This window comes from Dermacentor andersoni, chromosome 3 (assembly GCF_023375885.2).
Source record: "Dermacentor andersoni chromosome 3, qqDerAnde1_hic_scaffold, whole genome shotgun sequence".
NCBI lineage: Eukaryota > Metazoa > Arthropoda > Arachnida > Ixodida > Ixodidae > Dermacentor > Dermacentor andersoni.
Genome location: NC_092816.1, coordinates 171,689,172 through 171,760,994, shown reverse-complemented (window position 1 = coordinate 171,760,994; position 71,823 = coordinate 171,689,172). Strand labels below are relative to the sequence as shown.

Below are 71,823 nucleotides of genomic sequence, written 5' to 3'. Positions count from 1 at the left end.
ACACAATAGCACCTCACGCAAACACCTCCCCCTGTGTATATTGTGTACTACGCAGAGAAATAGCTGTGGTGCACGCAAGATAGCTTTTAACATCAACTCGCCATACTTTGTTGGACAGAACGTTGAAGAAATTAAACATTCGCCGTCACCATCACCGCTAATTATCGTCAATCAAAGCAAGCAGCACAGAAAGCTTCGCTTACATCGATTCCCACAGTGCGTGGGATCTGCATAATTTTTTGCATTGCGCCCCCATAGAAATGCGGCCGTCTCGGCCTGGACTCGGTCCTGCGACCTCGTGCTTGAAGCACGACATTCAGTAGCCTATTAAGTGTGTTGGTGTAAAGCGTGTAACGTGATTTCAATCTAATGTTATAAACACGATGAGTGATTTTTGTAAAGGTTTTCGTTCGTGCGTACGCACTGCAATAGGCTAAATCTTAAACCACGGATTAACGGAAACAGGATGTATTTGTTTTTTCAGATTTCACAGCTTCAGAAGACTTGAGAGGAATCGTCTTACGAGTGAACGAAATTGCGCATGTTTTACACGTTTAAGCACAAAACCCGTCGATGCTTAAGAAATACATCTTTGTTCATAATTCATTTTGTAATCACCAACTCGCCCAGCTTGCCGTCTTAATTCATATTGTAAACGTTACAGCATGATTGTGCATGAAATGAATCCACAAGGAAAGAAAACAGGATATATGATCAGGGATGTTTTTTTCAAGGACACCACTCTTATCTTGTGACCGGAAATTCGAAAGTACATGTGCATGATCAATGAGTGTGCTGCTGTGTCCAGCAATAGATCTAGTAGGAAGTGTGATTGAAGATTCACAACTAAATCCTAAGAAGCATTTAGCACACTGAGTGCAATTATATGTGTTGTTGTCAAGATATTAGCATTTAGCTGACGCATGATAACTACATTTTTGTGCTGTAATGATACGTTCTCGAGAAGCACGCCTCCCACTCCGCGTTGACCTATGGATAAAAGTCAGAAATTGACGATGCAGGCGAACGGTAGATACACTGAAGAATAAGTTTGTTAGCTTTAGGAGGGGATGCTCGTTTCCCTAGTTCTGTTCAAGCATATTTGCAGCTGTTAACAGCAATATAAATGTCAGATCTCGGTTCTAAGCTACGGTAGGTGAAATGGCGATGGCTGCGCAACCGTGACTTCTTCATGAACGATAACAATATTCGGACACGTGTCTTGAAAGGTCGAACAAAATTTTATCGCCTGGCGAAAGCCATGTTTCTGACATGCAGAATAAAGACGAATTGTTCCGAGAAAGTGGAATGTCGTTAATTTCATCATAATTCCTTTTGATACTTCGTGTGTTACAATATACTGCTGATAAACAGCATATGTTTAAAAAGCATTTCAGTTTACCAATGGACGTCAAACACTTACCTACTTCAAACACTTGCCTTTGCTTCGCGTGGTCGACAAATTCGACTTCGTCCTGCCATCTGCTAGCCGCTTGGTTAGCTCAGATGGTAGAGCGGCTGCCCCGGAAAGGCGGTGCTCCCGGTTACGAGTTCCGGAGCAGGACGAATTTTTCTTCAACTCTGAGGCTTTTCTTTAGAGGAAAGCGTATGGGCCTCCTTTGTAGCAATTGCTACGAACGGATGGATGTTCGATTATCCCTTTATTAATTACTTCTCTCCACCTTGCGGGTTTCCGCAGAACTACTACGTCAAATCATATTGACCGCAAATAAAGACGGGGACAGAGGGAGCGAACACATAAACAGCACGGGCGGTAATGTATGTGTTCTCTCCCTCTGTCCCCGTCTTTAATTGCGGTCAATATGATATGCAGTAAATACAAACTAGGACAAAGTGAAGCTCTTCTGTTCTACGTCAAACACTAGCAAGTACAATGGACGCCTTGAATCATTGTTTCTGAGGCAGCATGCCCATATATACGTAGCGTGACTCGAATCCAATCCATCCGGGAGAAGCCTTTAATTCTTCGTTACCGTACAGGCGCGGGTGCGTGAAAGCGAGCTTTGTGGTTCTTTTCCTTCTTTTTCCCTGCACGGCCGGCGCCGCATATGCGCGGAGACCAGTGGCATCTGGGGGTTGGGCGTGGAACCCAGCGGCACGGGTACTGCGCTGTGGTTGGTTGGCCTATTCGTCAAGGTAAAAGAAATGCCACAACGACGTTCATGAGACCGGCGAGATTCGCAAAGGAAAGCTTCGCTTTTACAACATGTCCAGGGTAGTTGACTAGCTAGCTTTAGAAATAGCGTCCTGTACCTCAGCGGCGTTGCGTACTCATAACCCATTTGTACATATTTTACGTTCGTTTAGCTCCCTTTGAGTTCTTTTCTCAAAAAAATTTTAATTATGGGGTTTTACGTGCCAAAACCACTTTCGGATTATCAGACACGCCGTAGTGGTGGAGTCCGGAAATTTTGACCAGCTGTGGTTCTTTAACGTGCATCTAAATCTAAGTACACGGGTGTTTTCGCATTTCGCCCCCATCGAAATGCGGCCGCCGTGGCCGGGATTCGATTCCGCGACCCGGTGCTCAGCAGCCCAACACCATAGCCACTGAGCAACCACGGCGGATGAGTTCTTTTCTACTGCTGGCCAATAGCGTCTCTTGAAATTGGCTTCTATATTTCTAAATTGCCCTGCGCTGCCGATAACCGCTTAAGGAAACTTTGAACCGCTTTTTATGGAAGTCGAGAAAGGCACTTGAGTTTAAAATATACTATTTCAGAAATACTTTGCAGCCAAACAGTACTTCAATGACTTCAGCTGAAGCAGAATGCGTTTAGCACAAGTAATCAAACGCTCAATTCACGGTGCTTCCGCTCCTTCAATTACTTGCACTGCTAATTCTACGGCGGAGCGGAGCGTGCCTGCAACGCTCCTCCTATTGAACGTCACTGTGGCGCACAAGCGATTTTTGTGCCTGCGACGCATCGAACGCGGTTCTCTTCAGCAAGCCGCAGTGCGCTCAGCCAGTGAACTCATCGCGGCACCCCGTGGCGGCCGTGGTGTCTATGCTACGTACAAGACCGCATGCAGCTACGTGAGACTTTAGCGCACATGCGCAGCGTTTGCCTCGAGCATGACAGGGCTTGAGTGCGAGCTCGCGCTCATATGCTCCAGTCTGGCCACGGCTATGTCAGCTGGAGAAGTATGGGAGAGGCCTTTGCCCTGCAGTGGGCGTAGCCAGTCTGATGATGATGATGTCAGCTGGTATGCACCCCTGTAAACGGCAATCATGTCACGAGCGCCAGTTTCTGCCTTGGTGCTTGGTAGACAATGCTTCTAGGGAAAAATTTTGAAAATTTAAGCCTGCTACTAAGGCAACGGTTTTGTTGATGCATGAGGTGGGAGACGGCCTTCCACCTTGTCGTCTGCAATGCGCTCAACGAGTGCATGATTTTCTCGGCAGACGCAAGAGCAAACTGCACGAGTTGCGTTTGCTGTCACAGTTTGCTTTGTTCTGACCGTCGTCATTATCATTTTTTTTTTCGTAATGTAATTTCATTTTGCGTGTGTGGTTGTTTTTGTACCCAATAAATGGCAGCGGCGCATCTGTCTTTTCTAAAATTTTGCTCTATTCCGTTTTCATATATGAGCTGCAATGCCATATATCGCCTCGCTGTTGCGCTTCGGCAAGACAACAGGCAGAGAAATGTGATTTATTTCGCAATTTTATTAGCGAATATGTGGAGCAAGCGATACAATACAGAAAATAATATTGCTGACCTGAGTATCTCGTGTATTCAGTAGAAACTGCACATTATATAGGCGCATATGCATATCAATACTTCATACAACTCTGAATAGCAAAAGTCATGGTTTTTTGCTTTGCATGTGACAATCCTTACAGCGCAAATCGTTTGTCGTAACAGTTATCTGGTATCGCTTAATTATCACTAAGCCAGACCGGTTGAAAAGCTGAAGACAGCAAATTTTTTATACCCAAACACAGACGAGAGAGACATTCGGGGGTGGGGGAGTCCTCCATGCTGGAGCTGTTGTCTGGATGAAAATGGAGGGAATAAACTATATTCTTACACACAACGCAACTCCTGGAGGAAATATCAGCACTGTGCCCGCAAGGGAGAGCTTTCTTTTCAAATAGCTCAATTCTGATATTTTGTTGTGAGATTTATGCTAAAAATATGGCACAAGAATTTAACAATCCAAATTCTTATTTTACCTGCTACTCTATTGAAGTAACAGGTCTGGTAATACTGCTTTCTCAACAGCTGTCTAAAAACATTGATCAGTTCCTCATAGCTAAATTTTCTTGATCCATGAATTTCTTATCCACTTGTCAATAAGGCATTGACGGATTCGTTTGTTCAAATTTTTTGTTTACTCCCTGACTTCCTCGTTCTGCAGCATGCATATTTCAAAAGTTCGAAGCCGTTGGCCAACTCCCTATGAGCATTTCCTGCTGTAGAATAACTTTTTTCCGACGCGGGGAACAAAACGCAGCGGGAACACCAGAGTGCGTGACTCACTGTGAGCACTGACGTAAGCCCCCCTTCGTAAGCATTGCGTGGCAGCGCGGCTTGGCACGAAGGTAAATTCGCTCGCTCTTAGTGAAATCTGCTCGTCTACTTAATTCACAATTAACAACTGCGAACATCGCAAATCTCAGATGAATATCCGATAAGAAAGAACAGATAAGCAGGCTTTTCATTTTTCTTTATTTTTTTTTTTTTTTTTGCGACGCAAACCAGTTCGCTACGTAACGTAATATGCGCCCGGCGCCGTAGCAGCCAACGTGAAGGAAGCAGCGCTTGCAGCGCTTTTCGCACCAGCGCGGTGCTTCTTCAATTAGTTCCCGCGCCTTGTCAAGCTCTAGGCGACCTGCAATGTCTTGTCAAGATTAGGCAAGGCTGGATGCTTCCATACCAACTCGCCCAATTTTCACTTTTGAAAAACAGGGAGGCACAACTCTCTCTAACCTCGTCTTGTGCAGCAAGCATTCAAACATATTCAGCAAAATTTAATTATGAGTTTTTTTTTCTTCCATAAAGCGAACAGCAGTCGCCGAGATATAACGAAACGCAGTTTCTGTCAGTGGGTCAGTTAGCGCTCACTCGACTAAAGAGCTGCTGTCGATAGGTTGCTTACACACGATAGACAAATGTACCGCGTACGGATGACCCTTTCTTTCGTCTTGCAGCGATTTCGATTAGGTTAGCGGCTATTCACTACATAAGTAGTACATGATAAACGTGTCTTTCATTCTCTTGGAAGGGGAAAGACGTGGCCCTGCTGTCCCTCCCCGTGTTGGCCCGCCATATTGCCGCAGGGAAGGTCTTGTGGCCTTTCTTCCGTTTTTCATACACCGGCGGAACCACTGGACGATACAGAAACAAAATATTGCAGGGCACAGTAAAAGGCAAACGCCTGAACGTGTGCAGAGAGCGCCAGGAGCAGACGAACAGAATGACAGCCGAAGCGACGACCGCGACAGCACCGCCTGTCGGCGCAACGAGTGAAACGATCAAAAGAACAAAGCACGCCAAAAAGGGAAACTACAAGGAAAAGCTTTTTATTCTGCACACGATTACGTAATATTACTTTAATTATTCGTAACTTCCAAAGATATAGGCAAATATTTAAAAAAATATATGGTAATTTTCCGTTGGCCACCAAAACATGGCGATGCTAATTGCCGTATACGGAAACTAGCCCAGCTATCCACCCAACGGTCTGGCCGTGCTACGAGGTATGGACCCACTTTGTCCTGCACCAGCTTGACCGACGTATAGTAGACACATCCAGCGTGTTGATTTTGAAGCGCTATCAATAGCTCAATGCGAAAGGATGTCTACCATGGCGTCGAACTTGGAGCGCCCAGGAGCTAGCGCGTGCTGGGAATCATGCGTGTGGTCTGTCCTTAAGTTTCGCCTGTTTCAAGGCTTGCTGAGTGTGCAAAACTAGTCGAAATTAGACAGACCTGACGGCCTCGACGCCGACAAGCTGGGTAGCCAGGTTTAATTCCTAGAATGGTGGTCACGGCCAAACTTGAACAGATGACAGTCGGCTGCTTCCGGAAGCGCTTAATTATTATCGAAACTCGGAAACAGATTTTACTTCAATCTATCTGTTAAGCTGCGTCAATAAATATACACAGTAACAGTCGGAAAACGTGCACTGGTCGAAATATCCTCCCTGATTGATGTCAGGTATTGGCCAATAGCAGCCTCGTATACCATGCGTTATAGTGCGAATAAGCGCGTCCCGAAAAATAGTGATGAGCAGACTTCCACTGAAAAGAAATCCGCTTCAATTCCACCCTAGCTGAGGAAGCCGCTTCGAGACAAGGTCTCGGAACCGCGTCCGCAGCAGGTTCCCAGCCCCGCTAAAAGACGCTGGACTCGAATCTTTTGATTTGGAAATAAAGTTCACGTTTTTCTTCTTCCATTCCGCCCTCTGAAAGCCGATGTACAAGGGAAGCTGTTGGCGACGTGAGGCGATGTTACCCAAGCACCACCATCACAAGCAGCATACATGCTCATTCCTTTAGGCCAAGCACAAGTGCCTCATTCAACTAATTCAATTTTTCAAAGTAAATTGCGTCAGAGAAATCGTAAAGTACGACTTAGACACAAAGTGCAAAAATAATAATTTCGGATTGTAATCCGAATATTCGAGAAAACGTATTTCTGTTACGCGCAAACTCAAAGACAAAGCCATCTTGCTGCTGCCGTTCTAGGTCTGTCTGAGCTGCCGCAGCGGCTAGGCGGAGGTTTTCGGACACTGTCATAATGTCGAGTATGCTCGCAGCACACGCTGTTCGACAGATGCAATGGGCAGAGTGCCGACGCACCAAGGACAGATGCGTTGTGTGCCCACGTAGGTCAGGCGCCCACACACGGAAGTGCCGCACGCATCCTTATTCTCCTAGGCCCTCCAACTAATGCAAGTGCGTTATTCAGCTAACTGAATTTCTCAAAGTAATATGTGTCACAAAATTCGTAAAGTACGACTTGCACACAAGCTGCACACATGGAAGCCTCGGATTTTGATTTAATATACGAGAAATAACGACATCGGCACGTGACAGTATCACCTGATGACATCATCACGTCAAACGTGCCGTCACTCAATGACACCCTCGTCAAGTGGTGATGTCACCTGATGACGTCATATAGTGCCTCATGGAGAAGGAGCGCACTGTGCGCTTCCCGCTTCCTTGCGCTGTCTCCGGAATCGTCCTCGATTTTTGTTTAAGCACCGCGCACGCACGCGAAAGAAATCGCGACCCGCTAGAAGTTAACATCTTCGCTGTAAAAGAGCACGTGAAAAAAAAGTGACTTCGCACTCCACTTGCGAGCTCCACGCGCATCGCACGACTACAAAATTCGGCTCAGATGTTCACAGCTGCGTATGCTATTCGCGGGTTGTGCTTTTTCACCAAGCCTGAGGGGTGGTTCAGGGCCCCTTTCAATGCCGCAATTGTTGCGCACGCCAGTAACTTGTCTCGCTGTTCTGTCGGGCTGCGCGCTGTTGCACAACAAGTGTCTCGCTTTTGTTCGGTATCTCCCTTTGCCCGTATCAGTTGCTTATCAGCAGGATTTCTCTTTTTGAGACATGGTGAATGGCCTGAAAAGAGGGCGATACTGTGTACTCGATGGTCAGGGAACACTGAGTTACGTGTCGTATGGCATTCGTGTCGTAAGCATTACGCTGAATTATTAGCCATTATTACGTGTCGTAAGCAATGTGCTGAATTAAGCCTCATACAGAAAGGAGACACCACCGCATCAGAATTCGTTGCACACAGTTTGCTTTAGGGAGAGCGAACAAGTTAGAAAATAAATATGCATGGGTTTAATGCGTTTATATCTGTCGGCAGTTGGGGGCGGAAACGTCGCATAGATTCGATTACGAAGGATTCTACCACATTGACACAAATCTATCAGATACAGGTCCCAAATTTCACAGCGAAAGTGGCTCCCGCACATAGGCGCCGAATACGCGGGGGGGGGGGGGGGGGGAGAGGGCAGAGGGGCCCGAGCCCTCTCCAAATTTTTTCGGGGGAGGGGCAGAGACCCCAACCCGGAGATGTGGAAGCCTACCCCCCCTCCCAAAGTGTCGTAACCACAGTTTTGTCACACACATCACTCGAGGTTTCTTTTATTGTGTCTCAAATTTATTGTGTCTAAAACTCACTGCAACTTTGTCGGTGCGGACTTGCACAGCTTTTCATTCATCTTTTCACATTATTTCTGCTAATCCTCACGATAAGAGGACAAGCGTGTTCTTGAACTTCAACATTTTTTGTTATGTTCCTCTGTGAACACCATGCACAATCACAATATATTTAAATATAGACACAGGATAACCTTTATTATATTTTTTTCAAGAGAAGAGGTGGCCAACTAACAAGTATTTCTAATGGTATCGATAGCCTATGCATAGAGAATGAATATGTTGCTGCATGTTCACCATACTTCAAATTGCTTTGCGTGCTTTTTTGATTCTGAAAAAGCGTGCAGACTTATCAGTATTTTATCGAAGTCGTGCGAAGTGCACGTGAATGCTATGTGTTTCAGTATTGCTTCTCATTCCAGTAGGCAAGGCTAACGACTCGTGGAAAAAAAGTTTTTCGAATAATTCACGACATTTATTAGGGATGGAAACATTGCCACTTGCATGCAAAGGTCTATAGACATGTATATCGTTCACTTAGTTACCGAAATGTGGTCAAGCCGGATCCTTTCCAGCTCACTGTTGTGGGCTTTTTCTCGCATTCACGATGTATGCGTCGCTTATTCAAGTGGTTTTTTGGACTTTGTACGTAACATCACGGCAACAACAAGAAACAAAACGAGACATAGAAAACATGCGTCAAGCTCGCTTGTACCGCGGCTGCGGACTGTTAAGCGGATAAGTTAAGAAAAATTTCTTGCACTTACACTTAGTTCACACCATTTATTGAATCCTTGAACTTCCAATGGCTATTTCATAAGGGGGGCATGCATATGCAAAATCTAACCAACAATACTAACACCAACCGAAAGCAGAGGGCACATTTTAAAACAAGAATATTTCCTGTTACTTCGAATGGGGCAAAAATTCATTTCGTCAAAATGTATTGTTCAACAGTACTGCACAAATAAACATGATCAGGCATAGCAAGTACTCTATCAGGTAACTGGTCCTATATATGACGTACTAGTTCTGTGGAATCCCGCAAGGTGGAGAGAAGTAACTACTAAAGGGAAAGTGAGCCATCCACCTAAAAATAGCAAATTGATACAAGGGAAACTCATACGGGTTCCTCGAAAGTAAAGCCTACCAGTTAAAGGAAAGTTGGTCCTGGTCCGGGACTCAAACCCGGGGCCACCGCCCTTACGGGGCAGCCGCTGTACCATCTGAGCTGACCAGGCGGCTAGCAGATGGCATAGCGAAATCGAATTTGTCATCAACTGGAAGCAAAGGCGAGAGTTTGACGTAATAGTTCTGCTGAAGTCCACAAGGTGGAGAGATGCAATTAATAAAGGGAAAATAAGACATCCACCCAAACATAGCTTATATGCAAACGTCCTACATATGTGTGTGTAAAGATACATGAATGCTTATGCTACATTATGCACACAGAAGAAAGAAAACCTTTTTCAAGAGTTGTACCTTCTGGCAGATATGAGTGGGCCATAAGCAGCAGAAACTTTATTAGATGGCATTGTGTAATATCGCTTATGAAAGAATGAAGAGTGCGAAGAGGCTTTTAAAGCAGTACCTCATGCTACTCTGATAGGAAGAGCGATGAGCAAGAAAAGTTGTGGTAGAGCACCTAAGTTCAAGCGTAACTTTTTGACAAACAGAAAGTTCCAGGTGATAGTTGGAGGTACATTTGGGAGTTCGAGGCCCACCCACATGACCAACTTTATCACTTCTGTTTCATGGGGGAACGAACCTCTTGCAATAAGACTTCCATCAAGGATGACAGCAGTTGTGATGGATAGCCACTTGCCTTAAGCCTGTGGACTTGTATGGTAAAGCTGCTTGACGTCAAGTGGGTGCAAGAGCAAACGACATCATTTCTGAGAGCATCTAGGACTATGGAGCTTTTCACCACTTTTGAATGATTGGAAAAGTAGGGGAGAAGGTGTTTCATGGAACGTGGGGCCTGCATCCAACAGGTGTGCTTCTTCTGGAGGTGCAACACAAGGTCGAAGAAGAGGATTTGGCCTTGTGAACGTCTACATAAATGCTCTTGAATTTTTGAGAAACATGATCGAACAGACATGTGGCTTTATTTGGGTGGACAGAAAGGATCATCAAAATATCCTCAACGTAACGAAACACTGTCAAAGGATCTGTTGCACTGAGCTGATCTCGGAGATACTATCGTAGTGCGCCAACAATAAAGTACTCATTATAGGAGCAATGCAAAAACCATATATAACCCGTTTTTTTGCACGTACAACTCTTCATTTGGCAAGACAGCGCTGTATCTTAGGTAGACATGCAGCAGATCCAGGAAATTGGTGACGTTGGTGCCAACTGCGTTCTGGAACCGGACCTCGCCTATCGCCTCAATGCCCTCTTGTACAACAGTTTTGTTGAGGTAGAGAATAAAAGAATCTTTGATGTCCACAGAGAAAGCATGTGCTCTTTTGAAGCTTGACTCCTCGGGAACAGGAGTACCTCGGCGGGCTTGCGCAGAGAGAACGGGTCCTTGATCGGCAGCTGCCTCAGACCTTAAAGGAGGTAGGACCCGAGGCACTTCTGCCAAGAGACAATGAGTCTGAAGGGGTAGCCCGTCTTGCGAGTTTTAACGGTAAAAAACGCGGAAAGGCACATTTTCTTGGTGCGCTTCATCGCACTAGACAACTTCTCTAGACCTGCTTTCTCAAACTTTCCTACAGCCAACTTCTTGGACTTAGATGGGTTGAACTCATTAGCAACCTTGAAATTTTCTTTGAGTGCGCAATCCGCAGAAAGGTGTCCGGAGTGGCATACAAAAAAGCTGTCCTCTTCGTCTGAGAGAAAAAACTTGAAGTCGCTACTCCGTAGCGATCCGACCATGCTCGGTACCTTGGGTCGACAGTGATCAGAGGTTCCCACTGGAAGCTCTTCTACACATTCAAGAACCACTTCTTCGCAGTCGGCGGATGCAGCTCTACTGCCAGCGGTTCTGACAAGGGACAACGCCTTGACTTTGTCAGCCGTGGGAAAAACGCAGAACTTAGATCTCAACCTCAAACCTTTTTCTACTTCGTCCGGTATAACTACGTCTCCCAGTTTGGCAACTGGCTGACATGGTTGAGGCCCACGTGGCTCACCGGAAACTCTGGGACGAGTGGGACGCCCAAGAGCCTCAGTTAGAACATGCCGCCTTCAACTGGTGGCGGAAGCCTTGAGCGAGCCTGCTAGGAGACGACTTCGTTGAGCAACCCAGCAGAAGCAGGTCCTTTAGCAGCCGGATCTGCCTCTAGGTCTCCGACCTCAAAAGGCGGCAGAACCTGAGCGCTGAGCCCTCGGCGAGTAGGAATGGGGCGACCAGTGATTTGCGGAGGCAGTAATGAGCGTTTCAAGCCGAACGTAAAATGGCGGTAATTGCAGAAGGCCTGCACAAGAAAAGCTGAACAAACGGATGGCCCAGAGAAAACACAAAAAAAGAACACTGCTCGCAGACGATAAATAATGACTTCGAAATGTTTAGATGCGAGCAAGTTGGTACGGACCATTCATTTTAAACAGCGCCAAAAACACACGGACACGGAACAGCACCGGACGAACTTTGACTGCCAACATCTTATTGAAACTTGCACAAATATATAGTAATCTCAACGGACTGAAAAGAGAAAGGAAGAAAGGGAAGGCGAGTCGCTTTCAATCAATTACTACTGCGCATGCCTAACTAATGTAATATAGTCATTATAGACACAATCGAAACTGATTAACTGCTAATGAACTCAAGTTCCTTATCGCAAAGAGCTGTAAAGGGCTGCTTATGCAAGTGACTCCTAAGCCACCAATTGAAAAGGCCTCAAAGCTTTTCCTGCCCATCTGATCGCTGTACCATCTCAGCATACGTGTGTCTTCTAGTCGGGTTGAGCAGCCAAACTTTGCACAATGAACAGCTAGATTACCTCCAGTATTAATCTTGACACTGTGCGCATGCTCCCGTAAACGTTCATTAAGGCAACGTCGCGTTTGCCGTGTAAGTGCAGGCACAACAGGTGGGAATGGCATAAACTATATTGGTTTTGCAATCTGCAGGCTTCGAGGTATGTCTCTTACTACACTACACCTTCCTGGCGTTTGCCGATTACCGTTGACTTTATTGCACAACCTTCTTTTTCCGCCTTCTAGAGCGTCACATACGCAGTGCATCTGTGGCGCAACCTGCCTGTGCAACGGGTTGCTGTCCTTGAGGAACCCTTGTGACGCGGCTTCGATTCCACAAAGCAACGGAAAAAATTTAGGCGCTTTTTCTCGCCCTTCTAGAGTGGTGCATACCCAGTCTATCTTTGGCGCAGCTTGTTTATGCGGCGGGTTGCTGTCCCAAAGGAACCCTTCTGACGTGGTTCGATTCCACTAAGCAAAAGGAAAACTTTAAGGGCTATTTTTCGTCCTTCTAGAGCGGCACAAACCCATTGCGTCTGTGGCGCAGCCTGCTTATGTTGTATTCCTTGAGGAACCATTGTGGCGTGGGTTCGACTCCACACAGCAACAGGAAAAAATTTAGGGGCTCTTTCTCGTCCTTCTAGAGCGGCGCATACCAAGTCTATCTGTGGTGCAGCCTGCTTATGCGACGGGTTGCTGTTCTATAGGAACCCTTGTGACGTGGGTTCGATTCCACACAGCAAGAGGAAAATGTTAAAGACTCTTTTTTGTCCTTCTAGAGCGGCACAAACCTATTGCATTTGTGGCGCAGCCTGCTTATCTGAAATGTTGCTTTCCTTGAGGAACCCTTGTGACGTGGGTTCAATTCCACTCAGCAACTTAAAAATTTAAGAGTTCCTTTTCGTTTTTCTAGACCGGCACATACCCAGTGCATCTGTGACGCATCCTGCTTATCCAACGGGTCCCTGTCGTTGCGGCACCTTTGTGACATGGGTGCAATTCCGTTCAGCAACGGAAAAAAATTAAGGGTTCTTTTTCATCCTTCTAGATGCACATAACCAGTGCATCTGTTTTGCAGCCTTCTTATGCGAAGGGTCACTGTCCTTGATGATGAGGAAGCAACATTTGCTGGGCCCGAAATAAATCGGTGGTGCACGCAGGCACCAGACGGGGTGGTTCCCTAGTTACGGGACCCATATGTTTCCAGCAGCTCCTGGCCCCTGTCCGTCAGTGCGAGCTGAATCGGTAGGGCGGGGCTGGATAACAAGGTCTCCCATCGCTCAAGGGGTTGGGGATTGGGGGTGTTGGTGGGAAGGGGAGGAGGGGGGGTCTTGAGTTCTGTGCACTCTGCCAAGACGTGCGGCAGGGTGCCCTTTTCTCTTCTGCGAAAAGGACAGAGGATATCGTATTCCGCAGGGTACATGCGGTTCATCAGTACGGGATGCGCAAGCGATCCCGCCTGCGCTCAACGCAGGATCGTCTGTTGTTGCCTGGTGAGTTTGGGGTGCGGTTCTGGCAGTCTGCACCTTTCCTCCCGGTACATCCGGGTAATGTCCCGAAAGCTGGTAACCGGGCGCGGTAGCTCTTCCGGCTCGTGCTCGGCCCGGATTGACATTTCTCGGGCATGGTAGTCGGCGATGGTGTTGCCTGCTACCTGCGAGTGAGCCGGGACCCACACGAGCTCTATGGCTCTTCCCGGAGGCTTGTGCTTGGCTAGAATGGCTCGGGCCGCGGAGGAGATTCCCTCCCTGCGGAAGCTTCTGTAGGCTGTCTTTGAGTCGGTGACTACGGTGTACACGCTCGGCTGTGCGAGTCCTTGAAGATCCCTTGTTACGTGGGCTCGATTCCGCTCAGGAACGGGAAAAATTTAACGGTTCTTTTTCGTCCTTCTAGGGCGGCACGCACCCATTGCATCTGTGACGCAGCACGCTTATTCGACGAGTTGCTGTCCTTGAGAAACCCTTATAATGTGGGTTCGATTCCACTCATCAACGGGAAAAAATTAAGGAATGTATTGCACACTTCTAGAGCGGCAAATTCCCAGTGCCACATGCCTAGTTATTGAATTGGCGTTGAAGAGCGGCACAAAAAGTTTCCTTGAAGACCAGCACAGACCGAGTGCGACATAATGAGTGGTCCCAGGTCGGTGTTAAAAAGCTTCTTCGAACAGTGCTACTTACCTAGTCCCGCACACACAGTGACTCGGGCTGACGTGAAACAGGCTCGTTAGAAAACAGCACGTACGTAGAGACAGCCACATACTAAGTGACACAAGTTGGCCCGATAGTGGCTTTCTATTCCTGTTGCTTTTCCACTGCAGCCCAACGGGCTCCCATTTGGCCACGCACTACCCAGTGGCACAGGTAGACTGGAAAACGACAACATACGAACATACATAGATACAAACAGAAAGCCACCGGAAAGTGATTGAAGTAACCTAAGAATACTGATGCATTAATACTCGTTTGTTGGCACTAGCATTTGGCACACATATGAACTTCGTTTATATACTCTTAGCGTCGTGTAGCTAGAGCATTAATCAAAAGACTAGCGCAAATAACAGGGCCACAGAAAGAGAAGACGACAGGACGTCAGGTCTGTGTCCCTGTTATTTGCGCTAGTCTTTTCATTAATGATGACACACCAACAAGCCCAGCTTTCTGCCTTGGTAGCTAGAGCAGCAGCCCAACACGGCAGCTTCCACTATGTCTGCTCCTACGGAGACACCTTCTTGGGCCAAAACTGACACTCGAAGGATTCCAAGATGTTCGCTGGTCTCCACGGCGACCATGTTGACGACTGGTCGTAAAATTAGAACCACGTCAGTGCACTTAACCATGTGTACAATTCCGCTGAGCCATGTAGCCTTCTGTCTAAACAACGTCGCGAAGACATGGTTTCTTAACCATGAACATGACTTTGTAGACTGGACCTCTTTTAAGCAGCTGCGGTGACAGATTATTGCCATCCACAATGTTCACTCAGAGGTAGCGAAAGAGAAGCTCCCCGCATGTGTTCAAAACATTGGTGGGTCATATACTTCATACACAGAAGATGTACTCGCCCTTTGCCGCCGTGTCAACAGCTCCATGGCGGAGAATGACAGTGTGCGCCATTTCCTCAAAGGCACTGGTACCATTCCCTTTAATGCCCTTGTCGTGAAGAACCCCCCTGCCATAGCCGACATTATTGCTAAGTGCCAGCATCTCGATCAACTTCATTCGATGCGCTTGCAGCCTAACGTATCTTATAAGAGGGCAACGAACTGCAACAAGCTGCGTGCACTGAGCTGTGCCATCATCTGCGACAAATTCCATGCACAAGCTTCATTGCGCGCTGCCGACGTCCATACAACGTCTCCTGGATGCGGCCTACGTAACATGGTGAGGGAAGAACTAGCTTCAGTGGCATGTGCCTAAGGCCCAAGCCCTCTCGCCTACCAACCTCCACTTACGCTCACATTCATGCTGTGGCATCACCTTTTCCGCAGCCTTCGTCACTTCTTGCCGCTGCAACACATGGGTTCCTCATTTATCTCAGCAAATGTACCGCCTCAGCCTTATGACAACAAATGGCGTTCATTCAGACCACCTTGCTATTACTGCGAATTTCATTTGACATCCACTCATACCTTCTCGGTCACACTTCCGTCGCAGTCTGCATTGAAACCGATGGCAGCTTCATTGTACGCCGCCGACCATACCGCATGTAATTCGCGGATCGGAAAATCATCGAAACAAGCGTCACGAACATGCCCAAACGCGAGATCATGCGGCCGTCATCAAGCTCTTGATCGTCGCCTATTTTTCTACTTCGGTAGGGCGGTTCTGTACGATTTTGCTTTCATTATAGGACACTCAAAAGTTCATGCGCAAGGACGTCTACCCGATGCCACAAATCGACGGTGCCCTTCACTGCTCACAGGGAGCTGAATTTATCTCAAGTCTCAATTTATGATCGGTTTAATCGAACATACCTACGCAAGGACAAAACGGCTTTTGCAACACCGCATAGACTAACAATTTAACGGTGTGCCCTTCGGGTAGTGTAACGCTCCTGCAGCCTTTGAACGTACGCTAGACACAGTTTTACGTAGCCTGAAGTGGACAACCTGCTTGTGATATCTTGACGACGACGTTATTTTTTTCTTCCGCTTTTGGCCAGCACCTTCAGCGTTTGGAGGAAGCTTTGACCGGCATTTCTAACGCTGATCTTCAGCTCAGCACTAAAAGTACCGACTTGCTAGCAAGGCAACCAGTGTTGGGCCACCATGTAAGCAAGAATGGCGTCCGGGCAGACACTGACAAGATTGGTGTCGTCCTTCGCTTTCCTCGCCCACATGAGAAACACTTGCGAAGTTTTCTTTTGTCTCGCTTCCTATCACCGGGGCTTTGTTTGCCATTTCGCAAACATACGGTCGCCACTCGAAAAGGCCTGCGTTCCAGAATCACAATAAGAATCAGTTTTATTTTCCTCAAGGAAATATGTACGCCAGACAAAAAGCTGCTCATTGAGAAGAGTGACGAGGCGTGGGGCCCTACAGGCAGTGGCAACGGCGGCAAAACAGCAGTGTGCGTCGTACACACCCGTGCAAGAAGAAAAAAAAAAGCAACACGAGAAACAAAAAAAGAAAGAAACTGTTCGCACCAAGCTGTGAAGAACGAGAAAAAATATTTACATATACATACACCAATACAAAACTATATTGTACACTGACATGTTATATTCACACGTACACACGCAAACGCCCCTATATATACATATATCTACACCTACATATACATTCACATATATACACGCACATGGCATATATACACACCATACAAGTGTATACCTAGTGTATGTACCAAGTGTATACCTTCAAGTTAAATATTTTATGTAGAATGAACTGTTACAAAAACGGTAGCCTGTAGTCGGACAATCTTAGTAATGTTTATTTAATTGTTTATAACGCAGTACTTTCTTAAGGAGGATTACTTTGCAAAGTTGCGAGGCCATTTAAAACTAGAAGAACAAAGTTTAGGTAAATCCATGTACAACCAATCATTCCCATGCTGGCTGAACTGTCTTGCTTGCGGCCTCCGGAGACACTAGAGCCACAGTGCCCTCTACTAATTGTGCGAAACTTTATGATAGGCCAATCCGGCAGGCAGTAGCCAGCAACCAGATCAAATCCGGGAGGGTTGTCAAAGAAAGATTCGCTTTAAAATATTTTCCCGAGTGAACGGCCTGGGATAAATGAATATCATTCTCTTCTATACCCTTGAAAGCTTCAATAACCTTCTTGAATCGGCGATGGCGATAGTACGCTGGCTTAGGTAGTATAGGCAAGCGTAACTTATGTGCAATCTTTCTGGGACTCAGAACGACTTGACGAAATTTTTAAATTTACGCAATCTTTGTCCTACGGCACCCCGCAGTGGGTATACTTAGCTGCCAGCCACGTTTTCAACATACGAGCTTCTACCCAAGCTTTGCCATCTTTAGCGCTCGCGTGTCGCCGAAGCTGTAATGTTATTCTCAGTTTTTCCATAGAGATAGAGATACCAAAGCTCCTCCGAGACTGTGTGATAATACTTTATTGTTTTATTGAGTGTGAATTACCCCATCCCAATCGCCTTTCAAACGCACACTGAGATTTCGAAACATAAGTCAATCACTGCTCAAGACATCTCCTCTTAGCATGAATTCGCAGACCACGACCAGGTGGGCGAAATTTATCGCCAAAATCTGCCACACTATATATTTCCGTTGCACATAGGGTTTCCTGGTGTGTTTAAAGAATGCGTTGTGCAATAATAATTTGCGAACTGATATTGAAGTTTCATCGTCTACTTACTAGAGTATTCGCCCTCTACATTATGTGTACACGTTAGGATAAATTTCCTCAAAGAAAGAACAGAAGCATCATTTTGGCTTATCGTACATATCGATGTTCTCGTCCCTCAATTCTACGGTTTTCTTATCATCCACTGTTCCAGACCGGCTGCCTCAACTGATAATGTATGCTTCCGATATATGTACGCTCTATTGTGAAGTGAAGTGAAGTGACGTTTATTCTTCTTTTCAAGGAAAAGAGGGGACCGGGACAAAAGGCGGTAAGGCCTGACGAGGCCAATGACATGCTACTTCACCGTAAAGGAATGTACGGGTAACAAGGCCTTATTCAGGCAGACAATGTTCTGCCTTTAGCCTGGCCATCCAATACCTTCACTCTGTCTGAATCAATGCTCAATAAATTGTTAAAAGTAACATTGGCTGGGCGTGATTCCCAGCGCTGACCAGGTGTGAAAGCACTGGTGTAAAAGCTCTAGCGAAAGCACTCGAGTAGATGCATTATATTATCTCAGCCCTTTGTGGACTCGTCGACATGTCAGACATGTCAGTACAAGCCTACAAAAGTGCTGTGGGATCCGAAAGCAATCGCGACCGAAAAAATGAAAGGCGCAGAAGCGGCGCTGCGATAACAGCGGCGCCGCAATACACGTGACGCGTCTATCTAACCGTCCCCCTAACTTAAAACACGGGCGAACGGGTCGATTTCTTCATTGTGCTGTGCTCATCATACTAGACCGGCTACAATCGAGCAAGATGATACGAAGGCTGCCAACTCTGGCTCTCTGTGCCGTGCTTTTAGGAGCAGCTTCGGCATTGATAAGGTGAGATGTTGCCGGTCGCGTAAATGCGGTCTCCTTTACGAAGACGTTAAATTTGCCACTGTGGTTTAAGTGAACCGAAAATTATTATGCAGGGTTATTTTTTTCACTTCTCAGCCAGCTCCACGTGATGTAAAGAAATAGGCAGATATTAGTGATACTTATGTGTCTTAATATATTTACCGCGACCGCAGAAGGTTCTCACAGCGAACACCAACCTTTTCTTAATTGCAAGTTACACAACCTCGTCATCATTATTTACATAGTATTTCTTCTTGTGGCCTCCGAGACACTCATAGTGGCCACCACTCTTAAGGTCTCCGATTTCTTTAAGACAGTGAGACGTTGCGAGCGTAATCCGAGGGAAGGTGACAGATGCGAAATCCATTAAAACTTAACAAGTGCCAAACCGTCGCGATAGCTCTCTGCATAGTCCGTCGAACTTCCTACTGCACGTAGCCGCAGGGGCATGGGTTCGAATCACTGCGGCAGTCGTGGTCAGTTTTGCTTTCTTCTATGGCAATTGCCGAATCTGACAATAACGAGAGGACATGAGGACCACAGGTTTATGATGACGGCTGCTAGCGTAACAGAAAAAAACTAATGGACGAACGGACGGACGCGGAATTCCAGTTTCGAGCTTGCAATTGTCGCGGTACAAACGCTGCAGCGGTGGGAATATTGTGCAGAGAATGGGTGAATCTGTCAAAAAAGCTAGGCGTGTACTAAAACTGCACCGCAAGTAGAAATACCTAGAACACTTAATAAAGCCGCACTCATTGCTGCGCAGAGAAGCAAGAAACGCGAGGCAAACTTGTAATAGAAGCAGGCAAGAGTGAATAAGTGTGGTATGTTTCAAGCATAGCAAAAAAAAAAAATTGTCCCTAAGTCAGCGTTATTCTACAATGATCGCTTAGGCGCATGATGGTATAACGATATATGTCATTCGCACGCCATAATTTAACCCATGCAGCTGTGATACAGTTGTCATTTGCGTGTCTTGACAGATACTTATCAAAATAAGCTCTTAACAGATTCGACAAGAAGTCCCCGTACAAAAACACGCGTGAATGGCCTAGTCCTTACTCAGCGAAGCCTCCAGTGCTAAATTAAATGTAGCTGTTGAATAGACAGCGTCAGAAATTTGAGACTTCTTTGAAGCTGTGAGACGCCGTGTGTAGATTCAATAGAGGTAGCTTTCTCTAAAGCGCGATGATTTGAATGCCATGAACAGTCGGCACTCGGCCCTTCATCGGCACTTTCGCACGTTACAGTGAGAGAAAGGAGTGAATATTTAAGCCAATTGAGTGTGTTTTCTTCCATTTTCCTTTGCTAGCGTGTTTTTTGTTTTACACGCGTATGTGGCACGAAGTACAAGCGGCGCCAGACGAGTAACATTTGGTAAATTATTCGTTTATTGTTTAAACAGTGTATGGCGTAGAATGCGTATTAGAGCTGCCGCCCCGACCCGCGTGCACGATAAACCATAGCAATTCTTTCTCTGTGGCTGTCGTGTACGCTCTCCACCCTGGGAATGTTCCTGTACCGTACAATGAACGCACGTGCACAAATTTAATGTGGCGTCCTCACCTATGGCATCTTCCATTGTTAGTGTTTGTGTTGTCTCGGACAAAATAATTCAATGAATAAAACTCCCATTCTATCGGTCCACTACAACTGTGCGTTCTCTCCTTTTTTGACATAATGGAAGACAAATACGATCCTTGAAATAACGTAAGTTTGCGTATCTTGGTGTTCCAGTACTGCATCTAGCGCACAACACAAGACAAGGACAGAGTGAAAACCGAAGAAAGCCGGCGCCAGCATCCAACAGATTCGTAGTGGCATTCCTCGCCACGTAGTTGCAAGGTGTGTCAGGAAATTCACAAGTGAGATAATAGAAACGCGAACAATGCTAAAGTGAGGGACACGTGTGCGAGCGCACTATCGGTTGAGTTAACAAAAAAAAAATAAAGAAGCCGTGAACAACTCGACGAAAAGAGCAACTCAACCATCTCATAATAGTGTAGGTTTTACTCTGTTTCTTTTTTGGCACTGACCATGGTTGTGACGTCTAAATGTGACAAATGCGCTTGGACATGCTTTTACTAAAACCCCATATATATGGGCGCGACACGTTTGAAAACAAACTCTTGTACGTTAGTGCCTGTCTTCGTCGGTTTTCACTCTGTCTTTGCCTTGAGTTGTGCACTAGATGCAGCAAATACGATCCCCTATGATCATCTGCTGATACCTGTGAACGCTGGTGTAGTCGTTTCAGTTCCAGTTCAGCTTCAGTTTATTGTTAATTCATGATACAATTCGTTAAACAAGAGCCCCGAATAAGGAAATTGCGTTAGAACAGACCTTATCGACCGTTAGCTCCCTAACTACATGTAACCTGTGGCCCTGAGCTGGTCATATCTGAAATCTCTATTCTGGTTGTTGTTTTTTCGCAGGTAAGCGAATTGCACCAAGTATATCGAATCTTGCGAAACCGGACAGTTGTAGTTTCAGCTAAGAATAGCACGCAGTGCATAAAGGTTGTGAAAATTCAAGTGCCATGCAGTCTAAATTGTGAACCAGATAACTTTGATACGTGTACGTAACTGAAGTGTCCTGAAGGTGATGTTCTCGCAATGAAAGCTACAAAATAAGCATTGACTTCCAAATAAGAATTCATTTTCAGTGCGTTCATGTGCGTTTCCTGTTGCAGCGTTATGAACCAAAAGCCAGCTAATCACTCTTGTGCTAAATTATGTGATAGGAAAAGAAGCAAATCAAAAGAAGCAAGCTTACGTACAAGGAAATGTCTCGCGAAAATGCTATTGTGACAAATATATTTCCTTTGTGCTGTGTGGGAACGGGGAGTTCTGTAATGCAAACGCTACTGTCCTCTCCCCTTCTTCTCAACAGGGTGCCACTGCATAAGATGAAAAGCATCCGGGAGCAGTACCGAGAACTCGGCTGGCCACTCAACGTTAGCCACGATTGGTCCGTCAATGACGCTAATGGACCCATTCCGGAGCCCCTCAAGAACTACCTCGACGTGAGTGCCGCTGTGCCGCTTCACCTTATATCATAGTTCCCGTGGATCGCGCATGACGATCCGAAGTACTGGTTAAAAAATAACAAGACTTCAAGTGAAAGTGGCTAATGGTTCATCGCACCCCGTTACCACATACTTCCTCTCAACCCGTCTTTCTAACTTCTGAAAATTAGGTAGACTGCACAGTGACCGGCTATCCTTAACCGCGTTCCCGCAAGCATGCTATATAATTGTGTACGAGCGGGTACACATTCGAAATTTTCTGCGGACGATAACATCAAGAGTTTGGGCCATTTACCTACGTCAGCAGCTGAAGCAAATGGCAAGAAAGTCAGTTTGTAATATTACGCCTCATCAAAACCAATAGATATGTGCAAGATATCGCAAAATGCTCGCATTTGGCCGTAGCCGAAAAGCGAACATGGCTGAAAACCCCATAGTTTCTTTATTGCCCGCGTTTGGTTTGTTCAAGCTTTAAAAGTTCAATCTAAGAAGAATATCGACACCATGCCGCTTATCTTGCCTGAAGCAATAATCATATCACGCGCTCCTTTCTTTTTCTTCACCAATGCCCGCCCAGTGCATCCAGATTTACAGGTTATGTTTACACAACGGTGGCAGCGCTGACCGGTTAGATTCACAGCGCGAGCCCAGTTCGTTCTTACTCCTCTTTTCTGGAGTGATGGCGCCCACACGCCTCGTCCAAACAAACATATACCACACGCGTGTAGCAATATAACGGTACTTGTCTTCATTTAGGTGTATGTGTAATACTTGATACATTACATTTAAATCAACGAATTTCACCCGGTTTTTATGGTTGGAAATGCAGCCTTCTTAAGCAGTTCTGTTAACAAATCTGTTCGGTTACATTTGTTGAAAAGGACCCTAACCGCCTTTTTTTAACTCTTTCGAGCATGTTGGTTAGTTTTTCTGAGTACAGAAACCAAGCAGTGTTTCCGTATTCTTGGATGGCTCTGATAAGTGTATTACAGGCCAATAACTTTGTGTCTGCTGGTGCTAGCTGTAATCGTCTTGTTATAAAAGCAGTCATTTTAGTGCAGATGATGGGATGTGCTGAATATGAGAATCCCATCGTAGACCGTCTGACAATATGACACCTATATGTATTTATGGTCTCTAACTTTAGACATCTTAGTGGAATTAATGGTATAATTAAATTTTGATAAATGCTTTGTTCTAGTTATGGATAACAGAGCGGAGTTTTTTTCGCAGATATGTATTTGCCACTTACTGCACCGCACTGAAACTGCCTCAAAAGCGATATTTAAGGGGATGGGGTCATCATCAGAATTGCTTTCATTGTACAGGATGCAGTCGTCTGCAAACAACCTTGCATCCGACATTAACAGATGAAAGCAGATCGTTCACAAAAAGTAAGGCTAACACCGGCGCTAAAACACTACCCTGCGGTACACCAGAGGTCGCTAGTACGACTAAGGATTTCACATGATTGAGCTCTACGAATTGCGATCTGTCTGGGGGGAAGTTAGTGATCCAGTCAAGAATTGGTCCCTTGCCCAAGGTAATTTGAAGTTTCAGAATAAGTTTGTTATGCGACACCCAGTCAAAAGCTTTAGGAAAATCTAGCAAAATCAGATCAGTATGTATTTGATGATGCATGCTTCAGGAGACTTAATGGACGAATTCGACAAGTTCGGTTACCGTGGGTGTATTCTAGCGGAAACAGTGTTGAAAAGGAGATAAATTTTGTGTTCTTCAAAGTTATTCGTTATGCGGCATTGACTCAATGCTTAGGCCTTACCGTCGACAGTCCTCGTGAGATGAGGTCTGCCGCATTTCTTTTTTTCTTCTTTCCGCGGTGCTCTTATGTTTAACCTTTCCAGGTCGCCCTCTGAACGCCGCAAATTTACAAAGAAGGGGTGACAGCTCGGGCAGTTCGCATTAAGAGCCGGCGCTTAACCGCTTCCTAGATATGAAAGACTGTGCATGCGCGCTCAAGCATTACTCGTGAACAACCATTGGATGTGTCACGTCTGTCGGTCAACGCGCCCGTGCTGATGTCCTCGATCAGGCGCATAGGGTGGGAAAAATCTAGCGCACGAAAAGCCGTCAGAAACATTGAGCGACCTATTAGGCGACATTTTAGGTTCTTTGCTATCTGCAGTGGAGTATTATTCGGCTCGAAGATTGGCGGAAAGATTGCCTAAATAGCGAAAATGTTTTCTCGTGTTTGAATAGTGTCGCAGCGTCGCTCAAAATATGAAGCATATATGATAAATATGAAGCTCTAAATATGGGAAGTACATTCGAACAGGCACAGTCCCATACGATATTAGTGTCGCCCAGTGCAGGCTCACTTAAATCGTTTTCTCATATGATTTACGCCCACTTTATTGCTTGCAGACAGCCCATAATATTGTTCGCTTAAATTACCCGCAGAAAAAAGCTTGTGTTCATAGCTCGTGACATGGGCACTAAAGTTGGCCACAGAACTCCACACAAAGCACCGAAACTTGGTTGAAGGCTATGAAGGACCCAAGTGGCACTACCGTCGAGTCTATTTGTTTAATAAGTCTGTTTAAAGTGTCACGGTTATAACTTATTCAGAGCACATCAGAAGGGCCCGACCTCTGTATGACCGCGCGTAAGCACAGAATGTGCAAAAATCAAGGCTTAAGAGGAAGTTTTAAGAACACCTTCATTTCGGCCAGTTTGTTCATCTTGACAGAGTTAAAAAAAAAAAGAACTCGCAGTTTCACCCGAAAGGCGAAGCATTGATTGCAATAGCAAGTTAGTACACAGCTGCACGAAGGAAGGACAGTTGTTTTATCGGCCGTATGAACTTGAAAACGTTCGCTTACTAATTGAATTAACAAGCATGGTGTCAGTGCGCACAAGCAAACATGCACACATCAAACTCGATCAGCGCGGACACGCTGTAAAACGCTAGATGCTGTTGCGAGCAAAGTGACCTTCGTGCGGTCTATCGCTTCAACGCAAGAGCGGCGAGAGCACACCGCACGCAAGGGTATCAGCCGCCTGCAGATCCTTTTCAAGATACGGCACGCGCGACCGCGCGCGGACGTGCAAAGTACATGCATGTTGGCGGAGTGGAAGCCGCCTCCCCACCCTCCCGTGCTACCTCCCCGAGCTGCTACGCATATAGCACGTGAGATTGAGCCGCAATCGTCAGTTTCCCTTGTGGCCAGTCACATTTTTACAATTGCCAGTAGGTACAGCGGGGCGTGGAGTTTCTCGCGGCGCTCGACGTTTCTGTGCAGGCGCGAGTAAAAGTGGGTGCGAGAGAAAAAATCTAGGGGCCTTTGCTCCTTCCATAAGTGACTCTGCCTAGGCACTACGGAGGAGGTTTCTTAGCGCGTGTTGTATGCGTTTGTCCCCTAGACATGCCGGCATTGCGGAGTGCGGTCCAGTTTGTTTACGCTCCGCCGCTCGCTGCCCGCGCGATGAGGCAGTGGGCACGGACGCCACATTTTGTGATCGTTGTATCTGAAGGGGCAAGGTTCTGACTGGTGTTGTATAAGTTGGGAGGTGCTTTCTTCGTCGCGACAATAGATTGCATTTTTTACGATCACTGTTCCAGGAGGGCACATGTAACCGGCAAACGGAGACCTCAGGAGAGCACCTGAAGATATAATACAGCAGACGGCGCAGGATCTTCGGGGCGCCCAAATGGTAGCGGGGGGATCAAAGCTGGAAGCATGGCCAGTCTGGGTTCTAGCTTTCGTGTCCCCGTCCTCGCTTTGGTGTCCTGAAGGCGCCGTCACTAATGCGAAATATTGACACGTTCTTTTAATTAGTAAAAAAACACGATTGAATAAATATAATTACGTCCAGCTGAAAACTTGCGGCGCTAAGTTCAGCACTACCGCGCCACGCGCATTCTGTATGCACGCCTACACTCTTAGAAAAATTTACACCCTTTGGGGCGTATCTTGTCCCACAACGATAATCGTCATCTGTCTTGCCCGCGTTTCCTTTCTTTAACGCTGCGAGCCCGGTACTTCCCAGTCACGAACGGCATGCGCGTTATCAGTGTGACGCAGCATTCTCGACAGGAAAGTAGCGAGCGCCGAGTTTCAAGAAAGGAAACGCAAGCAAGGCAGATGACGATTATTGTTGTGGGGCAAATATACACCCCAAAGGGTGCAACCGTTTTAAGAGTGTAGGGACAACCGCATATTACACGCCCTAAGAAACTCTTCATTCGAGTTCTTACGATCCTATGGTCACTGCAGGGCACCTTGCCGAGCACGTCCACATCTTGTATGATGCCAGGGTTAGCGCAGAATATAAAATCTATTTCATTTCTAGACTCGCCATTCGGGGTCCTCCACGTTCACTTTGAGCTATACCGCTTGCGGAAGAAGGTATTCATTGTCTGTATATAATTTTGTACTGCAAACTCTACTAACAACTCTCCCCTGCTATTTCTAGAACCTATGCAATCTTCCCCCACTGCCTTGTCTCCAGCCGGCTTCTTGCCTACCTTGGCATTAAAGCCGCCCATTAGTACAGTGTATTTTGTTTTCATTCTACTCATCGCCGATTCCACGTCTTCATAGAAGCTTTCGACTTCCTTGTCATCCTGACTGGATGTAGGGGCGTAGACCTGTACGACCTTCAATTTGTGCCTCTTATTAAGTTTCACAACAAGACCTGGCATCCTCTCGTTAATGCTATAGAATTCCTGTAAGTTACCAGCTATATTCTTATTAATCAGGAATCAGACTCCCAGTTCTCGTCTCTCCGCTAAGCCCCGGTAGCACAGGACGTGCCCGGTTTTTAGCACTGTATATGCTTCATTTGTCCTCCTAACTTCTCTGAGCCCTATTATATCCCATTTACTGCCCTCTATTTCCTCCAATAGCACTGCTAGACTTGCCACAGACTTGCTAGACTTGCCGGAAGAAGTAAAGAAAGCCTTGGGAGCTATGCAAAGGGGGAAGGCAGTTGGTGAGGACCAGGTAACAGCAGATTTGTTGAAGGATGGTGGGCAGATTGTTCTAGAAAAACTAGCCAACCTGTATACGCAATGCCTCATGAATTCGAGCGTACCGGAATAGTGGAAGAACGCTAACATGATCCTAATCCATAAGAAAGGGGACGCCAAAGACTTGAAAAATTATAGACCAATCAGCTTACTGTCCGTTGCCTACAAAGTATTTACTAAGGTAATCGCAAATAGAATCAGGAACACCTTAGACTTCTTTCAACCAAAGGACCAGGCAGGATTTCGTAAAGGCTACTCAACGATAGACCACGTTCACATTATGAATCAGGTGATAGAAAAATTTGCGGAATATAACCAACCCTTATATATAGCTTTCATTGATTATGACAACGCGTTTGATTCAGTCGAAACCTCAGCAGTCATCGAGGCATTACGGAATCAGGGTGTAGACGAGCCGTACGTAAAAATACTGAAAGATATCTATAGCGGCTCCACAGCCACCGTAGTCCTCCATAAAGAAAGCAACAAAATCCCAATAAAGAAAGGCGTCAGACACGGAGATACGATCTTTCCAATGCTATTCACAGCGTGTTTACAGGAGGTATTCAGAGACCTAGATTGAGAAGAATTGTGGATAAGAGTCAATGGAGAATACCTTAGTAACTTGCGATTCGCGGATGATATTGCCTTGCTTAGTAACTCAGGGGACCAACTGCAATGCATGCTCACTGACCTGGAGCGGCAAAGCCGAAGGGTGGGTCTAATAATTAATCTGCAGAAAACTAAAGTAATGTTTAACACTCTCGGAAGGGAACAGCAGTTTACAATAGGTAGTGAGGCACTGGAAGTGGTAAGGGAATACATCTACTTAGGACAGGTAGTGACTCCAGATCCGGATCATGAGACTGAAATAATCAGAAGAATAAGAATGGGATGGGGTGCGTTTGGCAGGCATTCTCAGATCATGAACAGCAAGTTGTCATAATCCCTCAAGAGGTAAGTGTATAACAGCTGTGTCTTACTAGTACTCACGTACGGGGCAGAAACCTCGAGGCTTACGAACAGGGTTCTACTTAAATTGAGGACGACGCAACGAGCTATGGAAAGAACAATGATGGGTGTAACGTTAAGAGATAAGAAAAGAGCAGATTGGGTTAGGGAACAAACGCGAGTTAATGACATCTTAGTTGAAATAAAAAAAAATAAATGGGCATCGGCAGGACATGTAATGAGGAGGGAAGATAACCGATGGTCATTAAGGGTTACGGACTGGATTCCAAGGAAAGGGAAGCGTAGCAGGGGGCGGCAGAAAGTTAGGTGGGCGGATGAGATTAAGAAGTTTGCAGGGACAACATGGCCACCATTAGTACATGACCGGAGTATTTGGAGTAGTATGGGAGATGCCTTTGCCCTGCAGTGGGCATAACCAGACTGATGATGAAGATGATGATGATGATGATGATGATGAAGAAGAAACTCCTCCGTAGGGCCTAGGCTGACAGTTATATTCAAGGAGCAAAAGGCCCCATGTTTCCCCTTTCGCACCCGCTCTTACTTGCACATGCGCGCAAATGTCCGACACCTCCGCAAGTGGCATGCCCCGCTGTACTTACTAGCATTTGTAAGTACGCTACCCAGTCATGAAACGCGCAGTGTCTGCCAGCGCACAACGCCAACCCCCTCCCATCCCTCCACCGCCTTTCGCTTGAAGGAAGACGGCCCATTTGCTCTCCGCTTTCTCCTCCGTGCGCGCCAGGTTGAGCCGCGAACGCCGGCTTCCTTATGTGCTTTCACTCGCGCATACAGCATATGACGTGCGGCGATGGCATTTTCACCTTTCGATTTTCTAGGGATGATTACGGTGATGTCAAAAATGTTGCAGGATTGTCCATATAACTGCTGGCTCAATAAAGCGCGCTAAATACAAAGACGAAATGAGCGCAGCCCGTGCTGTCGAATGCGTTCCTTTTGTCTTTGCTTTATCGCGCTTCTGTGAACTGTCAGGAAACTTTAGCTCGGGCTCAGCACCGATGTCGCCTATACAAATGCATGTTAAGCGCCGAAATCTTGTTCTGAGATAACCACTGGCCCGATTTCAATGAAATTTGCTGCATTTGGGAGAGAAAGTTAAGTTGTAGTGACTGTTGCAAGCGAAATTGTTATTTAAGGGCTGCATCTTTTAAAAGTACTTTTCCAACATTGATAATCTTGAAAGAAAACAGAAGCACAAAGTTTCGAAGTTCAGAACTCTGCACAAAGGACAGATATCGCAGTTACGTAAACTGCATTCCTTAGCGCATTCAAAGCTGGAAGATTTGATATATCAATTTGTATCTTACGTAAATTTGTTACGTTCTTTACAAGAGTATTGCAATAAAGTCTCACTAAAATATTAGTGGTAAATTTAAGAGCCCTGTATAATACATCATTTATGTCCTCATATGATGCTCTATTACATGCAATTTACAGAATGGTGATATCTTTTTAATACTCAGCCACAGAGCTGGAAATTTGATAGTTTTGTTTTCATAACAAGTGTAATTTTCACAATCTTTATTGAAAAATTGAAAACCTCAATTAAAAATTTGCTACCAGTCGTCCCGAGGTTCTTTATCTTTATACACAATAAATCGCATGAAATTTGGTGCACTGGTTGCCGAGCAAAACAATGTTTCCTTTCCCGTATATTTAGATAAGAGCCCTCGAGCTAGAGCTTTCTCTTAAGGACAGCAAAAAAGTTGGGCGTTGTACTCGCTTTGAACTCGTCGTTATAGAGCACACTAAGAGCTCCGGGAACTCTGCTCTTTACGTTGCTCGCGTACTGGTGCTATGTGCATGTGATAAGGATAACCTGCTCTCGAAAAGAGAACGGAACAAATATGAAATACGACTTAGAGAGGCATGTTTGCGCAGCATTTTATCACAAGGCTGCGATGTAGCCCGAAGTAGTTGTGCAAGTTCTATGTTTGTCGGCCATAGTGTTCGCGGTTCATAAGGCGGCTGTCTCACACTGACAAGCGAGTGCAGGCAACGCCTACTAAAGATAAAAGCTCTACGCACGTGCTCTGCCTGGAACGTAATATATACATAGGCAGGGGGACGCACCCTTTGCATTGTGCCAGGTATGCAATAAACAAATAGAAAAGAATTAGTCTTCCCTTATTTATGTTTAGAACCATAGCGCTCAAACTGGACAACAGCAAGAACTACTGGACGAAGGCCTAACAATTGTGCGATTTGTTGTGTGAGAAACCACCTGGCGGCTATGAGCACCTCTGCTGGAAGGCCTATATCGGTCAGGACCAATTTATATAGACTTCTCTTTGTGCGAAATAATGCAGTTGCCCGTATTTTGACGTCAGCGTCAATAAGTCGCATTGGAAATTAAAGCCATATAGCATCATAATAAAGCACATTACACATAATACACTGCTACAGTCCAAAGCTACAGATAGGCAACGGTAACTGTGAGGTTCGTAACAGAACTGCATCGTCACAGGCGATGACACCGCTCTCATGGCGTTCCATATCAAGAGAAGGGGGACATGGCGTTACTCTTGTGTTTTATATTACTATCGAAAGGCGACCTGAGACTCTGCCCCCACTAAAGCCGATATGGGGACCACAGACGGCCGGTCGGGTTGTTTTCTACGCAGTTACATATAAAGCTGCTCGATGAAAAAGTGACTTCGCCCGGTGAGGTTCAGCTTCAAAACAGTTTAAAAAGTGTTGGGTTGCGAAACATACGTAACTACGACTGCAAGGTAATTCATCTGAAGTGCCCAAATACTAGGACACTTTTATGCTGATCATACACACATACGGCGAAGAAATGAGACGTGCCACTACTCGCGTGCTTCGCGAAGGAGCACGATCAGGCATCGCACGCGGAACAGCACACGCGACGCGCAAGTATGCACATCCGTCGCAGACGACTACACAGTAAGGCGTCGCAAGCAGTGAAACGCCATGCGAGATGGTGTAGCAGCACATAAAATGTAGCGGTGTGTTCTTTTAAACATTCGGGATATCTTATAAACAAGTTTACTTTTATAATTTACTGCCAAATTGAGAATTGGTTATAAAGAACACAATAACTTTAGACCTTTGGAAGCGTTCAGATACGTTTCTATAAAGAACAGGTGCCTGTCGGGGGAACGAACAGGCATATGCCTGTGAATTGCTGTGCAAATGATATAAGAACGATTGTAAATGTTACTAAAAAAAGAAAACGCGAACATGTGGCTTTATTTAGCTTTGATAAGAGCAGTGTGCCATGTCATCAGTCGCATGGATATCGTTCGTCTCTTACCTACTATTTAGCGATTGGCATGACCAAGAAAGCTTTCGTTAAAACGCGTTCAATATGGCTCCTTGTCAAATCTCGCGCAGGTCCAGTACTACGGCAACATCACACTTGGCAGCCCTCCTCAAGTCTTCGCGGTCCTCTTCGACACAGGCTCGTCAAACCTCTGGGTGCCCTCCAGCAAGTGTCCAGCGAGCACTGCTGCTTGTCGTGAGTAAACTATAGAACACGATACAACGCAACGCAAGACAATATCATATTTTATTTCTTCATATTACATATGCACTATACACAGAGCAAGAAAAAAAGGCGATTCCTTACGGTCGGTGGAAGCATACGAATAAATTTGCAAATATGCCCCTCTTCAACTTGAAGATGATTTTCATGAATGCGCATTGTACAAGCACGCTATGTTGGTTTGTTCCCATGCCGGCACGAAGGCGGCGAACAGCTTTCAGTATTTGCGTCTCTCGGAAAGTGTGTTCTTGAACGCGGAGGCAGAGAAGGCAGGTGAATTTCTGGTTTGCTGGCGGAACTCATGGTAAACCTTTAGGTTCGTTAGTTGTAAGTTTAGTTAGAATAAGTAGGAAAGATCTGACGTATGGAAGAGATCACAATACACGTGAGGGAAGAAACAAACAAACTTGGTGTGCCCATCGGCCTCCTTTTTCTTTTTCACCAGCATTTATGGTGTCAGAAGGTCAAACAATTCAGCAAATAAGCAAAAATACATATAATCTTTCGGAAGTCAACGTCACTGCCTTTCTACGATAAGTTATCTCCTCTGTCTGAAATTTGTCTGATCTACTTGGTATCTTGAATCATGTCTCTCGTGACCACCTGGTATGCGCCTATCTAAAGCTGGCGAACATTGTGCAGTTAACAGCTACTGTCGAAGCGACAGGAATGCACATGGAGCAAGTACAGCCTCGTTAATCGTTTACCCGCCGTGGTGGCTTAGCGGCTGTGGTGCTGCACTGCTAAGCACGAGGTCGCGGGGTCAAATTCCGGCCGCGGCGGCCGCATTTCTATGGGCGCGGAATGCAAGGACACCCATGTCCCGTTCATTGGTGGCACGTTAAAAATCTCCAGGTGGTCCAAATTAATCCGAAATCACCACAATGACGTGCCTTATAATCAGATCGTGCTTTCGACACGTAGAACCCCACAATTTAATTATTTAATTAAAGCGTTTAATCTGCACAACCGGGCTGTCAAGAGCCAATCAGCATTGCGGGCTTTTACTTCGATAACGCCTCCAAGCACGTATCTGCATGTATGCTCTGAAGACCTGACCCCAGGTCAGTCCATGTAAGTGTGGCTGTTTTCAATGCCTAAGCATGTCTATGCCTACGCAACGGGACATTTGTCCGTCACGCAAGACATTGATCGGCTCATACCTCGTTAAGCAATGGCCCATACTCCCGTAAGGAAGCAAAAAAATGCAATGGCTCATAGCCACTTAAAGCAGAGGCAGCAAGCACTCAGCAAAGTGAAGCGAACAGTGCATACATTTATTGAAATCACACATAGAACACAAAGAGCATCATACGTTTCGATAATCAAAAAGCTGGAAACTAGCATCCGAATCATGAATAAAGCATTTCATATCCCCTCAACAAATGTATTTGTGGCTTCACAACAGCTTCGATAAATGAGCTCTAATCCATTTCATTAACACCAAAGGTCGAATATGCGAGTACCGGAATTAAATGTGTCCGAACTAATTGCGGAAAAATACCTTCACCTTAATTAACATTAATGTTCGTGGTCGAGTGCCGTAATGAGCGCTATCTTAATTATACCTTCCTTATCACGAACGCTATCGAACAGATAAGGGAATTACCGATGAGGGTTGAGTAGGGTTTATAGTGGCTCGATCAAGTTCCATAACATTGATAATGATAGCGGGCTGCACGGAGATGATCAAGTGGCACAATTAATGCTTGCGTATACTTCGACAACTATCAAAGGAGTTTCTGCGTGGATTTTTTGGCTACACAGCGCAGTCGATGATGCGCCTCTTTTGTCCTTGCCTAGCAGTTTGCGTCGCTTCTTGCTATTTATAGCAACACTAAACACTATTTACTAATAAATAGCATATATGTCTCCTAAATGAAATAGCAGCTTTGGTTGTTGATGTATACATAGTTTCACTCATTCGCTTACTCATTTCTGCAATTGACAGTGGCATTAAAAAATATTACACGATAATTGCTTCGCTGCATATCACTCCCATCAAACTCGTTTGAAAACAGGCAGATCATTCTAAAAAAACTAGTTCTTATCGCACAATTGACCTTCTTTGTTTCCATAGAAAATTTTCTAAAGTACTGGTCTTTCCTTACTTAAACTGACATATATTAAACACGACCATGTATCTTTCGTAGTTTCACAATTTAGGACGGTCCGTTGTGTTACTGATGGTGCTGTTGCCTCTGCCAACTATTAAGTGCAGCAAAGCTGTAGGCCGCATGAGCTGTAGTAAAACAATTAAATTCAAACTGGTGAAAGCTCAGTAAAAAGGCGGGACTAAAACCTTATATACAAGGTGCTTCAGCGAACACTTTCAAAATTTTTTAATGTTGTCTGCGGCACATAACGCAATTTTAGTCGATGAGCTGGTCTACTCGAAGAGGAACACATTACTTGCAAAAAAAAAATTGAAATATATCATAGACTAATTAACAAAAATTACTGATGAAGTTCTTAACTAATTACCTTATGGACCATATTGTAACTTACAAATTCTAGCCGGGGAGTTCGCAAGGGGGATCCACTTTGAACGAATTCTGAGGATGACACAAGTTATGAGATATGGATTCCCGAGCTTTGCGAAGAAATGCATTGGTGTTCCCGTTATTCTTGTGCATCAATGCATAAAACGACGTTTTCATAAGTAAATTGAACGCCAATGCATTTCTCCGCAAAGTTCGGGAATATCCCGAAATTGGTGTCATCCTGAGAATTCGTTCCAACTGCCATGTGAACTCCATGGCTGGAATTTATAAATTACAATACGGGCCATAAGCAAACTAGTTAAAAACCGAATTAGTATTTTTGTTAATTAGTCGATTATGCATTTGAATCTTTTGGCAAGGAATGTCCGCTTCTTCAAGTAGTCCAGCTCATGAACTGGATTTGTGCTATCTGGCACAGGCAACCTTTAAAACAAATTTCAAAGTGTTCGCTTAAACACACGGCATAAGCAGCTGAACATATTAAACATAAATAAAAGCCATTGAAAGTAATTCGTGGATGTGCTAAACTTGACGAACACTTAATCCTTTGAAACAGAGCATTTTATATATATATATATATATATATATGTACACGAGGGACTGAACCACATAGTGCGCTGCGAATTCGCAGCAATTGAACCTCTTAGCTCAACTTTTAGGGAAGACACGCAGGAGAGACACAAATACAAGGTCATTCAACGAATCCAAACGTAGTCCGAACAAAGAAAAGGTGTGACTGTGAACAGCAATGACAGTCAGCTACAAGAGTAATTGACAGCCCATAAGAAATCGCTGGTGGCCTCCTAGCTGTGCCCCCTCAACTTCTCTGTAAAACCAACCTCGCCGTTGATCCTTGCGCAAGCAGTGATCATAGTGGCTCAGTGGTCTGATTTCGATGCCCTGCGACTTGCTTCGTTCCTGTCTTCATGTACCCAGGTGTGCACCACAAGTATTACAGCAATGAGTCGAGCACATATGTGAAGAATGGAACCCACTTCGAGATCGAGTACGGGAGTGGTAGCGTGAAGGGCGAATTGAGCTCGGACACCTTCAGCTTGGGCAAAGTTGGCGTCAAGGGCCAGACGTTCGCCGAAATTACAGACGAGGACAGCGAAAGCTTCGTCGTGGCAAAGTTCGACGGCGTCTTGGGCCTGGGCTACCCACAGGCCGCAGTTCTCGGTGTACAGCCCGTATTCGACAGCATGCTGGAGCAAGGCGTGGTCGAGAAGCCCGTGTTTGCCTTCTATCTGGACCGCAACGTCGCAGACCCCAACGGAGGTGAAGTAGTGTTCGGAGGCATCGACGAGGCGCACTACAAGGGAGACATCACCTATCTGCCAGTGACGAAGAAGGGTTACTGGCAGTTCAACATGGACGGGTGAGCCAATGACTTCCTAATTTTCGATGATGCGTAGCCTAAGTTACGACCGTAAAGCGTAGGGGAGAACACGCTGCGGAGTTAAATTTATACCAGGTAGCGAGTCCTCCCATGGTGAAGTGATTCGAAGTGATGAAGTGAATCGAAGTGATTTCTCCGCGTGCCTACGCACAACGCTTAGCGATAGCCTATACTCCCGCTTATCATCGCTTTTCGGGCAATTTGCACCTTCGGGTGTACAGTGACGCCGTAGGCAACATGTCCAAAAAAAAGAAAACTGGTGCAAGAAACGCGAATCTGATTATATCATTGAATACTGGCGTTTTGGCGCCAGCCACCGCATTTATTATATATTACGCCAGCAGTTTAGCAGCTCATGCCTTAAAAACTAGGGTGTTGATTAGCACTGGCGCCATATATTTGTTTTGTTTCTTACGTCCGGAGGAACAAAAAAGTGTCACGTAACATACACGTAAAATTGGTCTATATCTGTGATCAGATATGGTCAAATTCGTGTTTGGTTATAACCCAAGATGCTGACTTTGTAGCGGATTGATTTCATTAGAAAAACAAACAGATTATAAATATTTGTAGGTCGCAAGATCTTTTCCTCATTCCTCTTACCTTCCGTGCGGTGAACAATAAATAAAGAAGTAGCTGTAATAACAATTTTGTTAACTGAAATCGGTCAATTAACCTTTACTCACTGGGTTCTTAGAACCATGTTTATTGAGTACTGAAGAAACCCGCTGCGGCAGTCTAAGTAACGTGGGCGATTTAATAAGCTTAATCTGTTGTTGACATTTAATCGTTGATATACGTCTGCCTTGTGACACTATGATTCCGGAAATGTTGACACGAAGAGCGCCGGAATCGCTGGTCACGTAACATTATCTGCATCGTACATTGGCCTTTATGCAACGAGATTACTGCCTCTATGAGCCCGTTGCCTCGCAAAGCTGATCTGTCGGTGACAGGCCGCGGCTTAACGCAGAAGTGCGCAGCAACTGATCGAATACCTCAGCATGCCGTCGCAGTGAGCTGGTTCACGTCGTACCTGGGTAGGGAGTCACGTGGAGATCACGTCCAGCCTATACTTGGTGTCCGCCAAGTTTCGGAATCGCGGCCAACGATGCATAGAGCTTTTAAGCTTCCATGAATCAACGGAGTGGACGGTCCACTCGCCAATCCATGCGTCTGCCACACGACAGGAGACGAGAAGGTAGCATTACCGCAGCGGTGAAAAAGGTTTCTAAACATTTGTCCCTCTAGAAAAGCTCGCGACACTATGGGTAATGTACTTTGACCATTGTCTGATCCCACCCTTGGCAGATGTTATACTTGGCGCATTCTAGCAAAAACGACAAGTAATTGACTACTTGTTAGGGAATATGTAATGGTCTGGCAATCACTATTTGTATTTGAAGAGTTTGTTCCCGAAAAATAACATTGCGCAAAGGACTGCACCTCTTCAGTTGTAAAACTCAATATCCGTCCTCTTCAGTGTAGTGTGAAACATCAGCGGGACTATGCTTCTTTTTTCTCTTCAGTATTCAAACGGAAGCAGCAGTTCGCGTCCAGAATAAAAGATTTGGATTTAGTTCTGTCTGTAGTCGTGTGCGAATGAAATTACTACAAGCCAATCAGAAGATCCACAATTTAAAACCGAAATCTCGGTTTGTAATAACGCTCAGCAACTAGACTTCCGGTCAAGTTACATTTCAACTTCGTGCTCATTTTACTCGAAAAATTACGCCACTCCACTCTCCTATTCACAGCCGGCAGTATGCCTTCCGTTCATATTTATCTGCTATCCCCTTCAGTCACGAATTATGATGCGCTGTTTGTACTTGTGTGAAACACAGATAATTTTACGCCAGGGTCCTTGCGACTCCACCGAAAACAAATCACGAAGGTAGAATGACTCGTTGTGCATTTTATAATTACAGAATAACTAAGTATTTTAATATTGTGAGGTCAGCCATGCTACGTTTCTTCATGGAAAGGGTTGAATCACCCGCTGTAATTTCATGCAGAAGGTATTTATTGGCGGCAAGCATTTCAAAAAATAAAAAGCAAATATTTCGAGGTTGCTACCAACATGAACAACGTGAAACGTCACGTAAAACACGGTAGTGCCTTCACCAAAGTGGTACTCTGTAACGATATATACCACCCAGAAGTAACTTGGCAGTAATTTGGGTTGGGGGAATGTTCAATTTGCTCTAAGCTTAATGTTTGTGCTCTATTCCCTGTTACCACTGCACAGAAAAGGCAAAAATTGGTCGCGTCCAAAAATGTGGACACCGTGACTGAAGGGGCAATACCTGAAGTAGCTGAAGTAGTTAATAAAATGGCTAACGTTGTAAGTAACAAAAGCAAAATAGAAGCAATTTTCATGGATTTCTGAATTATTATCGATGTCCTTCTCCATGCGGACCTAATAATTAATCTGTCAGTGGTACGAGAGCTCAGTCGCATGGATAAAGAATTACCTCGACAACGGAAAGCAGCGCTTAGCTTTGAACGACTGTACGTCTCATTACCTTAACCTTTATTTGTTTGTTTTTGCTGGTGTACCGCAGGGCTGACTGCTGGTGCTTCTTCTGTTCCTAGTCTACACCAATGATAGTCATGCCTCCCTTCATCCGTCTATTCAAATACGCTTATTCGCCGATGATTGCGTTGTGTACTCAACAATAAGTACCATAGCGGATCAAGTGGAGTTAAACGATCGATTAGCTTCTACACGAAATTTGAGCAAATTATCGAGTATGAACTGAATGCAGGACGAATTTACTGCAGAAACTCAAAAATGAGATTCTTCAGATAGGTCACCCCCAAACTTTCCAATCGCTCATATATATATGTATATATATATGTATATATATATATATATATATATATAAAGAACTTGAGTGGTGCTACAAGGTAAACAGAACAAGTATTTAATTTCGACAGTTTCGATCGGTGGACCGATCTTCATCAGGCTTTTTGTAAACCCTGATGAAGATCGGTCCACCGATCGAAACTGTCGAAATTAAATACTTGTTCTGTTTACCTTGTAGCACCACTCAAGTTCTTTACGTTTGAAAGGTAGCCTGAAGAATCCCTCTTTGCCTACTATATATATATATATATTCCTAACTATAAATCTCAGTAGCCATGCATAATTTACGGCATTCTCATGTGTACCCCAGTAGGACCCCGTGTACACTTATGGAGCGCACCGTGTCACGCGTTACAGACAGATGTCCGAGGGAAGTAGCTAGAATGCTTACCCATTAAAACCAACGGCATCTAATTCACTCACAAGAAAGATCCGTTTCAGTGTGCGCACACCGTAGGCGCTTTTCCGCTCAGAAAATGCGCTGAATTCACATATATCTGGAGCGCCCTCAAAGGGAAACTAAAGTGGGAACCCCATATGAATATTTTCTCTAATGGCGAAACAATAAGGAAACTAGACGGCTGCGCACTGCAGACCATGACGCTGATCCGCAGGATTGCCAACAGGCGGTCCGGGAGGAGAGAAGCGAATCTAGTTAGGCTAGTCCAGGCCTTTGTTATAGGTAGAATAGCTTATGTTGCTCCCTTCCTCAGTTTTAGGTCATTCGAGAAGAAGATTGAGGGCATCATATGTAAAAGTATAAAACAGGCGCTGGGGCTTCTTATCAGCACTGCAAATGAAAAGCTTTTAGCTCCACAACACTCTTGAGGAGATTATTGAAGCAGTGAAGATCTCGCAGTATGAGAGACTTGCGGGAAGCCCTACGGGCAGGAAAATCCTAGCTAGGCTAGGCATAAACTAAGAGGGGCAGGAAGGCATCAAAGTCGACCTGCCGCGAAGCGTGCGGAACCGACTAATAATCCCACCACTACCTCAAAACATGCACCCAATCCATCACAAGGAACGCAGAGAGAAACGGGCCGAGGCTCTTGAGAAGCGTTTCAAAAACTCGAAGGACGTGCTCTACGTTGATGCTGCAGACTATGGAAACGGCCGCATGGCCCTAGCTGTAGCGAGCGCTGAAACTACATTGATAGCCAGTGGCACAGTTCCAACGGATTGCTCTCAGATTGGAGAAGAATCTGCCATAGCACTTGCAATTGCAAGTACTTCAGCCAAAATTATAGTCAGCGACTCTAAGGTTGCGGTGATGAACTTTGCCAGAGGCAGAATTTCTCCCGAGGCGAACAGAATCCTGCAGACCTGCAGAGATAGCAGGAAAATTGAAATAATCTGGGCACCTGCGCACGCCTCCCTCGCAGGGAACGAGGCGGCCCACGAATTAGCTCGAGGACTTACATTCCGAGGTGGTGCGCTAGCCGAAGGCTTCACGGGGCGGGACCGCTTAGTGTGTTACAGAGAGATCACACAACACTACAGACTAGGGCGGGTTAAATATCCTCCGGCTGATATATCCTTAAACAAGAGCCAGGCCTCCACTTGGCGTCGCCTGCAAACCAACTCGTTTCCAAGCCCGGTGTCGTGCAGCCTCTACTATCCGGGTCAGTACTCTAGCCAGTGTAAGCTATGAAAAAGGAGCCTGTGGGCATTCTATGGGAATGCCCACAGGCTCATTCTGAGGGAAGAATAAAGTCTTTAGAACAGTGGGAGACCTTATTACTCAGCTCCGATCCGGAGATTCAACTGAAGACCGTCCGACTGGCCGAAACCGCCGCTAGGGTCCAAGGACTCCTGGCCGTCGTCCATCTGTAGGACAAATAAAGTTTTACAATCCAATCTTACAAAAGCCGAGGGAGACTGCATTTCCTGAGGAGACGACTTCGAGACGCACCCCTTAGTATCAAATTGAATGCGCACAGAACACTCATAAGACCTGTTTTAGAGCGCGCTAAGCGCGCTTTAGAGTGTGCTAGAGTGCAATATAGAAGCTAGCATTGACATTCATATGTTTTGAATATTCGTGTCAAACAAGCGTTACGAGGCTCCGCGTCAAAACTAATATTCAAGCACCGGTTCAACGCATAATATTTTCTAGACTAAAGTTATAACGTGTAAATAATCACCGCTCCTATAGAATACCGCCGACAACTTACACTCATGGGCCATTCAGACATCGAAACCGAACGAATCACGAAAAAAACAATACGCCAACATCCCGGTGATGATAACACTCACAAATACTCTTCTTTCTACACTCCATTTTCCCTTGGAACATGCTGCCTCCCGATGTTGTAGACTGCCTCTGTCGATGCAGTCATTACCAGCATTTAATATTACTAATTTAAATTCTAAAGAGGCTGCGGATGTTTTTTCATATTGTACTATACAAGGCTTCGTGTACATTGTAACCCTTTATCATTTTCTATTGTACAAACTATTCTCCAGAGTAAGGTGTGTCGCAAGCATATGTTCTTTGTTTTCAGGCAAACATTTCTTTTCTTTTCAATTTTTTTTCTGGGTGGTATATCATTCAATGTTGTATGCACTCCTGCATTGGCCCGAGGAGAACCTGCAGCACTTTAAAATACATAAATAAATTTATAAGAATCTATCTAAGCTTTCTTAACCCGCTCATAAATCTACGATTCCGAACAAACGCGCTTCTCATGGAAGCCAATCTGCAATCTGTGAGCATGGGAACATTTTGAGGGACTTATTTGAGCGTGGCAGATGACGTCAGACAAAATATTAGCATAGGTTACTGAATTATAGTATTCTGTTTCAAAGGCGGGTAAAGAGGTATTCGAAAACTTACGTCATATTATTTCACCTTGGCCTTACCTTACAGCACATCAAATGCTTTACTTAAGTCGAAGTATAGAGTGTCTAACTGCTCCCTACAATGTACCACGCTGGAAGCATGGATCATAAGTTTTACCAAGTTCGTTTCTCTCAACCACCGTGATACAAAGCCATGCTGTTCACTTATAAAAATGTGCTTAGCGCTAACAGAAAGCAGGGAATGCAATACAAACACTTTCGACGCGCACGGAGAATATACAGGTTGTCCCACATGACTTGAGCCACAATTTTAAACCTGAAAGGCACTCTGGACGCGAGTTGAACCAAATGCATAATGTCGGTACCGGCCTAGAGTTACACAGGCTATTTTTGATTTTCCCCTTATCTAACACATTAGTTATGTTTAATTACTGAACTTTTAAAGTATTGGCTGCAGATCCCAAGTGTGATACGCAAAGTTGTAGAGCACCTTCTGAACCCTCTAAATAAATGTTTCCAACACGAGATATCTCACGTGATCCTTTCTTCCGTGTTCTAAAGAAAGCCTGCGAAATATGAAAAAATAGCACGTGACCGGTCGCTTGCACACTGTTATTGTGCTGCTCTTAAGCGTGCGATGGATGATCAAGGTCGGTTGCAGCGAGGCTGGCCCTCGAGAGGGTGTTATGCCTGGTGTAGGTGTCTGAGTATGCTGCTCTTATCGCATGACGGTGCAAATGCATGCTGCTGGCCGAGCATTGCCGACCTTGTGCAATATCTGTAGCTGGCGCTCGCCTCCGCCGCATCGCAGCTCACGAAAGAGGCCGCGTTTCTGGGAAAAACCCCGCCACCGTCCATTGCGTTCGCGGCCAGCGTTTCCCGGTAAACATTACTGTTACATACGCTCCAATTGCCGGGAAGCGTGAGAAGCAGCCAGGGATCTTTCAGTGCTATCGCGTTCCACTCTTAAAGGCGAATCTTAAGCGTCCTCCAAATTTGTTTGTCCGGTAGTCTGATATTATAGGTACAGAGATTAACGTATGCACTTTACTTAACTACAATATATATTATGCTTTTTAAATAGTTGATTTCTCTTTTTTCTCACCAGAGTGAGTGTGTCTGACAAGGCCACCTTCTGCGAGGGGGGCTGCCAAGCAGTCGCCGACACTGGCACATCAATGCTCGTCGCTCCCTCGGACGACGTCAAGAAGATTAACGAACTCCTAGGGGCTAAGGAAGCCTCACCAGGACAGGTGATAGTTTTCAAGCCAAGCTTTCTTTGTCTCATCTTTCTACTTATCAGCTGCTGCTGCTGCTGCTGTCTGGCGCGCCTCATTGTGGCGCGGTTTACAACATGTATATTGTATGTACACGGCAGGGGCGCGGGAGAGGGCTCTACGACACATGTACAACAAGAGTTCCTAGGGCGTCACCAAAGCCCCCACAATGACCGCTGGAGCTCCCTGGTCGTCGACAAAATGGCCTCCTTACGGCAGTAATTACGCGTGAGCCCTTCGCAACAGCATTGAAAAAGGTGCCAGTGCTGACCTTTGTACACACACGAAACAGCCCAGCGACCATACCACAAAGCCTCTGTGACAACGATGGCGTGCCGACAACAGCATGACGAGAGTCGGATGACGTAGGTGGAATGACAACGATGGCACACTACGACGGCATGACGACGATTTTATGGCAACAAATCCATGATAACGGCTATAGGCAGCGACTCAATGACGACAATTGCATAGAACGGACGCATATTCCTGGTTAAATGACGATAGCATAATTATGATAGATAGACAAAGGATTGACGTCCATGGAACGACGAAGGTAAAACGTAAGTGCTGAGGCGACGGCATGACGACAATCATATCGCAACGGCTGCGTGGCGAAGACAGCACCACGATAGTTGGGTGACGAAGTTGCAATGACGACAATGAAACGGCCGCGAAGCAATTATAGCAATGATATGACAGCGCATGCATGACGAACACTATGACTATCTCACAATGACGGCGATGGCTGGACAACGCTATGAGGACAACAGGATGACGACGAGTGTATGCTGACAATGGCGGGACAACCAGTGTATTAGGAAGCCTGCTTAACGACGATGGCGAGAATACGGCGACATGACGAGAGTCGGATGACGAAGCTGGAGTGACGACGATGAAACGATCAAGATGGCATCACGACGGCGGTCTGACGAATGCGTAACTACGGTATCACGCGGATGGCGTGATGACGATGGAATGATGAGAGTAGGATGGTAAAACCGGAATGACGACAATGCAACGACCTCGACGGTATCACCTCCACCAACACATACCTAAGCAATTACGACTTCTCTGTCATTGGGTCAGCGTAGAAGGCGTGTCGACGACGGCCTGACGAGACCCAGCTCGCGAAGCTAGAATGACGACAATGCAACGACCTCGACGGTATCACCTCCACCAACACATACCTAAGCAATTACGACTTCTCTGTCATTGGGTCAGCGTAGAAGGCGTGTCGACGACGGCCTGACGAGACCCAGCTCGCGAAGCTAGAATGACGACGACGGAACGACCATGGTCGCATCAAGACCATGAGCACATAGCTAGTGGCCCATGCTGGGAGACAACTTGGGACACTATACCAGCATAAGAAGATTAGATAGATAGATAGATAGATAGATAGATAGATAGATAGATAGATAGATAGATAGATAGATAGATAGATAGATAGATAGATAGATAGATAGATAGATAGATAGATAGATAGATAGATAGATAGATAGATAGATAGATAGATAGATAGATAGATAGATAGATAGATAGATAGATAGATAGATAGATAGATAGATAGATAGATAGATAGATAGATAGATAGATAGATAGATAGATAGATAGATAGATAGATAGATAGATAGATAGATAGATAGATAGATAGATAGATAGATAGATAGATAGATAGATAGATAGATAGATAGATAGATAGATAGATAGATAGATAGATAGATAGATAGATAGATAGATAGATAGATAGATAGATAGATAGATAGATAGATAGATAGATAGATAGATAGATAGATAGATAGATAGATAGATAGATAGATAGATAGATAGATAGATAGATAGATAGATAGATAGATAGATAGATAGATAGATAGATAGATAGATAGATAGATAGATAGATAGATAGATAGATAGATAGATAGATAGATAGATAGATAGATAGATAGATAGATAGATAGATAGATAGATAGATAGATAGATAGATAGATAGATAGATAGATAGATAGATAGATAGATAGATAGATAGATAGATAGATAGATAGATAGATAGATAGATAGATAGATAGATAGATAGATAGATAGATAGATAGATAGATAGATAGATAGATAGATAGATAGATAGATAGATAGATAGATAGATAGATAGATAGATAGATAGATAGATAGATAGATAGATAGATAGATAGATAGATAGATAGATAGATAGATAGATAGATAGATAGATAGATAGATAGATAGATAGATAGATAGATAGATAGATAGATAGATAGATAGATAGATAGATAGATAGATAGATAGATAGATAGATAGATAGATAGATAGATAGATAGATAGATAGATAGATAGATAGATAGATAGATAGATAGATAGATAGATAGATAGATAGATAGATAGATAGATAGATAGATAGATAGATAGATAGATAGATAGATAGATAGATAGATAGATAGATAGATAGATAGATAGATAGATAGATAGATAGATAGATAGATAGATAGATAGATAGATAGATAGATAGATAGATAGATAGATAGATAGATAGATAGATAGATAGATAGATAGATAGATAGATAGATAGATAGATAGATAGATAGATAGATAGATAGATAGATAGATAGATAGATAGATAGATAGATAGATAGATAGATAGATAGATAGATAGATAGATAGATAGATAGATAGATAGATAGATAGATAGATAGATAGATAGATAGATAGATAGATAGATAGATAGATAGATAGATAGATAGATAGATAGATAGATAGATAGATAGATAGATAGATAGATAGATAGATAGATAGATAGATAGATAGATAGATAGATAGATAGATAGATAGATAGATAGATAGATAGATAGATAGATAGATAGATAGATAGATAGATAGATAGATAGATAGATAGATAGATAGATAGATATGAAACAGACGATACAGGGAATTGATAGAGGGAAAGCCGTCATTAAAAGGGGCGAATGACCACATTACCTCTTTTCGCTCATAGCAGTTTGTATACATGGGAGGAACACGAGAGAAGAAAAGCACGGTCAGAAAGCACAGCCAGTTCGAGGTCCTATTACCACTTCTAAACATGACTGAAAAAAATTATGTTCAAAGTATCAAACGCCTCGCTCCAGCTATTTCTGAAAAATAAACACCATGCAAGTTTGCCTATGCGGAGAACTGGCGTAGGATGTGCAGACGCAAAGCCGCATTATAACACCGCAGTGTCCAGATGACAATATCCAAGCGGCCATCCATAAAGCCAACATTTCAGCTACGATTCGATGCGCCGTGCTAACTTCCTCACCAATTATGGTGCTCAGCAACGCCTTGAACAAACACGTATTGCTCACACAGCGTACACAGAATACGCTGCGTGCTCTGTGTACTACGCCGACAAACACAAGTGGTCTAGTCAAGGTAACATTTAATATAAACTCACGGCGGTCGCATGCCGTCACTATCACCGCAAAAGGTCAGAAATAAACGCAAAGAGCGCAGATCACTTATCTTACATCGATTCTCACAGTGCCTCCGATCTACATAATTTTTTTTCTTCTAAGCCCCTTCGGAAGGGATGCAACTTCGAAAACTTTCACTGTCTTTGGCATACGCTATGGGCTGATGCAGAAGAAGCTTCACTCAGAGGGCAAGAAATAACGAAAGAAAAATAACTTTGACCCATAACAAAATAGTTGCTAAAGGTAAACGTTGTAGTTGACTCGTCGTGCGTCAGGCACTTTCTTGTGTGCGAACTCAGATACACATTGTAACGCAACGATATTAATGTAACCAGAGCAGCGCGCACGTTTACCATGCGAAGCATCCGCATTCCAGTGAGGCCAGAATACACAAACGCTGGTTACATAGATTTCACCGGACGTCAAGAAATCGCCAATAATTAAAATTCAACAGCATTACTGCATTACAGTTTCCCGCTCCTTTTTGTGAACAAGATCCACAAGGTCATTCGAACAAGATGACGGTTGGAAAAGAAAAGACACCTGTAGCGCGCGACTACGTGCCACAGTAATCAGACCATAAATACGACGACGACACGCCCAACACGCTGACTGTGCGCGAGCAGTGGAATCGCCGGTTACAAGAGCGAAGGGCAGCGGTGCTTCGTCCTGCTCACGCCTGTTTGAGCGGGCACAGTTAAAATGTCATTCATGGGCACCAGGTACAAACGTCTGTCTGGTTTTTACTCGCCCACAAATTGGGGACTCCAAACTTCTAGCCATCGCTTTCAGCTCCTGCCCTTCCCTTGCCTCAGCCGCTTCGCTAGGCTTACCGCCGTGAGGAGCGCCAGCCCCGCTGTCTTCGCCGTCCGCCTTCTATCCAGTAACCCAGAGTCTCGTATTCCTCCAGCCAAGTGCCGCCATGAGTGCCACCAACCTGCGAGCCTGAGGTATCCGCTCTGAAGCTCTGCGAGTTCTGGTCGTCCGACTCGGAACTTTTTTTATTTATTTATTTTATTTATACATACTGCAGCGCAATTTGCGCTATAGCAGGAGTGGGTTAAGAAAATGTACAAAAAAAAGCATTGGAGTATACAGCGGTATACACAAGTGAACACTTTTAAAGAGCACAGATAAAAAAAGAAAATACACAGAAATACAAGTAAACACTTTTGCAAAAGAGCACTGGTGAAAGAATACACAAGTTATACAAATACAAATGCTGCCAGGCATACCCATGCCTGATTATGCCCATACCTATACCCATGATTATGCATCTGGGATGGCGGTTGCAAAAATTTGGGATGAGCATGAGCGAATGGATCCAGGTAATGAATTCCAGTCTTCGATTGAGCGGGGAAAGAAGCTGAATTTGAACATGTTAGTACGTGCGTAGTAGGGTATCAAGTTTAGGTCATGATGTCTTCTCGTGGATGATTCCGGCGTGAAGTTAATGTAATTATCATTTGAGAGCCTAACTAAAGAATTGACTATGGAGTGCAAGAATTTTAATGAGTCGATACGGCGACGAGAAGAGAGCGTGTTTAGGTTCAAGGAAGAAAGTGCTGAAGAGGGCGAAAAGTCTCGATCGTAACGATGGCATATAAAACGCACAGCTTTTTTCTGTATAGCCTCTAGTTTATTAATCTCCAACTGCTTATGCGGGCTCCAAACTACAGATGCATAATCAAGAACAGGGCGGATTAGAGATTTATACATTAGTAACTTTGTGTCTTTAGGAGATCGGGTTAGCGTTCGCCTCAAGTAACCTAACTTTTTTAGTGCTTTACTGCATATGTAGTCAATGTGTTTGGACCATGACATGTTATGCGTAAAAATTACACCAAGATACTTATACTCAGAAACCTTATCTACTGTACGGCCGTTGGACGAGTAACTGAAAAGGGAGGGGGAAGATTTGTTGCAGAAAGACATCAGAACGGTTTTATTGAAATTAATGTTCATTTGCCAAGTGTTACACCAATCGCAAAACCTAGAAAACGACTCTTGAAGGCGATAATGATCATTAGAAGATTTAATCACTTCATATAAAACGCAGTCGTCAGCATAGAGACGGATGTTAGAAGAGTAGTGAAGTGGCAAATCGTTTATGTATAATAAAAAAAGAAGTGGCCCAAGGACGGAGCCTTGGGGCACGCCTGATGTCACATCAACAGTAGCGGAGTCAGTCGAACTGTAAGAGACGAACTGGGAGCGAAATGAGAGAAAGCTTAAAATCCAGTTAACCAAATGAGGATTATTCAGTACAGCATTAAGTTTAGCAATAAGTTTAGAATGTAAAACGGTGTCAAATGCCTTCGAGAAATCTATAAAAATTGCATCGACCTGGTTGCCTACGTCAAGGTTAAATGAAATGTCATGCGTGAACTCAACTAGCTGTGTTAACGTGCTAAAGCCGCGCCTAAACCCATGTTGCATGTTAGACAATAAATTATTTGATTCCAGAAAGAGCGTGATGTGCTTATGAATGATGTGTTCCAACATTTTGCATGACTGTGACGTCAGTGAAATTGGTCTGTAATTCGACAAACACTGCTTATCTCCAGATTTATAAAGAGGGAGCACTTTGGCTAACTTCCACGAAGAAGGTACAGTAGAGGATGATAAGGACTTTCTGAATATGACTGACAGATATTTTGATGACCACAACGAATAACGAACAAGGAACGCATTGTGTATCCCGTCCGGACCGGTGCATTTCTTAACATCCAGGTTTAATATAAGGTTGAGGACGCCTTCGCAGTTTATCTCAACGTCAGTGATTGCTTCAGAAGAAACTATAGTGGTAAGTGTCGGGATAAGGTTGTTATCGCAAACAAACACGGATTGGAAATACTTGTTGAAAGCATCGGATATCACCACCGGGTCGTTGGTGACGTCATTATCTATTCTGAAAGAAGTGGATGAAGCACCGCGAGGTAAAATAGAAGACCAAAATTTTCGTGGGTTAGTCCTTAACAAATTGTGCAGGCGAACGCGAAAAAAGAAATCCTTGGCATTTTGCAACATAAGATTGAGTTCTTTCTTTGCCTTAAGAAACCTATCCAATGCCATGGGATCAGTGCCTCTTCTGGAACGCCTTAACCTTCGAACGCGACGGGACAAATGCAAGATATCGCGAGTCATCCAAGGAATGTCAGAATTTTTTTTCTTAGTCTTAATGGGCACAAAACGTTCGATACATGATTTGACAAGACGCTCAAAGTAATTAGCAAGGCAGTTGACGTCCTGGTTGTCTGCAAGTGCACTAAACGTATCGAAATGATGAGATAAGGCATCAGTAACGGAGTTGTCGTCCGCACGAGTGAAATCAGGGAAACTAGTAAACGTGTAGGGGGATTTAGAAATTGGACAGGAGAGTGACACTAAAACGCCTCTATGGTCTGAAATACCATCGATTACGTCGCAAGAAAAGTCACGTTCGGCTAGGTTAGCGCTTAAAAAAACTAAGTCAAGGACGGAATTTAATCTGGTTGCGCTAGAAACAACCTGGGTGAGACCAAAGGACAAGGAAATGTTGATTAGTTCTTTACAAATAGCTGTGTCGCGACCGACTGCAGACAATGACGGCCAGTGGATGCCAGGGGCGTTGAAGTCACCCATACAGATAAAATTCGACGAAGCAATGTTGATCTCACTCATGAAGTTTGAAACAGCATGAAGAACATCAAGAGTAGAGCCGGGGGGACGATATATAACACTAATCACAATACGCCGATTGTGAAGGTAAATTTTACACCACACGGATTCTGTTTCTGGAGGAGAAGGCAAGACTGAGAATCGTATATCCGACCGGATAAGCAGTGCCACTCCACCACCAGTACCGCTAACTCTGTCTAAGCGCACGGCAACAAAACCGGGTGGAGTGAACTCAGATTCATAAATACCATTGTGCAGCCAAGTCTCAGTGATGCCGATAACATGGGGGGAATGAATAGATATAAGGGACAATAAATCAGGAAATTTTTTAACAATACTACGAGCGTTTATATTCAAGACAACAAGGTTCTCAAAATGACCAGGACGAATTCAGGAAGTGGATGGAAGGGAAGTCAAATGGCCAGACTCAGAAGAAACACGTTGAGCGGGTGCCATTACTAATGAGTTTGAACTGTCATCCCAGTTATAACGAACCTTGTTAATGAAAGCATGATCGTATCTCAACTGCACAACAGAACCGCTGTCCCGAAAAGAGGCTGATGCATCCCAGATTTTTTTCCGAATTAACCGAACCCTAGAAGAGAAGTCTTCTTTAATCACGAAATTTGAGCCCTTGAGTTTTGAAGCGTTCCTAAGAACCTCGGTTCTGTCGCTGAAGTTAGAAAGTTTAAGAATGACGGGACGAATGTAACCAGTGCGTGCTCTACCGAGCCTGTGGCAGCGCTCAATACGAGGGCAGCTAGTATTCAGGTGCTGAGTAAACACAGATGAAACTGCACTCATCAGGGTGGTAGCGTTTTCATCCATTACTTCAGAAATACCGTGTATTATCAGATTGTTTCTACGAGAATGGTTTTCAAGGCTATCATTTTTTAAGACCAAGTCCGTTACCTTAGTAGTCAAGGCATTTATTTCAGCGCGTAAATCACGCAGTAAACTAGAGTCTTTGGACATAGGAGTGGATTCTAGTGCATGAACACGTGACTCTAAAACATCAAAGCGACGCGCAACTGACTGTTGAAATGACTTAATTTCCGCAACATCTCGTGCCAACTGGGTCTGCCCCTCCAATAATTTAGAGAACATATCGGATACCGAAGGGTCGTTTTTATCATGGCTATCAAAGGAAGGGCGAGCATCGTCATTCTCATCGGGAGCAGAACCGGATGCACGCCTAGACTTAGACCGAGGGCCCGGGCCAGGGTTGATTTCCACATCTCCGCTTAATAGGAGACAACTTGCGCAATACAATGCATGCGAACAGCAAGATACAAGACGTTGTGGGCAAGGGAGCAGCAGCAGAAAGCGATCATCAGATCGGATACACTCAGCATCAGAATAGTAACATACCTGTATGAAGAGCAAGCAGCGATTAAACATGGTGCCGGTGCCGCTGCAGCCTAGCCCACTGAAGAGACGATCCACGCGCTGGACATTTATACCGTCGGCTGCTGACGTCACAGACCGAGAGTTGTCGATGATTGGCTGATCAAAGGACAGGGCATCGGGGTGACTGGCATGCTGTAGCTTGAAGTGGGACACGCCGAGGTAATCGCATATGGTAGCGATAGCGCAGTTCTTGGGCAAGCACTCGATGACGTCCACGTGCTCGACCGCCGAGGGAGCCAAGTCAGACGAAGCAGTTCCAAGCCATGTGACACCGCAAAGGGGGGGTACAGCAAGGAAGCCGAAGAACTGCATGAAGAGCAAGCAGCGATTAAACATGGTGCCGGTGCCGCTGCAGCCTAGCCCACTGAAGAGACGATCCACGCGCTGGACATTTATACCGTCGGCTGCTGACGTCACAGACCGAGAGTTGTCGATGATTGGCTGATCAAAGGACAGGGCATCGGGGTGACTGGCATGCTGTAGCTTGAAGTGGGACACGCCGAGGTAATCGCATATGGTAGCGATAGCGCAGTTCTTGGGCAAGCACTCGATGACGTCCACGTGCTCGACCGCCGAGGGAGCCAAGTCAGACGAAGCAGTTCCAAGCCATGTGACACCGCAAAGGGGGGGTACAGCAAGGAAGCCGAAGAACTGCATGAAGAGCAAGCAGCGATTAAACATGGTGCCGGTGCCGCTGCAGCCTAGCCCACTTTGGTTCATTACAATCGAATGCTTGTTCCGTCGTCACCGCTTCAGTTCGCATGCATGTTGACCATGTTCGACCATGTCATTGGGGCGCTTCTGCCTAATGCTGCTGCGCTTGTTCGCGATGTTCAAGGCCCCTACGAAATCAGACAGGTCGCCTACATTTCTGAATATGCCAGCGACATTCGTCACGTCAGCGGATAATCAAACGCCGTTGCCGATGCACTTTCTCGCGCCGCCATTTATCCAACGAACTACAGACGACCAGTCATCGACTTCACAACCATGGGTGCGGCCCAAGGTATCGGCCCAAGGTATCCAGCTGCTTCGCACAAGCGGCACTTCTCTGGTGTTTGAAGATGTCTTGCTCCCTGAATTCGAAGTGCCCCTCGTTTGTGATACGTCGACCGGACATCCGTTGGCTCACCCTCGCATTCGCGCAACACAGCGACTCGTCACTTCGTGTTATATGTGGCCTAGTATCAACGTAGACGGTCATCGCTGGTGACGCGCGTGCCTAAAGTGCATCGGTGCACTGCGACTCCTCTTGGCACATTCCCAGCCATCTGCACGTTAATATTGCCGCCCCCTTCCTGTCTGCGGGAACCATCGCTACCCATTAACCTGCATTGACAGGTTCGCCAGATGGCCTGAAGCAATGCCCCTCCTGGACATAACGGCGAAGCCGATAGCTCCAGCACTCGCCACACTCGGGATTGGCCACTACGGTGTGCCTTCCACCGGTACGACTAACTGTGGTCGTGAATTTGACTCAACTTTGTTCGCCAATCTATCTTGGCTCCTCGGAGTCAATCACATCAAGACAGCCTCTTACCACCGATATCAAATGAAAGGGTTCATCGAACGTATTTATCGCGAACTGAAGGCTTCACTCATGGCTTCGACTTTTCTTTCATCATGAATCGACTACCTTCCTTTTCGTTATGCTTAGCATCCGCACCGCTCTTCGCATTGACTCTTCCTCCAGCGCCGCCGAGCTTACGTTTGGCACCACACCTCGAGTCCCCGGCGAATTCTTGGACGACTCCCCCACCGTACCTGTTGTGCTGCCGTTTCCGACAATGCCTACCTTATATGCAACGCTATGCGTACTGTCGTTACTCCCCCCTCCCGTTCTTCCCGTCATGTATACGTGACGGGAAGAATGCATTCAGAACGGCACGCACGTCTTTGCGGGCCACGATGCTGTACGTCCTGGCTTATGGCCCCCGTATGATGGTCCGTTCAACGTACTCAAGCGTGCACCTAAATGCTTTCAATTGGTCATCCACGGCCGGGAACATACGGTTCCCGCCGACCGTCTGTAGCTTGTCTACTTTGACTCTGATGGTCTAGCATCTTTTGCTGTCACATTCCCTACCGACCGGGCCAGTCCTACTAGCCACGTGCCTTTCGCACCACCACCATCCACTCTTCGCCATTCGTCCCGCACTCACGGCTTCTTCGCTAGAACGGGGGCACTATAGCTCGCCACTAGGTGCCACAGTGATCTGACCAAAAAGATGACGACGACACGCCTAGCACGCTGATTGTGAGGGAGCAGTGCAATCGGCGGTTGCGAAAATGTAAGGCCAGCTGCGCTTGGTTCCGCCCCCGTCTTACTGAGCGGGTTCTCCTAAAATATTATTTGTGGACACCAGGCACCAGCATCTGTCTGGTTTTTCCTCCAGACAGATGATGACAGAGACAGACAGGTTCTTTGGCTCTTGGAAACCTAAATTTTGGCAAATATAATGTGGGCTTTTCGACGTACAAATATCATTGTGGGACTATTGCGGCTGTAGTTGTCACGCATCGTTGCCTTTATTTCTAGTTTCTTTTCGTGTCTGCTGTGAATAACCAACAGCATTTGGTTGATAAGTGGGCTTCTATTATCACTGGTTACCTATGGAACTGAGTGGAAATGACGACATATTATTGCCAGTCCAATTCTATAACGCTCTTCCTGCTTTCTTTCCTGTCATTCATGCATTCACGTCAATTAATCACCTTAGAACGACAGAAAGTTGAGCTAGCTGATAAGGATTCATTATGAAAAAAAAAAGAGGTGAGGCGTGCAAACAGGACACAAGAGTAGAGAAGTGGACAACAGGAACACCGTTCGTGTTGTTGGGCGTTCGTGTTGTCCCTTTCTCTACTCTTGTGTCCTGTCTGCACGCCTCACCTCCTTTTTCGCATAATGAATTAATCACCATTTTACATGTTACAGGCCTCAAATATGCGCTTTTATGAGACAATTTTTGTTGTTGTTTACAGTATCTCGTGGACTGCGAATCTCTCCCTTCGTTACCCAAGATAACATTTCACCTAAACAAGCGACAGTTTGTGCTCAGCCCGGACGACTATGTTTTAAAGGTAAGAACTTTGGAATAATGCTTTCTTTTCATTCCTTAAAATGCCGTTTCCATAATATGGCACATAAATCGAAGGTGAAATAAAACTTTAATTTAGTTTACATCGGTGCTTTGTAGGCTTAATAATACTCCTAGATGCGTTTCTGGCCTGTGTTCGCAGCGCCAAGGAAAATCCAGCGCTCTCACCCTCAGGGTGATGCAAATCAGCATACACTCAACGTGAACGCATATTTTCTGCTTCTTGCACAATTGTCATTTTTATTCTTTGGTCCTTGACTCACGGGTGCCTCCATTTCAGCTATCGCCAGAATTGGTCTCCCTGCGATGGCGTAATGAGAAATCCCTAAAATCGAAGGGGGCGAATCCCAGCCATATACTGCTCTTTCATGTTTAATTATAGTTCTTGAAGCTTTTTTTTCATCCCATCATTGTCCTATCGTCATTGCTAGTCTCATTCAACACACCATCTCTCCGGTTCGATGGTCTTCAGTGCGTCACGAAAAAACTGTGTCAAGCGAAACGGTGTCGTAGGGCTGCTGTGAGACGTGCGAAGCATCCTGTAGGTGTGGCGACACGTATGCTCGGAAATGTCTTGTCATGTCTCTAAGCTGTCATCTCCGCTGTACTTTGAATTAGCAGCGAGAGTAAAGGACCTGGGGCAGGATTCACAAAGCTTCTTGTTCGCAAATGCTCTCCGCATATAATCAGTCATCGTAGCTTATACGTACCGCGTTGTAATTGGTAGTCATTTGCTCTTACGAGCAATTCTAGCGTAAGGACGTTTTCTGAATATGGACGCTGACTGAAGAAACTCGCAGTTAGCATGCAATACGCTTGAGCCGAAAGAAACAATAAAGTTCTTAACGTAGTTTTTCCCCGAATCCAAGCCTAAGCATAGAGGATTCGCTGTTGACAATTAGTTGGCTTGCGGCAAACAATCTAAAAGAAATTCTCCACTGAATGCTCCACTGTCGTTAACTGGGTGTCTAGGTGCTCTTGCGCGGCATTCAGTGTAGTACCACCTGTGACTCTCACGATGTCCTTACACTTGCATTTGAACTGCAAGTGTTGTTTTACTCAAAAAATAGGGCCTGACCCCGAAGCCAGGGCTTTCTAAAAAGAAAAGAAATGAAGTCACATAACGGTCAAGTAAAGGACTGTATTTAAGAGTAAACCTCACGGTAAAATAATGCGCCCCGAGGACATTGTCTGTGTTCGATGTCGACCACCACTGAGTGGCCTTTTTTGTCTTACTGTGAAATTTTATGTTCCGAAACGCACAGACACATCTTGCCTCATGAACTGCACAACAGTTTACAACATTTCGCGACGTCCGAATTAACCACGGATGTTTCGCCGAAGACTGTTACCTGTCCGCTACATACTGCACAAGAGACACCTTGGCTGCACGCGCTTGACCCCCGTGACAACCAATGTCAACCAGTCGCCCTATTTGCAGGACGAGGTAGCGAGCTCTGCAAAGGGGGCCGTGTAGGAGAGTTTGCGGTGGTTTGCGAGTGTTTTAGATACAGAAAAATGTTCCGTTCTGGGCTGACTGTTTCAGATCAGGATTCCTTGTGGGTGCCTAAAGAACACGGTCGCACCTCCGCAACAGCAACCCCCCTTTACCTGATTAGTGCGCAATAACGCTTTGAATGCAATGTGAAGGACCGCATCTGTTCAGTGAGTATAATTTAGAAAAAAAAGAGCACATCGACAACGAAATGTCAAAAGGAATGTGACAGCCACCAGATAAACACAATCTAGCCACTTTTACAGCGTTAGGCATTTATTAGCTCGCTGTACCGGTATTAAATGTTAGGGCCATCCGAGCAAGCAACACTCCTTTTCCTCTTTTTCACCCTTTTCAGCCCTTAACGCGTCACAGAACGCTCGTAAAAATTATGACATTCTCTATTATCATCGTCATTATCAGCCTACGTTTATGTCCACTGCAGGACATAAAATTCTTGTTTATGTCATTATACCTTATGATACCCTAGCCCAGATTAAACAATGAACTGCCCGCCTCGTCTTCGTCCATCCATTCATCCCTCGCAGAACATCAAGGAACACCTGGTTCAGCGATACAGAATAATCAAAGTGCACCCCGCATGTAATTTGTGTTCATAATTATGTTATACCTCGAAATTTGTCAAGGCAATGCTAAATATTATTCCTCGCTTTTACCTTCCAATCAATGCATCCACTAAATTCATGGGTGTGATACCGTATTGCATTACGCGCAAGAAAAATGCGGGCAGTTGCGTTGTAGCTTTGTAGTACGATATCTCATTATGAGTATACGCAATGGATTTTCTGATTGATGTTATTTATTTCAAGAAAGTAAACTAATTTCTGGTACTCAAGTGGAAAGCGTAGAGAACTCTTAGCCATGGCTTTTGAGGTTTACGGCACCGCTATCTTGCTTGCCTCGATGCTCGCCTGCGGGCCCCCAAGTTCCTGAGGCGTAGACACACCCTGTGCCTCCGGTTCAATCACAAAATTCCACGTCTCTCATATTCCCTCCTGTGCGTTCGGTTGTTAAAATGGACATCTTCTGAGCTGTTCTTCCGTACTCGGCATCTGACGGAGTGGATAACTACCTGTAGGGAGGCGTCACAGATAGCCCACATTGCAGTGCGCACAAGCATGGCAGGAGCACAGTTTTGATAGCCTATTGTACTAACGCAGGTGACGCAAGAAGGAACCACCTTTTGCCTGAGCGGCTTCATTCCCATGGACTTTCCACCGGAGATGGGGCCACTGTGGATACTGGGAGACATGTTCATAGGCCGCTACTACACCATCTTCGACAGGGGCAACGACCGAGTTGGCTTCGCCGAGGCCCGCTAGTCAGCATCTATGCAGCGGAGAAAGCATGGCTTTGCCGTTCTTTATACAAAGGCTCCTAAGGCCCACCTTCTAAACCGGGCTGTTTCTCACGCTGCCACACCCTAGACGTTATCACAGACCAGCATGCTCATTCAACCTCCGAATGTTCCATCGTAGTCCATCCCTTGTCTGGTTCGCGAAGTGTGCCGTAGGAGCAGTTCCAAATAAATGCCATCATCATATTCCTGCTTAAGTGACTGTATCATTCGTTCATGAATGAATCGGCAACCGGCGACGGCGAATGTCTGATACAACTAAAATGGGCAATATTCATCGACTATAACAAAGGGTTTCCTGGCTTCCTACCCAATAGGACTGAATGAGGTCGTTACGATCTTGTTCGAGTTATGCAGAGATCTAACACTTCCTGTTAACCACGTCAGTTCACGCGGGATGTGTGAAGACAAACATAAGTTATTTTTCTATGGAGTCTTCTCCGTAAATGCCCGCAAGCCAGGGTTACCACCAAGATTTTAAAGTTACGCAATCATTTCAGTATAATATTTAGTGGACCCTGCGCATCACCTGACTAATAAACGATTGCTGGGCGGTTCGCTCTTGATTTTCTACGACGGTGCTAGTGACTATGCATTGAGTTTTTCATCGGACGGAACTACCATGGTGAGTCATTGCTGTTTAGGGCAAGGAAATGTTTCCATATATCCTGAACTTCATCGGAAACATTCTGTTCCTGAAAGCTCATTGCACAATACCACTTGCTCACGAGATTGAGAAATCTCGTAAGCAAGTGGTATGGTGCGTAATACTACGTGTACATACTGCGGACGCGCTGCTGTCTCTTAGATTTAGCGCGCAGCTCCATTTTCTCTGTGCTCGTAATGCTTCCAGCCGGAAATCTGGGATCTCGTCGGAAATCAAATGCACGGCTACGCAGGAACGTTATGCGACAGCTGCGTTTTTCATGAAAACCGCCAGCGACACGTCAAGATGCATTTATGGTCACCATCAGGTTGTGTAACAATACCAGGATACAAATTTGCTTCACTTGTCCGGCGTCAACGAAGTACTATCGAAAAAGAAAGTTTGTGGAGACAGTGTGCTCTGAGGCAAGAGATACCACCTTGCCACCTGCTTCAAAGCCAGATCCGCATTTTTGATCGCCCAGTTGCCACGATATCGTTATGGTTTATAGGAGCGGGTGGGATGATATTGTTATGGAGTTAAAAACCGTCAGACGTATATTTACAGGATATTTACAATGATTGTAGCAGCTAACAAGATGGTAGAGAGCGCGCGAAACCCAGAGCGTCGTCTTCTTCCGACCAAGCTGAAATCATCTTCTTCGTCAGCGTGTCACATGACCCTCGCCGGCTGAAGCACGGGCTCGGTGCTGCTTAGAAGGTGGGCGAGTGATACAGCTTAAGACGCGCGACGCGGACCACGTCGGAGCGATGCTGCGCCGCGGTTGGCTCAAGAGGGGTGATTTCGTACGTGACGTCAGTTGCTTGACGCAAGACACGGTAAGGGCCAGAGTAGCGTGAAAGTAACTTCTCCGAGAGGCCAACGCGTCGTGACGGCGACCGAAGGAGAGCCAGGGCGCCCGGTGTGTAATGAACGTCACGATGGCGGCTGTCATATAAGCACCGCGGATTGTCCTGCGACTCTACAAGTCGACGTCGGGCAATATGGCGTGCTTCTTGCGCTTTGAGTATGGCTTCACGGGCGTACACGGATGTGGAATTCAGAGTAGCAGGAAGAACGGCGTCGAAAGGTAGTAGCGTAGGGTCGCGGCCAAACAAGGGGGAGAATGGAGAGAAGCCTGCGGTATCATGGCGAGACGAATTATAGGCGAAAGTAACGAACGGCAGCGCAACGTCCCAGTCGCGATGGTCAGCGGAGATATACATGGACAGCATGTCAGTAAGGGTGAGGTTAAGACGCTCGGCTAGACCATTCGTTTGTGGATGGTAATAAGTAGCAAGTTTGTTTTTAGTCGCACAGGAGTGTAGAATGTCATTGACAATTTTAGAAAGAAAGTAGCAGTTTCAGTCGGTTAGGAGCTATCGAGGGGCGCCGTGATGAAGGATGACGTTCTCTAGAAGAAAGTCGGCGACATTGGTTGCACAGGTGGTCGGAAGAGCCCGTGTGATTGTATATCTGGTGGCGTAGTCTGTTGCTACATCAATCTACTGGTTTCCCGAAGCAGACGTAGGAAAAGGGCCTAAAAGATCAACGCCTACACGGCAGAATGGTTCTGATGGTACGTCAAGGGGTTGTAGGCGACGAGCAGGGAGTGTGGTCGGCTATTTGCGTCGTTGACAAAGGTCACACGCAGCGTCATAACGGCAGACGTCACGGTATAGACCAGGCCAAAAGAAACGCCGACGAACGCGGTCATAAGTCCGTGACACGCCAAGGTGACCGGCAGTCGGTACATCATGAAGCTGGGCGAGAACAGTCTGACGCAGATGCTCAGACACAACCACGAGTCGGGCAGGGCCGTCCGGGCGCATGTTAGAGCGGTACAATATATCATCTTGCAGTTCAAACATGCGAAGCGAAGGATCGAGCGTCGTTGAAGTGAGCCGTTGAATAAGGTCTTGTAAGGAGGCGTCCCGACGTTGTTCGGCTCCAATATCGCGAAAAGCAGCCAGAGAGAGAATGTTGACAGGTATGCCGGCCGAAGAAACGTCAGAAGGATCGACAGAATGGCGCGACAAGCAGTCCGCATCTTGATGTAACCGGCCGGTCTTGTATACAACTGAATAGTTGTATTCTTGAAGGCGCAGAGCCCAGCGGCAAAGGCGCCCTGAAGGATCTTTGAGGGACGAAAACCAACACAGAGCGTGATGATCAGTGATGACTGTGAATTTGCGGCCGTACAAATAGGGGCGGCATTTACTATAATTTACTAATTAATAATTGGGCTCAGCAGATGAAAGAAAGCGGCTGGTGTAGGCAATAACATGTTCTCGCCCTTCTTGTTTCTGTGCCAAGATAGCTCCAATACCGTGGCCACTGGCATCGATACGGACTTCTGTTGGAGCTGACGCATCAAAGTGAGCGAGAATGGGCCGGGACGTAAGCAGCCCAATCAACTAGTTGAACGCACCAGCTTGCTCAGGGCCCCAAATGAATGCCGCGTCTTTCTTGAGGGCCTGATTGAGAGGAAGCGCAACGTTCGCAATATTTCGGACGAACCGACGGAAGTAGGAGCAAGGGCCCAAGAAGCGGCGAACATCCTTGGCACATGTTGGCACGGGAAAGTCTTTCACTGCCCATATTTTATCGTGATCAGGGCGTATACCAGAAGAATCGACGAGATGCCCGAGCACAGAAATGTCACGACGACCAAAGTGGCACTTAAACGAATTTAGTTGTGGCCCCGCCTGACGGAAAACAGATAGGATCGTCGATAGGCGTTCGAGGTGTGTCGCAAAAGTCGGAGAAAAAACGATCACGTTGTCCAGATAACAGAGGCAGATGGACCACTTGAAACCGTGTAGGAGGGCGTCCATCATTCGTTCAAATGTGGCCGGGGCATTACATAAACCAAAAGGCATCACTTTGAACTGATACACGCCATCGGGAGTAATATAAGCTGTCTTCTGGCGGTCCATGTCATCGACGGCAATTTGCCAGTAGCCGGAGCGAAGGCCGATGGACGAAAAATGTTGTGCTCCATGCGGCCAATCCAGGGCATCGTCAATGCGTGGTGACGGATAGACGTCCCTCTTTGTTACCTTGTTCAGGTGCCCATGATCCTCGCAAAATCACCAACTGTTGTTTCTCTTTTTAACTAGTGCAACAGGGGATGCCCATGGGCTGCAAGAAGATTCGATGATGTCTCGAGAAAGCATCTTGTCAACTTCATGTTGGATTATGTGTCACTCAGTAGGCGAGAGGCAGTAGGGTGGCCTATGGATGGGGCACACATCACCGGTGTTTATTCGATCTTGTACGACAGATGTTTCTCCGAGAGGCCGCTCTCCAAGGTCGAATATGTCCCATTATGAGGCAAAAAGGCAACGTAGTTCTTGAGCACGCTGGGGCGGAAGATCGGGAGCAATCATTTTTGTTAGGGCATTCAAGTCTGAAGGGACAGGGGGCGAAGCAAGAGTTGAACACGAGGAGCTGTTACAAGTTAAAGCCGAAATGTGGTAGTGTCTGGCCGGCGTTATTTGCGCCAGAGATATTCCGAGCGGGAGTACTTGTGTACAAAGTCCAAAGTTCACAAGCGGAAGGCAGGACGTGTTGTACGAAATGGTAAAGACGGCGTCAGGAAAAGCGACGTTACGCGAAAGTAGGACATCCGGATTAGGGGATACGATATAGTAACCGTCTGATATAGGTGGAACGGTGGAAACACCTATGTAGGTAACAGCACGGTGAGGGAGGCGAATATGCTCTGTGGAACATAGCCGTGTCGGAGCACTATCGGGAGGGTCAATAGCAGCAGGTAGAGCGAGTTGCAAAACACCAGCAGAGCAGTCTATCAAAGCGGAATTTGTAGACATAATGTCAAGGCCCAGGATGAGGTCGTGAGGGCAGTGCTCTAGAGCATAAAGTAAAACAGAAGTATGATGTCCGGTGACACTCACGTGAGTCGGACCCATGCCAATAACGGCAATAACGGTGGGACCTTCGGCGACTCGGACCGCAAGCGACGGGGAAGGAGTGAGCACTTTCTTGAGACGGCTCCGAAGCTGAGCATTCATCACAGATACGTAAGCGCCAGTGTCAATCAGAGCTGTAACAAGTGCACCATCCACGTTCAGTTTAATGAGGTTCCGACGTGTGGACAAGGTCAGAAGAGGATTTTTGGGTCGGGTCGGTTTGGCAGCATCATCTCCAGGTGCTCAACCCGTTAGTTTTCCGGAAGGGTGCGCCGGAAGGAGCTAGGGGACGGTGATCGACGAGATGGAGGCGATCGGGAGAAGCAGTGACGTGGCGAAGGAGAGCGGCTAGAGCGGGTAGGAAGAGAAGTGTCGCCAGAATTTACTGGCTGCGTTTGCGGAGGGAACCGAGGAGCAGCATGAGCGCCGTGGGAAGGGAAGTAGGGCCAGGGGGTCGAATTCCACGAAGACCGGCAGTGACGTGAAATATGGCTGATACGGCCACAAGTGAAGCATATAGGCTTGTCGTCTTGAATGCGCCATTCGGCCGGGTTGCGATACCGCGTTGGGGCATTCAGGCTGCGGGTGCGTATGACAGTGGTGGACGGAGTGTAGTCAGGCCGATTACCTGAGCAGGCGTTGGTCAAGCCAACGTTGGCCAATTCTTAGCGCACGACGGACTGTATCAGTGAGACGGTCGCCTGGCAATTGTCGGGGCCATGGAATGGGATTGTGACAGGAGATGCGGCTTCTATTTCACATCGGGTGATATGTAGGATGTCATCAGAGCGATTGGGTGTGGGCGGACTGCGGAGGTCTTGGCAGGTGGACGTAGCAGCCGTGTTGGGAAGGCGGGGAAATGGCTGGGCAATGGGGTGACTCTTGGCTTCTGCAAACCGCCTGCATTCGGTAATAATGGCCTGCACAGTTGAAGAATTCTTGAACACGAGGAGGTGGAAGGCATCATCTGCTGTGCCCTTAATGACATGTGCAACTTTATCAGGTTCGGACATGTTCGGGTCCACTTTGCGGCACAGAGCGAGCACGTCCTCGATGTACGTGAGGCAGGATTCATTGCACGTCTGTACACCGGAAGCGAGGTCTTTTCGGGTGGCGCGCGCATATCCAACAGGCTTGCCAAACAAATCCTTGAGCTGCTGTTTACAAATGTCCCAACTGGTGAGTTCCCCTTCGTGGGTCCGAAACCAGACGCGTGCCGTGCCCGCGAGGTAAAATATGAAATTAGCGAGCATGATGGTCTGATCCAAGTGGTTGCTGGAGCTCACCCACTCATATAGTTGAAGCCAGTCTTCAACATCAGTGTCGTCGATGTCAGAAAAGCTTCCTGGGAAGCGGAGTTCTGCTAGAATGACGGTGGGCGTGGGTGCCGACGAGCCCGAAGCATCGTCGCCTTGTGTTGGTATTGTAGATGCAGCCAAGGAGCGTCCGCTGCGTAAATCCGTCTTGATAATGATCCCGCAGCCTCCACCAAAAATTTTACGGGGTTAAGAACCGTCAGACATATATTTACAGGATATTTACAATGATCGTAGCAGCTGACAGGATGGTAGACAACGCGCGAAAGCCAGAGCGTCGTCTTCTTCCGACCAAGCTGAAAACATCTTCGTCAGCGTGTCACAATATTAATGACGCTGCTCTCGTAATCGTTATGTTGCCTTGTAGCACAATCTTGGCGTACATTGAAAGGTTGCATGTTCACCGGTGTAGAGAGGCATCAAGCTGGAGGTTACGCAGCGCAAAAATTAAGCTATTCCCGAACGTTATCGACAGAGAATGTGACCTCAGTAGATCCCGACAATCATCAGCAAGCGTGCATACTGAGTCTGATTAACAGACACGCTGGTCATGGCAATATGTTAATCAATGTTTAACGAAGCTCCCTTATTGACGACGGATGCGTGGTACCCTATTGAAATTACATTTTGTTATGACAGCAGTAAAATTCCACCGTTATCGTCGCCCGTGGGTAGTCATCATGCCACAAAATGTAGCGTAGTTGTCGTGTCCCTATTGTTAGGTCGTCATTGTCGTTGAAGTCAACGTGGCATCATCACCAAACTGTTGTCATCATTATTATGCCATTTTTGGTCTCACCGTCCTAGTTGCCATGCCATTGTTGTCACCGTCACAGACGTAATGATTGTACTACAGTTGTCGCCATGTCGTTGTAGGCGTCATGCTGCGGCCGTCTTCGCGCTTTAGCATCGTTATTGTTGTGGTCGTCACCGTATTGTCATTGTCGTCATCCGAGTGTTCTTGTGTTTGTTTTATAAACAATAAGCTCCTGACAAGACAGGTTACCGATGGACTGGCTTATATCCTAGCGACTAAGTAATGTCAAGGACACACCAAATGAAAAACAAAAGAAAGAACAACGGCAGAAAGAAAACATATCATATAAATTTAAGGTCATATTACCCTACTATAGGCTCTCTACATTATATACATCGTTAGTGCACGATATGCGAAGGTCCCATGACGGCCCCACATTACGAGAACATTTCTCCAACGAACACATAAGGAAATAAAAACGTTGGCTACAACACAGAATAAACTGCATTACTGCGGGTTCTGCATCTAATACATAGAAAGTGCATTCCACCGAAGAAAGCTGAAAGTATTTATGTGCCGCGACATTTTTGCGCGCGTGATACGAGGAGATGTTCACGCACATATACGGCGCTGGCTGCTCCTTGGATCTTTAAGATGTGCTACATACAAAATAGGGTTGGAACATAAAACATAACAATACGCAACATAGTTTCAACAAAGTTGTGTTGCCGCATAGAAGTTACAATAACAAGACAGGATAACAAAGACGCACTTAAAGTCGCCACATCAGTTTTCATTTACATTATTTTTTCAGAAGCTTTCCTCGATCACACCAGTTCAAAGCCTCATTCTCTTTTGACATCGTCTACCAAGTGCAGAGCGAGAAGAGAGGAATATACTTTGTAGTCGACGGTCAATTGAGACAACCGAAAAAACTTTGCATAGTGATGTCTTTAACGTTCTATTTAACAATTATGGTGAAGCTTGGTTTTAGAAAGAAAGAATGCGCTCACTAGAGACGCTGTTCCACGCGCTGCTGATTTGTCGCAATAAGCCAATATGTATTCTGGGGTGCGATCGCGCAAACAGCTCGCTTTTCCGTTCTCTCGCTTGCCCTCTCGTGATTCGCTGGCGCGCGCGCGTTTCGTCACGGCGGCCATTGCGCCGGGGCGGGACCACAAAATGCGCTTACGTCACACTCCTGTCAATCATTCCAAAAGCGAGGGGAAACGGCCGCTTTCGAGGAACGGTCGGCAAGGGCATTCGTTTCGAAGAATGAATGGCCGTTGCCATAGCAGCGCTAGTAGCAGACGATGCGCCTGTCGTCTGCTCATAATGTCGTCGCTCGCCGAACATGGCTGGCCCTGGCGGGGGTCGAGTTTTTCGAGATTAAAACGCGATCCGCCATCGCCGAACGTTAGCGATGTTAATTATTGAAAACAACTGTGATCACAGTGAAATTAAATGTTGCGCCTGCGCTGTGATCAATATAAATAGTGCTGTTTTAATTTTGATTGATCCGAGTGCATTTGTCGAGAATGCTCGCCGTTTCACGTTGTGCTCAGAGAATCGCGTTCATTGTTCGGCGGTTTGTTTGGCGCTCACGAGTCGCGATGGCCGCTCCTATCGTCGCGCTTTTGGAGTCTCTCGGGCAGCCTCGGCAACGCATCTTTCGGGACGCATTTGTCGAGCTTACCGAGGAAGAGTTCCGCGACCACTTCAGGCTCTCGAAGCGCACTGTGCGCTGGCTCTGCGAGCAACTGGAAGACGCCATCGGTGGCCTTCGGACCGGTGGCATCACGACGCAAGACAGGGTGCTTTGTGCTCTCCGTTTCTTCGCGACGGGGAGCTTCCAAAGATCCATCGGCAGCGAAGAATTCGTATCCATGGGGCAAGCTTCCGTGAGCGAAAGCATTCACGCAGTTGCGGAAGCAATAACCGTGGTGGGCCGGCAACAGGGCTGGGTGAGCTTCCCGTTGACAACGGCCGGCAAGGCTAGTGCAAAGGCGGCCTTTGCGGATCGGGGCCGCATTCCCGGTGTAGTGGCCTGTGTCGACGGGACGCTCATAGCGATCAAACAGCCCGAAGGACTCGGCCCGGGCTAGACCGCGGGCTTCATGTCAAGAAAAGGCTTCTACGCCTTGAATACCATGATCGTAAGTACTCACGTTCTGACATTTTTTTTGCACGCTGTCATCTTTTATTAGGTTATCGGTTTTATGTAATGCCGTCGTAGTGTGTACAATACGGGTACCACGTAAAGCAATATCGATCGTGATCGAGCCCGTTCGGAATTTAATTTCTCGGTCCAGATTGACTCATTTGCTTAAGCTGCGGGAGGCAGGTAATCGCGGTTGATAATTTCGAACCGAATCAAATCGATCGATAGTGCCCTTGCGGTACGGGTATAAGAGTACGCATTGAACAACCAAGGCGGCTATGATGAGCGTTAATTCACAAATGTCTCGTGAATGTAGCTTTTTGCACATTTCTTGCAATAATTAAAGAAGACTATTTCGGAGATTGCTTTTTACTAATGTGAGAAAGAATGCAGCTGTGTCTGGGAAAGAATTATGAAATCATGTTGGTGCAAAAACATTTCATTCAGACTATTTATCTGTCAGCATGACGTGAAATATGAAAATATTCCAGCTCAAATTGCTTCTTCTGAACCATTTTCCGCCCGTTTGTTCTGCCCTCCAGGTGTGTGATGCCCACATGCGCATCGTGGACATCGATCCGCGTTTCCCCGGATCGTGCCACGACTCCTACGTGTGGAGGCACTCGCCACTGTTAGGCCGCCTCACACGTAACCTGCGACGTGGAGAATGGGTGCTTGGTGAGTGCTGCAGACATGTTGCAATCAGTGAAGTATATTACACAGTTATGTTTCCAACATGCAGGAGACTCAGGCTACCCTCTTGAGCCATGGCTGCTGACACCTGTGCCAGGCCATCCAGGCATTGACACTCCGGAGGGGCGCTACAACCAGGCCCATGCCTCCATGAGGAACGTTGTGGAGAGAGGTATTGGCGTCTTGAAGGCAAGGTTCCGGTGCCTTCAACGGTACCGGACACTCCTTTATGAGCCCAAGGATGCAGCCACAATCGTGGCAGCCTGCGCCGCTCTCCACAACATTGCTTTGAAGGCAGGGGAGCCGGAGCTGCAGGACAGTGATGAGGAGGCTGATGACAACCAGCCACCGCTGCAACAGGGCTTGCCTGTGTCTCAAGGGCACCACACCTGCCGGCAAGAAACGCCCAGAGAGCTGCTGATGAGGGCGAAGCAGATGAGGAGTCAGGTTGTCAACCTGTTCTCTGCGGCCCCTAACTGGCGTACCACTCACCTGCGTATGCTGCATCGTCGGCTGAGGCAGCAACAGCAGGCTCGTCGCGCGGCTCAACCGTAAAGCCAAGTGAGTTCTCCAACATAGGCGTGAAAAGGCAAACCTCATAATGCCATTGAAAAATTGAAATGGTCGCCCTTGATAAAAAGGATGCAAGGCATTTTCAAAAATATTTGTTTTGATTAATACTGAAATCTCCATTGCGGATTTTCACAGGGTGTGTCACAGTAACAAAAGGTTTAGAAACAGTGGAAGAGAGACGTTAAAAAAGTGTTGCTGGGCAACTTAGTTCCTGATGGGAACGCAAATTCAAGGAGAATACAAAAAACAGCACAAGCACCTGAGCGGGTGTGCTGCTGCATCTCTATTCCGGGTTCTTTTTTTCTTTTGTAATTTTATTCTTAAATAACTAGAAACACAAAATACAAAATGACACTCTGTTATAACAGGAAATTTTGAAAACAAAACAGACAGAGGTAGGTTTTGCACGAAGACATGTCGTGCCATTTCGACATTTTTGTCCACCCCTGTAGCCAGCTGGGTAGCTAGATTGAAACGTCACAAGAACATTTCATTTCACACTGCATCGGGCACATTGTTCATGTAGTATATTCAGCCAGCATGGAGTAAAGCCAAGACATGGTGTAGCTCAAGGAAATGGTATTACTTTAATGTACTCCATGGTTTCAACTTTGTAAACATCCTCGTGTCACAAAAAAATACAGATAAATGTCAGCCGCTACATGTTCTGCATTCAGATACACCCCATATAATACAACATATCTGAAGTAGCAACAGTGACGAAATATGTCAGAATGAGCTGGACTAACGTGCTGCTGTAGCAGGAAGCCTGCAGGACGTGTGTATGTCACATATAACAGCACCTTGAACTACTCTTCAGTATCAGGTACAGTAATGCACTCCATAGCTGTAGCTTAGCATATATAACGTTACATGGAAGTAGTAGCAAAAAAATATCACAGCAGGAGCCTATGTGGCTAGCCAGAAGTGCTTCATGTAACACTTATCACCCTCTCATTATAAAAGTGGTAAGCATACAAATAAAAAGCATCATGCAAGCCTGACGCATTCTGTACTTCGATATAAATGGCAGGAATAACATGACCTAGTTGAAAACAATATGACTAATACTGTTTTTCTCCGCGTACAAGGCATCAGCTCTTAGCTGGAGAATCCCCATCAGGCGCCAAATCAAGAGTTAGCTTCACTATATGTAATGTGTAACACAATTCTAAAGCAGCCATCTAGTGATTTCAGGTAGACACTGGATATGGAACCTTGCAACAAAAAAAATTGGACCTCAGTGCAACAACACAGAGTACAGAAAGAGCAACGCTAGCATGACTGCCACCTAACTCGTATGACTGAAACACCCGAAACATATTAATGATACTTGCTAAAAAATACTAAAACATACTAACGATAAAGTTACAAAAATAGTATGCAATTTCTTGTGCACATAACGGAAATAAGGTAACTATTTAATTTCTGCTACCTTCGAGTAACATCTCAAAGTTTAGAGATCACTAAAAAAATATTTAAATGTACAAAACAAGATCAAAGTTATAATGAACGAATAATAATGAACGAATAATAATGAATAATACAAAAAATACAAGTAATAAATAATAAAACTTCAAATCGTCTATTCCCTCCTTGCAGCCAGTGCCTCCTGCATTAGTTGGCCCAAGAGCTGCGAAAGCTGCCCCACTGGCCGCAGTGCCTCCGCTACTTGGTCGGCCTGCCGCTCCACAGCAGCCACGACCCGCTCAGTAGCTGCAGCCAGCCGGTCTACGCCCTGGCGGATACCACGAAGGAGCTAGAAAGAAATCATTACATCAGCATCCATTCCCGCACAGTCGGTCAAGCACCTCTACAGCAAAGTGACCTGCATAACGAAAGAGTTCGGTCGGTTCCTAGTGTGAGGCGTGCTGTGCACAATGTTTACAAAGTGAGCTGTAGAACGGATGATTTTGGTGGTCCCAAGCACTTCAGGTATAAAGGTGCTCAACTGCATGTATGCTCATTCAGATTACCATATGTTCATTAGTTATGGGGACAAGGACAAACACTTTCTATGTTGTTGTCTGTCTGCACCATTGTATCTGTTTTTTGTTGTTGCTTTTCATGTAGTTCTGCAAAGAAATATCAATACCATATGTACTTTTATGCTGTCGAGCCGCCGGAAAGTTAACAGATGGCATAGCAATAAGTTTGGGATTGCAAATGAGCAAGCGACCATGACATGTATCACTGTAGCAAAGAATGCTAGGCCCTATGTTGCATTTTGTTGCAAAAGCATGTATTGGACCCTGTATATAAATTGTTATTCAAGCATTGCAAGCTGTCGCACTGCCATTATATGTGATGTTTCCCAGCCTTCCAGAACAAGTTAGCAACTTCAAACTTTGTGGAAATAGCCACAGTCCTGAGTGTATTGTGTGGCAAAGTTTTCCTCTTACTGCCTTAATTACAACCATTGCAACTCATTAATCAACAGTGTTCTCCTTTTTAATGTTTCAATAGTTTATTGAGGTTTGTGTTCTCCATCGTCCTCAATAAACTATGCAAGCTATAGTGTTTCTAAGTGCGTCAAAATAAAGGAAACTTTACGGCGATGTGCAGGATAAATTTGAACTGTGAGTTAGCTACCGCCTTTGCAAATAATTATGAAGATGAAGGGCCCAGAGCATTTTAGGTATTTTACATATGCCACTCAATTTACCCCGCTGCCTTGGGAAAAATGTTTCAGACATGAATATTTTTGTGTGATGGGGGAGAACTATCACAATCAGCATGCGCAATCCGATGTGTGTGATGCAATTACAGCATATGCGGAAAAATTCATTAGCTAATACTTGAAAGTGGGCGGCCAAGGTTTGAAACGAGTAAGTCATATGAGGCAGTGTTTTAAAACGAGTGATTTAATTACAGGCAACTTGCCATGTTTATGAAACTGCTCAAAAGAAAGAGCTGTAGTGGAAATTGGAATGTATGAAGCTGTTATTGTGTGATTGATTGCAAGTGTCCCTGTTGTCTAGTCCACCCAGTCATTGCCTGTTGCAGAAATGCTAATGGCAGTGATTACTGTGTTTGAAGCTGTTACATTGTGTTAATGATTGCAAGTGACCGTGTTTATGACCATGTACGTAATGTATGATGATGTTCTCGTCCGTCTCCCTTAGTCTTTTTTTTTTTCAGTTCAGCTATTGAAACACGTGTTAGCCATGTATGTGAGTTAGTGACCTGTGCAGCTCATCAAATTGCTAAAAAAATGTTACACCTGTCTACTGTCATTCTATTACACTCCACCATATAAAGCAGGCAAGGGCACACGCACTTCGTTTGTCTCGTCATTCTGTGCGACGGTTCTGGCGTAGTCATCCGCGAGCCGTTCAACCAAGGCCTCTCGGTGGGACACCCGACGAGGGCCTCGAGACCGGCGCTGCACCCGGGGTTGGTAGCCTGGAAAAAGTACCACTTTTTAATGAACTAAACACACAACTACATTACGTCCAGTGCATTCATGCTGTGACATTGCAGGATATTTCCTTTTCACTTACTGGTTCTCACTCCGCCAGGGCCAGCTGCAGGCTGTGCAGTGGCTGGAGGGCTTCGGGGCAGTGGCTCAACAGCGACCACTCCTGGCTGCTGCAGTGCTCCTATATTGGTTATAGAGGGTACATTCACTCAACGGCTAGAGTAGAAATAGTTTGCGTTCCTTATATACGAAACAGATTCCACAAACAGGAAGGCAACAGGGAAGAGCAAAAGCTTACCTTCACGTGAAAGGCCGCTTGTTCCAGCGGTGGTGCCCACAGATTGCACGGTCACCTCCATGGCGGGCTGCATTATGTATAAGATGCGAAGAAGCAGTTTTGTCAAGTTTGCGTAATCTGCTCCTCCCAATATGCACTAACGTAGAGTTATGACAGCAGAAAAAAATCTCTTGAAATCCCAGTAGTAAACCATCTTGTGCATGCCAGCAGCAAACACATGCACATAAAGGAAGAAAAACTATATCTGTTATACCAGTGTCACGCAGGCACTTTTAATCTGAATCGATCCCGATCGGGGCAAAATTTCCCTATTTCTATTGCCTCCCTTCGCGGAATGAAGAAAGGAGCCAGTGACTGTCGAGAAATTCTATCTAAACTGGGCGCGATCGCGAATGAAGCGGGCTGCGTGACTGGGGTATAACACTGCTTACGCGATGCAGTATACACGGCGCAACTACTGTAAATTACTGCCGCGTCCTCCCGTTTTTTGGTGCGTTTGTCAATGGCTTACCTCGTCGAGCGGTTGGTAGAACGGCTCGCACACTCCGGTCACCGTGGAGGTGCCCACTAGGGCGATGACACGGCCACGAAGGCCGGGCAGACGGCCACCACCCGTGCCGCTGCAATTACGGACAGCATTGTAAATATCGCGAGCAACAGAACCGCTCCTCGCACTCACCTTTGACTTGCGGAAGCTGCGGCGGCATCTCGACGGGAAAGAAATACTTCTTTCCGCCAAAAGACCTGCCACTGTTCGGCTGTCTTGGCGGCCGGGCCCTCTGTGTTCAGCAGGGCGGCGAGCTCACTCCAAAGCTGCCGCCTCCGCTCCACCGTGCACTCCGGTGTGAGTGCGCATGATGCCCGCACAAGGTAGGGATGGCCCTCCATGAACGCCACCAACAGTTCACGTTGGTGTGGCGACACGTGAGGGCCAAGCCTGACGTTCTTGTGCGACGACAGTTTTGCAACTGACGAACAGCGATTTTGCAATTGAACTGCGCGCTCCCGCCAGTTTGTTTTGACGTGTGCGATACCACCTAGCGGACTAAACCAAAATATATGCCGCTTAAATTAGTTTTCTGCTCTCGCATGAGATTTCCGAGGCAGATTATATGTTGCAACAGTAAGAATCTTTTTCTTATATTACGTGTTTAATTATTAAAGCATCACAAACATTCTGCACTTAATGTATCGTCCCCGATCGAAGCTCAAACTGGTGACGCAAACTTCCGGGGCTGGGCTCGCTCGTTTATTGGCTGTGCTCTCCCTCCCGTTCTCACAAATCTTGCGGACGGCCTACTTTGTGACGTCGCAGCCAGACCGAACGAACGGAAAAGCGAGCTGTTTGCGCGATCGCACCCCTGGGCCACAGTATTGA

The 71,823-nt window shown here is 45.9% G+C and overlaps 4 protein-coding genes across 4 annotated transcripts; 3 read left to right on the top strand and 1 right to left on the bottom strand.

Moving 5' to 3' along the window:
- Nucleotides 1-18,620: 18,620 nt before the first annotated feature.
- LOC126524048 (cathepsin D-like) lies at nt 18,621-56,831 on the top strand. The gene is made up of 7 exons (XM_050172425.3): nt 18,621-18,743; nt 21,657-21,789; nt 31,139-31,262; nt 34,730-35,171; nt 41,972-42,116; nt 53,657-53,755; nt 56,449-56,831. Exons 1-7 carry the CDS (start codon nt 18,676-18,678, stop codon nt 56,608-56,610), a joined length of 1,173 nt encoding a protein of 390 aa, XP_050028382.2. The 5' UTR covers nt 18,621-18,675; the 3' UTR covers nt 56,611-56,831.
- Nucleotides 56,832-64,912: 8,081 nt separating this feature from the next.
- LOC126524159 (putative nuclease HARBI1) lies at nt 64,913-65,404 on the top strand. Its single transcript, XM_050172509.1, has one exon. The coding sequence runs from the start codon at nt 64,913-64,915 to the stop codon at nt 65,402-65,404; it is 492 nt and encodes a 163-aa protein (XP_050028466.1).
- A 130-nt stretch (nt 65,405-65,534) lies between these two features.
- Nucleotides 65,535-66,967, top strand: LOC129382972 (putative nuclease HARBI1). The gene is made up of 2 exons (XM_055067173.2): nt 65,535-66,138; nt 66,203-66,967. Exons 1-2 carry the CDS (start codon nt 65,937-65,939, stop codon nt 66,706-66,708), a joined length of 708 nt encoding a protein of 235 aa, XP_054923148.1. The 5' UTR covers nt 65,535-65,936; the 3' UTR covers nt 66,709-66,967.
- Nucleotides 66,968-68,311: 1,344 nt separating this feature from the next.
- LOC129382863 (uncharacterized) lies at nt 68,312-71,321 on the bottom strand. The gene is made up of 5 exons (XM_055067085.1): nt 70,957-71,321; nt 70,446-70,512; nt 70,230-70,328; nt 70,007-70,131; nt 68,312-68,464 (listed from the first exon to the last, which is right to left on the bottom strand). Exons 2-5 carry the CDS (start codon nt 70,504-70,506, stop codon nt 68,312-68,314), a joined length of 438 nt encoding a protein of 145 aa, XP_054923060.1. The 5' UTR covers nt 70,507-70,512; nt 70,957-71,321.
- Nucleotides 71,322-71,823: the final 502 nt, after the last annotated feature.

What these genes read in the sequence shown, in the direction of transcription:
- LOC129382972 (XM_055067173.2), top strand. Translation starts at nt 65,937, where the DNA reads ATGAAAATATTCCAGCTCAAATTGCTTCTTCTGAACCATTTTCCGCCC. An exon ending in ACGTGGAGAATGGGTGCTTG is followed by an intron (nt 66,139 to 66,202) that starts GTGAGTGCTGCA and finishes TCCAACATGCAG; the next exon opens with GAGACTCAGGCTACCCTCTT.
- LOC126524048 (XM_050172425.3), top strand. Translation starts at nt 18,676, where the DNA reads ATGATACGAAGGCTGCCAACTCTGGCTCTCTGTGCCGTGCTTTTAGGA. An exon ending in TGGCAGTTCAACATGGACGG is followed by an intron (nt 35,172 to 41,971) that starts GTGAGCCAATGA and finishes TTTTCTCACCAG; the next exon opens with AGTGAGTGTGTCTGACAAGG. An exon ending in AGGAAGCCTCACCAGGACAG is followed by an intron (nt 42,117 to 53,656) that starts GTGATAGTTTTC and finishes TGTTGTTTACAG; the next exon opens with TATCTCGTGGACTGCGAATC.
- LOC126524159 (XM_050172509.1), top strand. Translation starts at nt 64,913, where the DNA reads ATGGCCGCTCCTATCGTCGCGCTTTTGGAGTCTCTCGGGCAGCCTCGG.
- LOC129382863 (XM_055067085.1), bottom strand. Translation starts at nt 70,506, where the DNA reads ATGGAGGTGACCGTGCAATCTGTGGGCACCACCGCTGGAACAAGCGGC. An exon ending in AAGCGGCCTTTCACGTGAAG is followed by an intron (nt 70,329 to 70,445) that starts GTAAGCTTTTGC and finishes TAACCAATATAG; the next exon opens with GAGCACTGCAGCAGCCAGGA. An exon ending in AGAATGACGAGACAAACGAA is followed by an intron (nt 68,465 to 70,006) that starts GTGCGTGTGCCC and finishes GGTATCCGCCAG; the next exon opens with GGCGTAGACCGGCTGGCTGC.